This window comes from Triturus cristatus, chromosome 9, assembly GCF_964204655.1.
Source record: "Triturus cristatus chromosome 9, aTriCri1.1, whole genome shotgun sequence".
Classification (NCBI taxonomy): Eukaryota; Metazoa; Chordata; class Amphibia; order Caudata; family Salamandridae; genus Triturus; species Triturus cristatus.
In genome coordinates this window covers 530,781,177-530,853,265 of record NC_140592.1, presented here as the reverse complement: position 1 = coordinate 530,853,265, position 72,089 = coordinate 530,781,177, and positions in this window count along the sequence as shown.

Genomic DNA, 72,089 nt, shown 5'->3' with positions numbered 1-72,089 from the left:
TGCCAACAGATGTAGGCTGCAGAGCACCTGCACATGTGGGGGTATGGCGTGCGCCCTTCTTATTGGCTGGTCCAGGAGTGGGTGTAGGTCCCTGATTAAGTCCATGATGGTTTCGGGGTGTAGCCTGTACCTCTCATGTATCTCTGCATCAGTCAGCTGGAATAGTGTGATGCGCTGTCTGTAGATTTGTTCCTCCCGTCGCCACACCCTCAGTCCTGCTGCCTGTAGACGTAGGCGCCTTGCAATGACGTACATAGCGGCCATGTTGTCCACGCTGTTGCATTTTGGGATTGCTTATGTGCATTGTTGATGGTTACCACCTGCTTTCAATCCGTGTTAATTACCGACTCTTATTTACCGATTTTCCTGGATTTCTTAATTACCGAGTGCTCCTACATGTCATTTTAATGTTTTACCACTTCATATTTACCACTTCATATTTACCGATTCGTTAATTATGTATTCGGTAAATATGAATCGGTATTTTAGAATTCGGTAACTATGAATCGGTATTTACCGCCTCATATTTACCGAAAAGTGGTTTTTGGACTCCTACATCTCACTTGTCTGAATACCGGTCGGTAACGGCATATTTACCGAAAATCGGCCGTTACCGACCGGTATTTCGCTACCTACATGAGGCCCTGAGTGAGTTAAAGTACTCATGGGAACATCTCAATGGTGTTCCTGTTATTACCCCTTCAAATGAATGGAGTGCCTCAACGGCGGGTCCCAGCGGTCTAGAGGAGGGGTCTGGATAAGCCTCTTCGTAATAGCCTTAAACCTGCCCAGCCGCATTCACTCTCTATTCGGCTGTGGTGGTGTCTCCTATAGACAGCCATAACAATCATCCATACTCGGTCAGTCATGGCACTTACTTCGTCAAAGGTTCAGCACCGCGGGATTACCTCAACGTCACCACTCCGTCTGCCACCGAATATGGAAGCTGGCAGGGCGGGAGAAGTAGTTTGCTACGCGCAATGAACTTGTTCCGAGTGTGGGGATTTCTCCTTTTCATTCCGTTCGCTGCTTTTGAGGGAGTAAGCCAGTGATGCTATGTGCAATAAAGATTTATCTTTAAGGGGGTACACATTGGTGTTCTCTACATGGCTAATTCGGAACCCTTGTTTGTTCGTGTATATCAATAAAGTAAAGTCTTCTCTGCTAAAAAAAAGTACTATTTTGGAGGAAACTGGAACTCCTGTGTGCACTATGTTTATAAGACATTTAGCTGTCTGCGTCTAGAGGCGTGTCTATGTATTTTAAAACATGGGACAGTTATGTATCGTTTTCGAAGAAGGCTTACTATGTTTGGAAAGGGATGATGTATCCAATATGCTTACTCTTTAGGAGGTGTTATTTTGGGTCATAACTCCCTGTTATTGGTCTCAATGGAGTCCCTAGGTGTGAGCCTCGTGTGTTTCCTTTTTACCACTGGACTCATTTCTTTTTTAATACAGAAAACCAATTCAGTGTTGCATGGAACCTCGCCTCCCTGGTGTTTTAGGTCAGAGTTGTCCAGGATATTTCTTCGTTCAATCCCCTCTTTGTGCTCGAGAGGCAGTAAATCCATCTCTGTTCCAGTCTTAGTAACCGTTTGTCATTCACTGTTGCAGGTAATTTTTCTATCACCGTCCAGGTTAAGATTCTCTGTGTGGCCAGAAGTTTGAAAGTGGCGCAACAATTTTGTGATGGTTTTTCCGAAGCAGAATGTACTGCTGTGTTAATTAATGTGAGTTTTTATTTTGAGCGTTGTCATGCCTATGCAACTAAGCTGGCACTTACAGGTGATAACTTATACAACGTTGCTGCTGTTGCAGTTTGATTTTTTTTTTAGTTCCCATGGGGTTCGGAACCCTAGATCCATCTCCTTGCTTGCTTTTGTCAGGGGAAGACATTGCAACTACCACACGGGAAGTGGCCTACCACTTCTGGCTTGTTCCACATCGTATGTAGTGTTCGGTTCTCATCGTTTGTCTGCAACATCACATTTCACATTTCACATCACATTTCACATTTCACATCACATTTCACATTTCACATCAAATTTCACATCACATTTCACATTTCACATCACATTTCACATTTCACATCAAATTTCACATTTCACATTTCACATCACATTTCACATTTCACATCAAATTTCACATTTCACATCAAATTTCACATTTCACATCAAATTTCACATTTCACATCAAATTTCACATCAAATTTCACATTTCACATCAAATTTCACATTTCACATCAAATTTCACATTTCACATCAAATTTCACATTTCACATTTCACATTTCACATCACATTTCACATTTCACATCAAATTTCACATTTCACATCAAATTTCACATCAAATTTCACATTTCACATCAAATTTCACATCAAATTTCACATTTCACATCAAATTTCACATCAAATTTCACATTTCACATCAAATTTCACATTTCACATCAAATTTCACATCAAATTTCACATTTCACATCAAATTTCACATTTCACATCAAATTTCACATCACATTTCACATTTCACATCACATTTCACATTTCACATTTCACATTTCACATCACATTTCACATTTCACATCAAATTTCACATTTCACATCAAATTTCACATCAAATTTCACATTTCACATCAAATTTCACATCAAATTTCACATTTCACATCAAATTTCACATCAAATTTCACATTTCACATCAAATTTCACATTTCACATCAAATTTCACATCAAATTTCACATTTCACATCAAATTTCACATTTCACATCAAATTTCACATCACATTTCACATTTCACATCAAATTTCACATCACATTTCACATTTCACATCACATTTCACATTTCACATCAAATTTCACATTTCACATTTCACATCACATTTCACATTTCACATCAAATTTCACATTTCACAGTTCACATCAAATTTCACATTTCACATCAAATTTCACATTTCACATCAAATTTCACATCAAATTTCACATTTCACATCAAATTTCACATTTCACATTTCACATCAAATTTCACATTTCACATCAAATTTCACATTTCACATCAAATTTCACATCAAATTTCACATTTCACATCAAATTGCACATTTCACATCAAATTTCACATCAAATTTCACATTTCACATCACATTTCACATTTCACATTTCACATCACATTTCACATTTCACATCACATTTCACATTTCACATCAAATTTGACATTTCACATCACATTTCATATTTCACATCACATTTCACATTTCACATCACATTTCACATTTCAAATTTCACATCACATTTCACATTTCACATCAAATTTCACATTTCACATCAAATTTCACATTTCACATCAAATTTCACATCAAATTTCACATTTCACATCAAATTTCACATTTCACATCAAATTTCACATTTCACATTTCACATTTCACATTTCACATTTCACATTTCACATCACATTTCACATTTCACATCAAATTTCATGTGAAATGTGAAATTTGATGTGAAATGTGAAATTTGATGTAAAATGTGAAATGTGATGTGAAATGTGAAATGTGAAATTTGATGTAAAATGTGAAATGTGATGTGAAATGTGATGTGATGTGAAATGTGAAATGTGAAATTTGATGTGAAATGTGAAATTTGATGTGAAATGTGAAATTTGATGTGAAATGTGAAATGTGATGTGAAATTTGATGTGAAATGTGAAATTTGATGTGAAATGTGAAATTTGATGTGAAATTTGATGTGAAATGTGAAATTTGATGTGAAATGTGAAATTTGATGTGAAATTTGATGTGAAATGTGAAATTTGATGTGAAATTTGATGTGAAATGTGAAATTTGATGTGAAATTTGATGTGAAATGTGAAATTTGATGTGAAATGTGAAATGTGATGTGAAATTTGAAATGTGAAATGTGAAATGTGAAATGTGATGTGAAATGTGATGTGAAATTTGATGTGAAATGTGAAATTTGATGTGAAATGTGAAATTTGATGTGAAATGTGAAATTTGATGTGAAATTTGATGTGAAATGTGAAATTTGATGTGAAATTTGATGTGAAATGTGAAATTTGATGTGAAATTTGATGTGAAATGTGAAATTTGATGTGAAATGTGAAATGTGATGTGAAATGTGAAATGTGAAATGTGAAATGTGAAATGTGATGTGAAATGTGAAATGTGAAATGTGAAATTTGATGTGAAATGTGAAATTTGATGTGAAATGTGAAATTTGATGTGAAATTTGATGTGAAATGTGAAATTTTATGTGAAATGTGAAATTTGATGTGAAATTTGATGTGAAATCTGAAATTTGATGTGAAATCTGAAATTTGATGTGAACTGTGAAATGTGAAATTTGATGTGAAATGTGAAATGTGATGTGAAATGTGAAATGTGAAATTTGATGTGAAATGTGAAATGTGATGTGAAATGTGAAATGTGAAATGTGAAATGTGATGTGAAATGTGAAATGTGATGTGAAATTTGATGTGAAATGTGAAATTTGATGTGAAATGTGAAATTTGATGTGACATTTGATGTGAAATGTGAAATTTGATGTGAAATGTGAAATTTGATGTGAACTGTGAAATGTGAAATGTGATGTGAAATGTGAAATGTGATGTGATGTGAAATGTGAAATGTGAAATTTGATGTGAAATGTGAAATTTGATGTGAAATGTGAAATTTGATGTGAAATTTAATGTGACCTGGGATTGATAGTTGCAAAGCGCTTAATTACAAAAAGGTGGAAACATGCGGACCCCCCAGAGACGATAAGCTGGAAAAAGATCACTCACGATATGAGTGCAGGCAGAAAGTACAACATTGCACAGGGAGGAAACGGCGGGGCTCCGCAAATACTGGGACACATTACTCACAGCCTTCAAAAATGAAGGAAGTGGGGAAGGCGATGACGTCCAGCCGGCCGATACGCAACTTGCACACTAGGGGACACGAGCCACAGAGGGTATGGTATTCGTGGATAGAAGGACAAACTATTATGTAACCACTACATAGCCAATGACTGATGCGGGAGTCCCCCTATCCTTGACTACCCACTTACACAACAAAAATGACCCTTAGCATCCATATGGGTCTGAGTCCCACCTTGGCGACCCACCATATTGTAATGTACAGGATGCACGGTTCCACACTCAGTCATGCAATGTTTATTCCATTTGCTTTTCGATGGCAGTTTCCTCATTATGTTGTTAGACGTTGTAGATTAGATAAAGTATGTCTTATTGGCGCATTTTCTTTTATCCTCATTTCTTTTTCTCTTGCGCAATCCCTTTATTGAAATGCTGAAACAACCATGCATTAATATCTTCTACGTCAGCTAATGCCATGCACGCTAGGCACTAATGGATAGGTTGCAACTAAATGTGCTAGCATATGGCGTTGGAGATTTTATATGAAGGTTAGAAACTGCAGGGTAGTAGTATGGGCAGAAAATAACACACAACGATTCATAGGTAACTGCCTTTTGGAAACACATGTATGCGCCACTGTATGTTATAAATATTCTTCTGTAACACAAAAGTTGATATACCCAGTATTATTATTGTGATGATTTGTATAGGTTTGGACTATGCTTCAGGTATTTTTGTATTGTCATGCAATGTAAGAAAAGACCAATAAAGATATTTAAATAAAACAAATGGTTGAGTCCGCCCAGGTAGCATCATCTCACCCGGGTCTGAGTCCCACCTTGGCGACCCACCATATTGTAATGTACAGGATGCACGGTTCCACACTCAGTCATGCAATGTTTATTCCATTTGCTTTTCGATGGCAGTTTCCTCATTATGTTGTTAGACGTTGTAGATTAGATAAAGTATGTCTTATTGGCGCATTTTCTTTTATCCTCATTTCTTTTTCTCTTGCGCAATCCCTTTATTGAAATGCTGAAACAACCATGCATTAATATCTTCTACGTCAGCTAATGCCATGCACGCTAGGCACTAATGGATAGGTTGCAACTAAATGTGCTAGCATATGGCGTTGGAGATTTTATATGAAGGTTAGAAACTGCACTTTTACAGACTCGGACTGATGGGGAGGCCCCAGGGATGGAGGGGTCAAAGATTATTACCGGCTATGCGGCAATGTGCTGGTCTGGGATCCACTTATGTATTGCCAAGTGGTGTATGTTGTTAGCAGAAATGATGGGCAACGTGATGTTTCAAGTGTCTTGTTGGTTTGCTTACAAGAAAATTAATAAAAATGTTTAAAAAAAAAAAAAAAACACTTTTACATGGAGCCATTATGACCGAATATCTTCGGGGGAACATAGCTCCTAACGGTCTAATTGTTTCCAATGCATCCCGTATTTTTTTGAATGATCGAGAATTCAGACGCAGCTGGTCTCTCATAGCATGGAAATGCACGAGAGACTAGCTGGTCTTGATCACACAAACAGCGAAAAGGCTATCTGATGCCTTTCTGGTTGAAATTAAGCCAATGGACAATGGGCTGAAAACACAGATGACTATCACTACCTACAAGAAGAAACTGGAGGAAAACATAAAACCATCAACGAACATAAGGAATACCGTACACAGGTGAAGATAAATAAATTCCATATAGATCTGAAGCGGTTCACATTTGAAGGTACATTCCCCTACTCAAAAGCGGACTATAGTCCAAGTGAAACTGACAATTCGGATTACTCAGACACGGACTGTACGGGCTCCGGAAGTTACTCGAGCGATTCCTCAAGAGAAGGACAAAACCGACTTTGGACATGAGAAAAAGAGGGGGGGACACCTACGGAGAAACAGAGGCCATTACCAACCCACAGGCCCTTTTCAACAACACCCATATTGATGTGGACCCTACGTTCAGCCACCGTTCCAATCCCCACAATATGGGTACCAGTGGTAATCTTTCCTGGCGACTTGTGAAATTTGATGTGAAATGTGAAATTTGATGTGAAATTTGATGTGAAATGTGAAATTTGATGTGAAATTTGATGTGAAATGTGAAATTTGATGTGAAATTTGATGTGACATGTGAAATTTGATGTGAAATGTGAAATTTGATGTGAAATTTGATGTGAAATGTGAAATTTGATGTGAAATTTGATGTGAAATGTGAAATTTGATGTGAAATGTGAAATTTGATGTGAAATGTGAAATTTGATGTAAAATGTGAAATGTGATGTGAAATGTGAAATGTGATGTGAAATGTGAAATGTGAAATTTGATGTAAAAATGTGAAATGTGATGTGAAATGTGAAATGTAAAATGTGATGTGAAATGTGATGTGAAATGTGAAATGTGAAATGTGATGTGATGTGAAATGTGAAATGTGATGTGAAATGTGAAATTTGATGTGAAATGTGAAATGTGATGTGAAATGTGAAATGTGATGTGAAATGTGAAATGTGATGTTGCAGACAAACGATGAGAACCGAACACTACATACGATGTGGAACAAGCCTTAAGTGGTAGGCCACTTCCCGTGTGGTAGTTGCAATGTCTTCCCCTGACAAAAGCAAGCAAGGAGATGGATCTAGGGTTCCGAACCCCATGGGAACTAAAAAAAAAAATCAAACTGCAACAGCAGCAACGTTGTATAAGTTATCACCTGTAAGTGCCAGCTTAGTTGCATAGGCATGACAACGCTCAAAATAAAAACTCACATTAATTAACACAGCAGTACATTCTGCTTCGGAAAAACCATCACAAAATTGTTGCGCCACTTTCAAACTTCTGGCCACACAGAGAATCTTAACCTGGACGGTGATAGAAAAATTACCTGCAACAGTGAATGACAAACGGTTACTAAGACTGGAACAGAGATGGATTTACTGCCTCTCGAGCACAAAGAGGGGATTGAACGAAGAAATATCCTGGACAACTCTGACCTAAAACACCAGGGAGGCGAGGTTCCATGCAACACTGAATTGGTTTTCTGTATTAAAAAAGAAATGAGTCCAGTGGTAAAAAGGAAACACACGAGGCTCACACCTAGGGACTCCATTGAGACCAATAACAGGGAGTTATGACCCAAAATAACACCTCCTAAAGAGTAAGCATATTGGATACATCATCCCTTTCCAAACATAGTAAGCCTTCTTCGAAAACGATACATAACTGTCCCATGTTTTAAAATACATAGACACGCCTCTAGACGCAGACAGCTAAATGTCTTATAAACATAGTGCACACAGGAGTTCCAGTTTCCTCCAAAATAGTACTTTTTTTTAGCAGAGAAGACTTTACTTTATTGATATACACGAACAAACAAGGGTTCCGAATTAGCCATGTAGAGAACACCAATGTGTACCCCCTTAAAGATAAATCTTTATTGCACATAGCATCACTGGCTTACTCCCTCAAAAGCAGCGAACGGAATGAAAAGGAGAAATCCCCACACTCGGAACAAGTTCATTGCGCGTAGCAAACTACTTCTCCCGCCCTGCCAGCTTCCATATTCGGTGGCAGACGGAGTGGTGACGTTGAGGTAATCCCGCGGTGCTGAACCTTTGACGAAGTAAGTGCCATGACTGACAGAGTATGGATGATTGTTATGGCTGTCTATAGGAGACACCACCACAGCCGAATAGAGAGTGAATGCGGCTGGGCAGGTTTAAGGCTATTACGAAGAGGCTTATCCAGACCCCTCCTCTAGACCGCTGGGACCCGCCGTTGAGGCACTCCATTCATTTGAAGGGGTAATAACAGGAACACCATTGAGATGTTCCCATGAGTACTTTAACTCACTCAGGGCCTCATGTAGGTAGCGAAATACCGGTCGGTAACGGCCGATTTTCGGTAAATATGCCGTTACCGACCGGTATTCAGACAAGTGAGATGTAGGAGTCCAAAAACCACTTTTCGGTAAATATGAGGCGGTAAATACCGATTCATAGTTACCGAATTCTAAAATACCGATTCATATTTACCGAATACATAATTAACGAATCGGTAAATATGAAGTGGTAAATATGAAGTGGTAAAACATTAAAATGACATGTAGGAGCACTCGGTAATTAAGAAATCCAGGAAAATCGGTAAATAAGAGTCGGTAATTAACACGGATTGAAAGCAGGTGGTAACCATCAACAATGCACATAAGCAATCCCAAAATGCAACAGCGTGGACAACATGGCCGCTATGTACGTCATTGCAAGGCGTCTACGTCTACAGGCAGCAGGACTGAGGGTGTGGCGACGGGAGGAACAAATCTACAGACAGCGCATCACACTATTCCAGCTGACTGATGCAGAGATACATGAGAGGTACAGGCTACACCCCGAAACCATCATGGACTTAATCAGGGACCTACACCCACTCCTGGACCAGCCAATAAGAAGGGCGCACGCCATACCCCCACATGTGCAGGTGCTCTGCAGCCTACATCTGTTGGCATCCGGCAGTTATCAGGTGGTGATAGCTGCGGTGGGTGGGGTATCCCAGAGTTGCCTGTCATGTTTCTTCAGGAAGTTCCTGGATGCCATGATGCAGAGAATGCACCACTACATAAGCTTCCCAAACACACAGGCTGCACTGCAGAAAACAAAAACTGACTTTTATCACATGGCACAGTTCCCCCATGTCATCGGCTGTATTGATGGTACACACATCCCAATCTGCCCACCAGCTGATACAGAGCACATCTACAAGAACAGGAAGTCCACCCACTCCATCAATGTGCAGGTGATCTGTGATGCAGGGAACATCATCACAGATATTGTTGCAAAGTTTCCTGAGAGCACCCACGACTCTTACATCTTCCAGAATAGTGGGATCTACACACGACTGAGTGCCGGAGAATTCGGAGAGGGATACCTGCTAGGTAAGTAACAGTGACGCCCCTTGTAACCTGCAAATCATAGTGTATAGAGGCATGTTACTGATGGTTCCCTTTTACTCATCCAGGCGACAGTGCATATGCATGCCGTTCATTCATCCTCACTCCCTACCTACACCCAGCAACCCAGAGTGAGAGACGATACAACGTGGCACACAAAACAACACGCAATGTGGTGGAGCGCACGTTTGGACTACTGAAGAGCAGGTTCCGTTGCCTGCACAAGAGCGGAGGCGCACGCCAGTACAAACCCATCACCTGCTGCAAGATTATTGCCACTTGTGCAATGCTGCACAACCTTGCCACGAAAAAAGGTACAGATGTGGAACTAACATATTTTGAGGACAACGAGGATGAGTCAGGCCAGCCAGAGCGCAGCGCAGCTAGAGTGCCAACTGCAATCGATGGGAGAGAGAGACGGGCAGAGATCACATGCAACTATTTCTGAGTAAGTGAGGGGACACAGCGAGTTGTGAGAAGTCATGACATAGTTTTAATGTGGCACCACGCCATGAACACATGAACAGGCCAATCTGGCAATATACCATCTATACAAGGAGTATGTCCAGGGTTACGTCACCCAATGGGAAGTGGCTAAGCAGGCCTGTGAAATTTGATGTGAAATTTAATGTGAAATTTGATGTGAAATGTGAAATTTGATGTGAAATGTGAAATTTGATGTGAAATGTGAAATTTGATGTGAAATTTGAAATTTGATGTGAAATGTGAAATGTGAAATTTGATGTGAAATGTGAAATGTGATGTGAAATGTGAAATGTGAAATTTGATGTGAAATGTGAAATGTGATGTGAAATGTGAAATGTGAAATGTGAAATTTGATGTGAAATGTGAAATTTGATGTGAAATGTGAAATTTGATGTGAAATGTGAAATTTGATGTGAGATTTAATGTGAAATTTGATGTGAAATGTGAAATTTGATGTGAAATGTGAAATTTGATGTGAAATGTGAAATTTGATGTGAAATGTGAAATTTGATGTAAAATGTGAAATGTGATGTGAAATGTGATGTGAAATTTGATGTGAAATGTGAAATGTGATGTGAAATGTGAAATGTGATGTGAAATGTGAAATTTGATGTAAAAATGTGAAATGTGATGTGAAATGTGAAATGTGAAATGTGATGTGAAATGTGATGTGAAATGTGAAATGTGAAATGTGATGTGATGTGAAATGTGAAATGTGATGTGATGTGAAATGTGAAATTTGATGTGAAATGTGAAATGTGATGTGAAATGTGAAATGTGATGTGAAATGTGAAATGTGATGTTGCAGACAAACGATGAGAACCGAACACTACATACGATGTGGAACAAGCCAGAAGTGGTAGGCCACTTCCCGTGTGGTAGTTGCAATGTCTTCCCCTGACAAAAGCAAGCAAGGAGATGGATCTAGGGTTCCGAACCCCATGGGAACTAAAAAAAAAAATCAAACTGCAACAGCAGCAACGTTGTATAAGTTATCACCTGTAAGTGCCAGCTTAGTTGCATAGGCATGACAACGCTCAAAATAAAAACTCACATTAATTAACACAGCAGTACATTCTGCTTCGGAAAAACCATCACAAAATTGTTGCGCCACTTTCAAACTTCTGGCCACACAGAGAATCTTAACCTGGACGGTGATAGAAAAATTACCTGCAACAGTGAATGACAAACGGTTACTAAGACTGGAACAGAGATGGATTTACTGCCTCTCGAGCACAAAGAGGGGATTGAACGAAGAAATATCCTGGACAACTCTGACCTAAAACACCAGGGAGGCGAGGTTCCATGCAACACTGAATTGGTTTTCTGTATTAAAAAAGAAATGAGTCCAGTGGTAAAAAGGAAACACACGAGGCTCACACCTAGGGACTCCATTGAGACCAATAACAGGGAGTTATGACCCAAAATAACACCTCCTAAAGAGTAAGCATATTGGATACATCATCCCTTTCCAAACATAGTAAGCCTTCTTCGAAAACGATACATAACTGTCCCATGTTTTAAAATACATAGACACGCCTCTAGACGCAGACAGCTAAATGTCTTATAAACATAGTGCACACAGGAGTTCCAGTTTCCTCCAAAATAGTACTTTTTTTTAGCAGAGAAGACTTTACTTTATTGATATACACGAACAAACAAGGGTTCCGAATTAGCCATGTAGAGAACACCAATGTGTACCCCCTTAAAGATAAATCTTTATTGCACATAGCATCACTGGCTTACTCCCTCAAAAGCAGCGAACGGAATGAAAAGGAGAAATCCCCACACTCGGAACAAGTTCATTGCGCGTAGCAAACTACTTCTCCCGCCCTGCCAGCTTCCATATTCGGTGGCAGACGGAGTGGTGACGTTGAGGTAATCCCGCGGTGCTGAACCTTTGACGAAGTAAGTGCCATGACTGACCGAGTATGGATGATTGTTATGGCTGTCTATAGGAGACACCACCACAGCCGAATAGAGAGTGAATGCGGCTGGGCAGGTTTAAGGCTATTACGAAGAGGCTTATCCAGACCCCTCCTCTAGACCGCTGGGACCCGCCGTTGAGGCACTCCATTCATTTGAAGGGGTAATAACAGGAACACCATTGAGATGTTCCCATGAGTACTTTAACTCACTCAGGGCCTCATGTAGGTAGCGAAATACCGGTCGGTAACGGCCGATTTTCGGTAAATATGCCGTTACCGACCGGTATTCAGACAAGTGAGATGTAGGAGTCCAAAAACCACTTTTCGGTAAATATGAGGCGGTAAATACCGATTCATAGTTACCGAATTCTAAAATACCGATTCATATTTACCGAATACATAATTAACGAATCGGTAAATATGAAGTGGTAAATATGAAGTGGTAAAACATTAAAATGACATGTAGGAGCACTCGGTAATTAAGAAATCCAGGAAAATCGGTAAATAAGAGTCGGTAATTAACACGGATTGAAAGCAGGTGGTAACCATCAACAATGCACATAAGCAATCCCAAAATGCAACAGCGTGGACAACATGGCCGCTATGTACGTCATTGCAAGGCGCCTACGTCTACAGGCAGCAGGACTGAGGGTGTGGCGACGGGAGGAACAAATCTACAGACAGCGCATCACACTATTCCAGCTGACTGATGCAGAGATACATGAGAGGTACAGGCTACACCCCGAAACCATCATGGACTTAATCAGGGACCTACACCCACTCCTGGACCAGCCAATAAGAAGGGCGCACGCCATACCCCCACATGTGCAGGTGCTCTGCAGCCTACATCTGTTGGCATCCGGCAGTTATCAGGTGGTGATAGCTGCGGTGGGTGGGGTATCCCAGAGTTGCCTGTCACGTTTCTTCAGGAAGTTCCTGGATGCCATGATGCAGAGAATGCACCACTACATAAGCTTCCCAAACACACAGGCTGCACTGCAGAAAACAAAAACTGACTTTTATCACATGGCACAGTTCCCCCATGTCATCGGCTGTATTGATGGTACACACATCCCAATCTGCCCACCAGCTGATACAGAGCACATCTACAAGAACAGGAAGTCCACCCACTCCATCAATGTGCAGGTGATCTGTGATGCAGGGAACATCATCACAGATATTGTTGCAAAGTTTCCTGGGAGCACCCACGACTCTTACATCTTCCAGAATAGTGGGATCTACACACGACTGAGTGCCGGAGAATTCGGAGAGGGATACCTGCTAGGTAAGTAACAGTGACGCCCCTTGTAACCTGCAAATCATAGTGTATAGAGGCATGTTACTGATGGTTCCCTTTTACTCATCCAGGCGACAGTGCATATGCATGCCGTTCATTCATCCTCACTCCCTACCTACACCCAGCAACCCAGAGTGAGAGACGATACAACGTGGCACACAAAACAACACGCAATGTGGTGGAGCGCACGTTTGGACTACTGAAGAGCAGGTTCCGTTGCCTGCACAAGAGCGGAGGCGCACGCCAGTACAAACCCATCACCTGCTGCAAGATTATTGCCACTTGTGCAATGCTGCACAACCTTGCCACGAAAAAAGGTACAGATGTGGAACTAACATATTTTGAGGACAACGAGGATGAGTCAGGCCAGCCAGAGGGCAGCGCAGCTAGAGTGCCAACTGCAATCGATGGGAGAGAGAGACGGGCAGAGATCACATGCAACTATTTCTGAGTAAGTGAGGGGACACAGCGAGTTGTGAGAAGTCATGACATAGTTTTAATGTGGCACCACGCCATGAACACATGAACAGGCCAATCTGGCAATATACCATCTATACAAGGAGTATGTCCAGGGTTACGTCACCCAATGGGAAGTGGCTAAGCAGGCCTGTGAAATTTGATGTGAAATTTAATGTGAAATTTGATGTGAAATGTGAAATTTGATGTGAAATGTGAAATTTGATGTGAAATTTGATGTGAAATGTGAAATTTGATGTGAAATGTGAAATTTGATGTGAAATTTGAAATTTGATGTGAAATGTGAAATGTGAAATTTGATGTGAAATGTGAAATGTGATGTGAAATGTGAAATGTGAAATTTGATGTGAAATGTGAAATGTGATGTGAAATGTGAAATGTGAAATGTGAAATTTGATGTGAAATGTGAAATTTGATGTGAAATTTGATGTGAAATGTGAAATTTGATGTGAAATGTGAAATTTGATGTGAGATTTAATGTGAAATTTGATGTGAAATGTGAAATTTGATGTGAAATGTGAAATTTGATGTGAAATGTGAAATTTGATGTAAAATGTGAAATGTGATGTGAAATGTGATGTGAAATTTGATGTGAAATGTGAAATGTGATGTGAAATGTGAAATTTGATGTGAAATGTGAAATTTGATGTGAAATGTGAAATGTGATGTGAAATGTGAAATGTGAAATGTGATGTGAAATGTGAAATGTGAAATGTGAAATGTGATGTGAAATGTGAAATGTGAAATTTGATGTGAAATGTGAAATGTGAAATTTGATGTGAAATGTGATGTGAAATGTGAAATGTGAAATGTGATGTGAAATGTGAAATGTGAAATTTGATGTGAAATGTGAAATGTGATGTGAAATTTGATGTGAAATGTGAAATTTGATGTGAAATTTGATGTGAAATGTGAAATTTGATGTGAAATGTGAAATTTGATGTGAACTGTGAAATGTGAAATTTGATGTGAAATGTGAAATGTGATGTGAAATGTGAAATGTGAAATTTGATGTGAAATTTGATGTGAAATGTGAAATTTGATGTGAAATGTGAAATTTGATGTGAACTGTGAAATGTGAAATGTGATGTGATGTGAAATGTGAAATGTGAAATTTGATGTGAAATTTGATGTGAAATGTGAAATTTGATGTGAAATGTGAAATTTGATGTGAAATGTGAAATGTGATGTGAAATGTGAAATGTGATGTGAAATGTGAAATGTGAAATGTGATGTGAAATGTGAAATGTGAAATTTGATGTGAAATGTGAAATGTGAAATTTGATGTGAAATGTGATGTGAAATGTGAAATGTGAAATGTGAAATGTGATGTGAAATGTGAAATGTGAAATTTGATGTGAAATGTGAAATGTGATGTGAAATTTGATGTGAAATGTGAAATTTGATGTGAAATTTGATGTGAAATGTGAAATTTGATGTGAAATGTGAAATTTGATGTGAACTGTGAAATGTGAAATTTGATGTGAAATGTGAAATGTGATGTGAAATGTGAATTGTGAAATTTGATGTGAAATGTGAAATGTGATGTGAAATGTGATGTGAAATGTGAAATTTGATGTGAAATGTGAAATTTGATGTGAAATGTGAAATTTGATGTAAAATGTGAAATGTGATGTGAAATGTGATGTGAAATTTGATGTGAAATGTGAAATTTGATGTGAAATGTGAAATGTGAAATTTGATGTGAAATGGGAGAGAGAGACGGGCAGAGATCACATGCAACTATTTCTGAGTAAGTGAGGGGACACAGCGAGTTGTGAGAAGTCATGACATAGTTTTAATGTGGCACCACGCCATGAACACATGAACAGGCCAATCTGGCAATATTGGCCTGTTCATGTGAAATGTGAAATGTGATGTGAAATGTGAAATGTGATGTGATGTGAAATGTGAAATGTGAAATTTGATGTGAAATGTGAAATTTGATGTGAAATGTGAAATGTGATGTGAAATGTGAAATTTGATGTGAAATGTGAAATTTGATGTAAAATGTGAAATGTGATGTGAAATGTGAAATTTGATGTGAAATGTGAAATTTGATGTAAAATGTGAAATGTGATGTGAAATGTGAAATGTGAAATTTGATGTAAAATGTGAAATGTGATGTGAAATGTGATGTGATGTGAAATGTGAAATGTGAAATTTGATGTGAAATGTGAAATTTGATGTGAAATGTGAAATTTGATGTGAAATGTGAAATTTGATGTGAAATTTGATGTGAAATGTGAAATTTGATGTGAAATGTGAAATTTGATGTGAAATGTGAAATTTGATGTGAACTGTGAAATGTGAAATTTGATGTGAAATGTGAAATGTGATGTGAAATGTGAAATGTGAAATTTGATGTGAAATTTGATGTGAAATGTGAAATTTGATGTGAAATGTGAAATTTGATGTGAACTGTGAAATGTGAAATTTGATGTGAAATGTGAAATGTGATGTGAAATGTGAATTGTGAAATTTGATGTGAAATGTGAAATGTGATGTGAAATGTGATGTGAAATGTGAAATTTGATGTGAAATGTGAAATTTGATGTGAAATGTGAAATTTGATGTAAAATGTGAAATGTGATGTGAAATGTGATGTGAAATTTGATGTGAAATGTGAAATTTGATGTGAAATGTGAAATGTGAAATTTGATGTGAAATGGGAGAGAGAGACGGGCAGAGATCACATGCAACTATTTCTGAGTAAGTGAGGGGACACAGCGAGTTGTGAGAAGTCATGACATAGTTTTAATGTGGCACCACGCCATGAACACATGAACAGGCCAATCTGGCAATATTGGCCTGTTCATGTGAAATGTGAAATGTGATGTGAAATGTGAAATGTGATGTGATGTGAAATGTGAAATGTGAAATTTGATGTGAAATGTGAAATTTGATGTGAAATGTGAAATGTGATGTGAAATGTGAAATTTGATGTGAAATGTGAAATTTGATGTAAAATGTGAAATGTGATGTGAAATGTGAAATTTGATGTGAAATGTGAAATTTGATGTAAAATGTGAAATGTGATGTGAAATGTGAAATGTGAAATTTGATGTAAAATGTGAAATGTGATGTGAAATGTGATGTGATGTGAAATGTGAAATGTGAAATTTGATGTGAAATGTGAAATTTGATGTGAAATGTGAAATTTGATGTGAAATGTGAAATTTGATGTGAAATTTGATGTGAAATGTGAAATTTGATGTGAAATGTGAAATTTGATGTGAAATGTGAAATGTGAAATTTGATGTGAAATGTGATGTGAAATGTGAAATGTGAAATGTGAAATTTGATGTGAAATGTGAAATGTGATGTGAAATTTGATGTGAAATGTGAAATTTGATGTGAAATTTGATGTGAAATGTGAAATTTGATGTGAAATGTGAAATTTGATGTGAACTGTGAAATGTGAAATTTGATGTGAAATGTGAAATGTGATGTGAAATGTGAAATGTGAAATTTGATGTGAAATTTGATGTGAAATGTGAAATTTGATGTGAAATGTGAAATTTGATGTGAACTGTGAAATGTGAAATGTGATGTGAAATGTGATGTGATGTGAAATGTGAAATGTGAAATTTGATGTGAAATGTGAAATTTGATGTGAAATGTGAAATTTGATGTGAAATGTGAAATTTGATGTGAAATTTGATGTGAAATGTGAAATTTGATGTGAAATGTGAAATGTGATGTGAAATGTGAAATGTGAAATGTGATGTGAAATGTGAAATGTGAAATGTGATGTGAAATGTGAAATGTGAAATTTGATGTGAAATGTGAAATGTGAAATTTGATGTGAAATGTGATGTGAAATGTGAAATGTGAAATGTGATGTGAAATGTGAAATGTGATGTGATGTGAAATGTGAAATGTGAAATTTGATGTGAAATGTGAAATTTGATGTGAAATGTGAAATTTGATGTGAAATGTGAAATTTGATGTGAAATTTGATGTGAAATGTGAAATTTGATGTGAAATGTGAAATTTGATGTGAAATGTGAAATTTGATGTGAAATGTGAAATGTGATGTGAAATGTGAAATGTGCCATGTGACTTTTATCACATGGCACAGTTCCCCCATGTCATCGGCTGTATTGATGGTACACACATCCCAATCTGCCCACCAGCTGATACAGAGCACATCTACAAGAACAGGAAGTCCACCCACTCCATCAATGTGCAGGTGATCTGTGATGCAGGGAACATCATCACAGATATTGTTGCAAAGTTTCCTGGGAGCACCCACGACTCTTACATCTTCCAGAATAGTGGGATCTACACACGACTGAGTGCCGGAGAATTCGGAGAGGGATACCTGCTAGGTAAGTAACAGTGACGCCCCTTGTAACCTGCAAATCATAGTGTATAGAGGCATGTTACTGATGGTTCCCTTTTACTCATCCAGGCGACAGTGCATATGCATGCCGTTCATTCATCCTCACTCCCTACCTACACCCAGCAACCCAGAGTGAGAGACGATACAACGTGGCACACAAAACAACACGCAATGTGGTGGAGCGCACGTTTGGACTACTGAAGAGCAGGTTCCGTTGCCTGCACAAGAGCGGAGGCGCACGCCAGTACAAACCCATCACCTGCTGCAAGATTATTGCCACTTGTGCAATGCTGCACAACCTTGCCACGAAAAAAGGTACAGATGTGGAACTAACATATTTTGAGGACAACGAGGATGAGTCAGGCCAGCCAGAGGGCAGCGCAGCTAGAGTGCCAACTGCAATCGATGGGAGAGAGAGACGGGCAGAGATCACATGCAACTATTTCTGAGTAAGTGAGGGGACACAGCGAGTTGTGAGAAGTCATGACATAGTTTTAATGTGGCACCACGCCATGAACACATGAACAGGCCAATCTGGCAATATACCATCTATACAAGGAGTATGTCCAGGGTTACGTCACCCAATGGGAAGTGGCTAAGCAGGCCTGTGAAATTTGATGTGAAATTTAATGTGAAATTTGATGTGAAATGTGAAATTTGATGTGAAATGTGAAATTTGATGTGAAATTTGATGTGAAATGTGAAATTTGATGTGAAATGTGAAATGTGATGTGAAATGTGAAATGTGAAATGTGATGTGAAATGTGAAATGTGAAATGTGATGTGAAATGTGAAATGTGAAATTTGATGTGAAATGTGAAATGTGAAATTTGATGTGAAATGTGATGTGAAATGTGAAATGTGAAATGTGATGTGAAATGTGAAATGTGATGTGATGTGAAATGTGAAATGTGAAATTTGATGTGAAATGTGAAATTTGATGTGAAATGTGAAATTTGATGTGAAATGTGAAATTTGATGTGAAATTTGATGTGAAATGTGAAATTTGATGTGAAATGTGAAATTTGATGTGAAATGTGAAATTTGATGTGAAATGTGAAATGTGATGTGAAATGTGAAATGTGCCATGTGACTTTTATCACATGGCACAGTTCCCCCATGTCATCGGCTGTATTGATGGTACACACATCCCAATCTGCCCACCAGCTGATACAGAGCACATCTACAAGAACAGGAAGTCCACCCACTCCATCAATGTGCAGGTGATCTGTGATGCAGGGAACATCATCACAGATATTGTTGCAAAGTTTCCTGGGAGCACCCACGACTCTTACATCTTCCAGAATAGTGGGATCTACACACGACTGAGTGCCGGAGAATTCGGAGAGGGATACCTGCTAGGTAAGTAACAGTGACGCCCCTTGTAACCTGCAAATCATAGTGTATAGAGGCATGTTACTGATGGTTCCCTTTTACTCATCCAGGCGACAGTGCATATGCATGCCGTTCATTCATCCTCACTCCCTACCTACACCCAGCAACCCAGAGTGAGAGACGATACAACGTGGCACACAAAACAACACGCAATGTGGTGGAGCGCACGTTTGGACTACTGAAGAGCAGGTTCCGTTGCCTGCACAAGAGCGGAGGCGCACGCCAGTACAAACCCATCACCTGCTGCAAGATTATTGCCACTTGTGCAATGCTGCACAACCTTGCCACGAAAAAAGGTACAGATGTGGAACTAACATATTTTGAGGACAACGAGGATGAGTCAGGCCAGCCAGAGGGCAGCGCAGCTAGAGTGCCAACTGCAATCGATGGGAGAGAGAGACGGGCAGAGATCACATGCAACTATTTCTGAGTAAGTGAGGGGACACAGCGAGTTGTGAGAAGTCATGACATAGTTTTAATGTGGCACCACGCCATGAACACATGAACAGGCCAATCTGGCAATATACCATCTATACAAGGAGTATGTCCAGGGTTACGTCACCCAATGGGAAGTGGCTAAGCAGGCCTGTGAAATTTGATGTGAAATTTAATGTGAAATTTGATGTGAAATGTGAAATTTGATGTGAAATGTGAAATTTGATGTGAAATTTGATGTGAAATGTGAAATTTGATGTGAAATGTGAAATTTGATGTGAAATTTGAAATTTGATGTGAAATGTGAAATGTGAAATTTGATGTGAAATGTGAAATGTGATGTGAAATGTGAAATGTGAAATTTGATGTGAAATGTGAAATGTGATGTGAAATGTGAAATGTGAAATGTGAAATTTGATGTGAAATGTGAAATTTGATGTGAAATGTGAAATTTGATGTGAAATTTGATGTGAAATGTGAAATTTGATGTGAAATGTGAAATTTGATGTGAGATTTAATGTGAAATTTGATGTGAAATGTGAAATTTGATGTGAAATGTGAAATTTGATGTGAAATGTGAAATTTGATGTAAAATGTGAAATGTGATGTGAAATGTGATGTGAAATTTGATGTGAAATGTGAAATGTGATGTGAAATGTGAAATTTGATGTGAAATGTGAAATTTGATGTGAAATGTGAAATGTGATGTGATGTGAAATGTGAAATGTGAAATTTGATGTGAAATGTGAAATTTGATGTGAAATGTGAAATTTGATGTGAAATTTGATGTGAAATGTGAAATTTGATGTGAAATGTGAAATTTGATGTGAAATGTGAAATGTGAAATTTGATGTGAAATGTGATGTGAAATGTGAAATGTGAAATGTGATGTGAAATGTGAAATGTGAAATTTGATGTGAAATGTGAAATGTGATGTGAAATTTGATGTGAAATGTGAAATTTGATGTGAAATTTGATGTGAAATGTGAAATTTGATGTGAAATGTGAAATTTGATGTGAACTGTGAAATGTGAAATTTGATGTGAAATGTGAAATGTGATGTGAAATGTGAAATGTGAAATTTGATGTGAAATTTGATGTGAAATGTGAAATTTGATGTGAAATGTGAAATTTGATGTGAGATTTAATGTGAAATTTGATGTGAAATGTGAAATTTGATGTGAAATGTGAAATTTGATGTAAAATGTGAAATGTGATGTGAAATGTGATGTGAAATTTGATGTGAAATGTGAAATGTGATGTGAAATGTGAAATTTGATGTGAAATGTGAAATTTGATGTGAAATGTGAAATGTGATGTGAAATGTGAAATGTGAAATGTGATGTGAAATGTGAAATGTGAAATGTGAAATGTGATGTGAAATGTGAAACGTGAAATTTGATGTGAAATGTGAAATGTGAAATTTGATGTGAAATGTGATGTGAAATGTGAAATGTGAAATGTGATGTGAAATGTGAAATGTGAAATTTGATGTGAAATGTGATGTGAAATGTGAAATGTGAAATGTGATGTGAAATGTGAAATTTGATGTGAAATGTGAAATTTGATGTGAAATGTGAAATGTGATGTGAAATGTGAAATGTGAAATGTGAAATGTGATGTGAAATGTGAAATGTGAAATGTGATGTGAAATGTGAAATGTGAAATTTGATGTGAAATGTGAAATGTGAAATTTGATGTGAAATGTGATGTGAAATGTGAAATGTGAAATGTGATGTGAAATGTGAAATGTGAAATTTGATGTGAAATGTGAAATGTGATGTGAAATTTGATGTGAAATGTGAAATTTGATGTGAAATTTGATGTGAAATGTGAAATTTGATGTGAAATGTGAAATTTGATGTGAACTGTGAAATGTGAAATTTGATGTGAAATGTGAAATGTGATGTGAAATGTGAAATGTGAAATTTGATGTGAAATTTGATGTGAAATGTGAAATTTGATGTGAAATGTGAAATTTGATGTGAACTGTGAAATGTGAAATGTGATGTGAAATGTGATGTGATGTGAAATGTGAAATGTGAAATTTGATGTGAAATGTGAAATTTGATGTGAAATGTGAAATTTGATGTGAAATGTGAAATTTGATGTGAAATTTGATGTGAAATGTGAAATTTGATGTGAAATGTGAAATTTGATGTGAAATGTGAAATGTGAAATTTGATGTGAAATGTGATGTGAAATGTGAAATGTGAAATGTGATGTGAAATGTGAAATGTGAAATTTGATGTGAAATGTGAAATGTGATGTGAAATTTGATGTGAAATGTGAAATTTGATGTGAAATTTGATGTGAAATGTGAAATTTGATGTGAAATGTGAAATTTGATGTGAACTGTGAAATGTGAAATTTGATGTGAAATGTGAAATGTGATGTGAAATGTGAAATGTGAAATTTGATGTGAAATTTGATGTGAAATGTGAAATTTGATGTGGAATGTGAAATTTGATGTGAAATTTGATGTGAAATGTGAAATTTGATGTGAAATGTGAAATTTGATGTGAGATTTAATGTGAAATTTGATGTGAAATGTGAAATTTGATGTGAAATGTGAAATTTGATGTAAAATGTGAAATGTGATGTGAAATGTGATGTGAAATTTGATGTGAAATGTGAAATGTGATGTGAAATGTGAAATTTGATGTGAAATGTGAAATTTGATGTGAAATGTGAAATGTGATGTGAAATGTGAAATGTGAAATGTGAAATGTGATGTGAAATGTGAAATGTGAAATGTGAAATGTGATGTGAAATGTGAAACGTGAAATTTGATGTGAAATGTGAAATGTGATGTGAAATGTGAAATGTGAAATTTGATGTGAAATTTGATGTGAAATGTGAAATTTGATGTGAAATGTGAAATTTGATGTGAGATTTAATGTGAAATTTGATGTGAAATGTGAAATTTGATGTGAAATGTGAAATTTGATGTAAAATGTGAAATGTGATGTGAAATGTGATGTGAAATTTGATGTGAAATGTGAAATGTGATGTGAAATGTGAAATTTGATGTGAAATGTGAAATTTGATGTGAAATGTGAAATGTGATGTGAAATGTGAAATGTGAAATGTGATGTGAAATGTGAAATGTGAAATGTGAAATGTGATGTGAAATGTGAAACGTGAAATTTGATGTGAAATGTGAAATGTGAAATTTGATGTGAAATGTGAAATGTGATGTGAAATGTGAAATGTGAAATTTGATGTGAAATGTGAAATGTGATGTGAAATGTGAAATGTGAAATGTGAAATTTGATGTGAAATGTGAAATTTGATGTGAAATGTGAAATTTGATGTGAAATGTGAAATTTGATGTGAGATTTATTGTGAAATTTGATGTGAAATGTGAAATTTGATGTGAAATGTGAAATTTGATGTGAAATGTGAAATTTGATGTGAAATGTGAAATTTGATGTAAAATGTGAAATGTGATGTGAAATGTGATGTGAAATTTGATGTGAAATGTGAAATGTGATGTGAAATGTGAAATGTGATGTGAAATGTGAAATGTGAAATTTGATGTAAAAATGTGAAATGTGATGTGAAATGTGAAATGTGAAATGTGATGTGAAATGTGATGTGAAATGTGAAATGTGAAATGTGATGTGATGTGAAATGTGAAATGTGATGTGATGTGAAATGTGAAATTTGATGTGAAATGTGAAATGTGATGTGAAATGTGAAATGTGATGTGAAATGTGAAATGTGATGTTGCAGACAAACGATGAGAACCGAACACTACATACGATGTGGAACAAGCCAGAAGTGGTAGGCCACTTCCCGTGTGGTAGTTGCAATGTCTTCCCCTGACAAAAGCAAGCAAGGAGATGGATCTAGGGTTCCGAACCCCATGGGAACTAAAAAAAAAAAACAAACTGCAACAGCAGCAACGTTGTATAAGTTATCACCTGTAAGTGCCAGCTTAGTTGCATAGGCATGACAACGCTCAAAATAAAAACTCACATTAATTAACACAGCAGTACATTCTGCTTCGGAAAAACCATCACAAAATTGTTGCGCCACTTTCAAACTTCTGGCCACACAGAGAATCTTAACCTGGACGGTGATAGAAAAATTACCTGCAACAGTGAATGACAAACGGTTACTAAGACTGGAACAGAGATGGATTTACTGCCTCTCGAGCACAAAGAGGGGATTGAACGAAGAAATATCCTGGACAACTCTGACCTAAAACACCAGGGAGGCGAGGTTCCATGCAACACTGAATTGGTTTTCTGTATTAAAAAAGAAATGAGTCCAGTGGTAAAAAGGAAACACACGAGGCTCACACCTAGGGACTCCATTGAGACCAATAACAGGGAGTTATGACCCAAAATAACACCTCCTAAAGAGTAAGCATATTGGATACATCATCCCTTTCCAAACATAGTAAGCCTTCTTCGAAAACGATACATAACTGTCCCATGTTTTAAAATACATAGACACGCCTCTAGACGCAGACAGCTAAATGTCTTATAAACATAGTGCACACAGGAGTTCCAGTTTCCTCCAAAATAGTACTTTTTTTTAGCAGAGAAGACTTTACTTTATTGATATACACGAACAAACAAGGGTTCCGAATTAGCCATGTAGAGAACACCAATGTGTACCCCCTTAAAGATAAATCTTTATTGCACATAGCATCACTGGCTTACTCCCTCAAAAGCAGCGAACGGAATGAAAAGGAGAAATCCCCACACTCGGAACAAGTTCATTGCGCGTAGCAAACTACTTCTCCCGCCCTGCCAGCTTCCATATTCGGTGGCAGACGGAGTGGTGACGTTGAGGTAATCCCGCGGTGCTGAACCTTTGACGAAGTAAGTGCCATGACTGACCGAGTATGGATGATTGTTATGGCTGTCTATAGGAGACACCACCACAGCCGAATAGAGAGTGAATGCGGCTGGGCAGGTTTAAGGCTATTACGAAGAGGCTTATCCAGACCCCTCCTCTAGACCGCTGGGACCCGCCGTTGAGGCACTCCATTCATTTGAAGGGGTAATAACAGGAACACCATTGAGATGTTCCCATGAGTACTTTAACTCACTCAGGGCCTCATGTAGGTAGCGAAATACCGGTCGGTAACGGCCGATTTTCGGTAAATATGCCGTTACCGACCGGTATTCAGACAAGTGAGATGTAGGAGTCCAAAAACCACTTTTCGGTAAATATGAGGCGGTAAATACCGATTCATAGTTACCGAATTCTAAAATACCGATTCATATTTACCGAATACATAATTAACGAATCGGTAAATATGAAGTGGTAAATATGAAGTGGTAAAACATTAAAATGACATGTAGGAGCACTCGGTAATTAAGAAATCCAGGAAAATCGGTAAATAAGAGTCGGTAATTAACACGGATTGAAAGCAGGTGGTAACCATCAACAATGCACATAAGCAATCCCAAAATGCAACAGCGTGGACAACATGGCCGCTATGTACGTCATTGCAAGGCGCCTACGTCTACAGGCAGCAGGACTGAGGGTGTGGCGACGGGAGGAACAAATCTACAGACAGCGCATCACACTATTCCAGCTGACTGATGCAGAGATACATGAGAGGTACAGGCTACACCCCGAAACCATCATGGACTTAATCAGGGACCTACACCCACTCCTGGACCAGCCAATAAGAAGGGCGCACGCCATACCCCCACATGTGCAGGTGCTCTGCAGCCTACATCTGTTGGCATCCGGCAGTTATCAGGTGGTGATAGCTGCGGTGGGTGGGGTATCCCAGAGTTGCCTGTCACGTTTCTTCAGGAAGTTCCTGGATGCCATGATGCAGAGAATGCACCACTACATAAGCTTCCCAAACACACAGGCTGCACTGCAGAAAACAAAAACTGACTTTTATCACATGGCACAGTTCCCCCATGTCATCGGCTGTATTGATGGTACACACATCCCAATCTGCCCACCAGCTGATACAGAGCACATCTACAAGAACAGGAAGTCCACCCACTCCATCAATGTGCAGGTGATCTGTGATGCAGGGAACATCATCACAGATATTGTTGCAAAGTTTCCTGGGAGCACCCACGACTCTTACATCTTCCAGAATAGTGGGATCTACACACGACTGAGTGCCGGAGAATTCGGAGAGGGATACCTGCTAGGTAAGTAACAGTGACGCCCCTTGTAACCTGCAAATCATAGTGTATAGAGGCATGTTACTGATGGTTCCCTTTTACTCATCCAGGCGACAGTGCATATGCATGCCGTTCATTCATCCTCACTCCCTACCTACACCCAGCAACCCAGAGTGAGAGACGATACAACGTGGCACACAAAACAACACGCAATGTGGTGGAGCGCACGTTTGGACTACTGAAGAGCAGGTTCCGTTGCCTGCACAAGAGCGGAGGCGCACGCCAGTACAAACCCATCACCTGCTGCAAGATTATTGCCACTTGTGCAATGCTGCACAACCTTGCCACGAAAAAAGGTACAGATGTGGAACTAACATATTTTGAGGACAACGAGGATGAGTCAGGCCAGCCAGAGGGCAGCGCAGCTAGAGTGCCAACTGCAATCGATGGGAGAGAGAGACGGGCAGAGATCACATGCAACTATTTCTGAGTAAGTGAGGGGACACAGCGAGTTGTGAGAAGTCATGACATAGTTTTAATGTGGCACCACGCCATGAACACATGAACAGGCCAATCTGGCAATATACCATCTATACAAGGAGTATGTCCAGGGTTACGTCACCCAATGGGAAGTGGCTAAGCAGGCCTGTGAAATTTGATGTGAAATTTAATGTGAAATTTGATGTGAAATGTGAAATTTGATGTGAAATGTGAAATTTGATGTGAAATTTGATGTGAAATGTGAAATTTGATGTGAAATGTGAAATTTGATGTGAAATTTGAAATTTGATGTGAAATGTGAAATGTGAAATTTGATGTGAAATGTGAAATGTGATGTGAAATGTGAAATGTGAAATTTGATGTGAAATGTGAAATGTGATGTGAAATGTGAAATGTGAAATGTGAAATTTGATGTGAAATGTGAAATTTGATGTGAAATTTGATGTGAAATGTGAAATTTGATGTGAAATGTGAAATTTGATGTGAGATTTAATGTGAAATTTGATGTGAAATGTGAAATTTGATGTGAAATGTGAAATTTGATGTAAAATGTGAAATGTGATGTGAAATGTGATGTGAAATTTGATGTGAAATGTGAAATGTGATGTGAAATGTGAAATTTGATGTGAAATGTGAAATTTGATGTGAAATGTGAAATGTGATGTGAAATGTGAAATGTGAAATGTGAAATGTGATGTGAAATGTGAAATGTGAAATTTGATGTGAAATGTGAAATGTGAAATGTGATGTGAAATGTGAAATGTGAAATTTGATGTGAAATGTGAAATGTGATGTGAAATTTGATGTGAAATGTGAAATTTGATGTGAAATTTGATGTGAAATGTGAAATTTGATGTGAAATGTGAAATTTGATGTGAACTGTGAAATGTGAAATTTGATGTGAAATGTGAAATGTGATGTGAAATGTGAAATGTGAAATTTGATGTGAAATTTGATGTGAAATGTGAAATTTGATGTGGAATGTGAAATTTGATGTGAAATTTGATGTGAAATGTGAAATTTGATGTGAAATGTGAAATTTGATGTGAGATTTAATGTGAAATTTGATGTGAAATGTGAAATTTGATGTGAAATGTGAAATTTGATGTAAAATGTGAAATGTGATGTGAAATGTGATGTGAAATTTGATGTGAAATGTGAAATGTGATGTGAAATGTGAAATTTGATGTGAAATGTGAAATTTGATGTGAAATGTGAAATGTGATGTGAAATGTGAAATGTGAAATGTGAAATGTGATGTGAAATGTGAAATGTGAAATGTGAAATGTGATGTGAAATGTGAAACGTGAAATTTGATGTGAAATGTGAAATGTGATGTGAAATGTGAAATGTGAAATTTGATGTGAAATTTGATGTGAAATGTGAAATTTGATGTGAAATGTGAAATTTGATGTGAGATTTAATGTGAAATTTGATGTGAAATGTGAAATTTGATGTGAAATGTGAAATTTGATGTAAAATGTGAAATGTGATGTGAAATGTGATGTGAAATTTGATGTGAAATGTGAAATGTGATGTGAAATGTGAAATTTGATGTGAAATGTGAAATTTGATGTGAAATGTGAAATGTGATGTGAAATGTGAAATGTGAAATGTGATGTGAAATGTGAAATGTGAAATGTGAAATGTGATGTGAAATGTGAAACGTGAAATTTGATGTGAAATGTGAAATGTGAAATTTGATGTGAAATGTGAAATGTGATGTGAAATGTGAAATGTGAAATTTGATGTGAAATGTGAAATGTGATGTGAAATGTGAAATGTGAAATGTGAAATTTGATGTGAAATGTGAAATTTGATGTGAAATGTGAAATTTGATGTGAAATGTGAAATTTGATGTGAGATTTATTGTGAAATTTGATGTGAAATGTGAAATTTGATGTGAAATGTGAAATTTGATGTGAAATGTGAAATTTGATGTGAAATGTGAAATTTGATGTAAAATGTGAAATGTGATGTGAAATGTGATGTGAAATTTGATGTGAAATGTGAAATGTGATGTGAAATGTGAAATGTGATGTGAAATGTGAAATGTGAAATTTGATGTAAAAATGTGAAATGTGATGTGAAATGTGAAATGTGAAATGTGATGTGAAATGTGATGTGAAATGTGAAATGTGAAATGTGATGTGATGTGAAATGTGAAATGTGATGTGATGTGAAATGTGAAATGTGAAATTTGATGTGAAATGTGAAATGTGATGTGAAATGTGAAATGTGATGTGAAATGTGAAATGTGATGTTGCAGACAAACGATGAGAACCGAACACTACATACGATGTGGAACAAGCCAGAAGTGGTAGGCCACTTCCCGTGTGGTAGTTGCAATGTCTTCCCCTGACAAAAGCAAGCAAGGAGATGGATCTAGGGTTCCGAACCCCATGGGAACTAAAAAAAAAAAACAAACTGCAACAGCAGCAACGTTGTATAAGTTATCACCTGTAAGTGCCAGCTTAGTTGCATAGGCATGACAACGCTCAAAATAAAAACTCACATTAATTAACACAGCAGTACATTCTGCTTCGGAAAAACCATCACAAAATTGTTGCGCCACTTTCAAACTTCTGGCCACACAGAGAATCTTAACCTGGACGGTGATAGAAAAATTACCTGCAACAGTGAATGACAAACGGTTACTAAGACTGGAACAGAGATGGATTTACTGCCTCTCGAGCACAAAGAGGGGATTGAACGAAGAAATATCCTGGACAACTCTGACCTAAAACACCAGGGAGGCGAGGTTCCATGCAACACTGAATTGGTTTTCTGTATTAAAAAAGAAATGAGTCCAGTGGTAAAAAGGAAACACACGAGGCTCACACCTAGGGACTCCATTGAGACCAATAACAGGGAGTTATGACCCAAAATAACACCTCCTAAAGAGTAAGCATATTGGATACATCATCCCTTTCCAAACATAGTAAGCCTTCTTCGAAAACGATACATAACTGTCCCATGTTTTAAAATACATAGACACGCCTCTAGACGCAGACAGCTAAATGTCTTATAAACATAGTGCACACAGGAGTTCCAGTTTCCTCCAAAATAGTACTTTTTTTTAGCAGAGAAGACTTTACTTTATTGATATACACGAACAAACAAGGGTTCCGAATTAGCCATGTAGAGAACACCAATGTGTACCCCCTTAAAGATAAATCTTTATTGCACATAGCATCACTGGCTTACTCCCTCAAAAGCAGCGAACGGAATGAAAAGGAGAAATCCCCACACTCGGAACAAGTTCATTGCGCGTAGCAAACTACTTCTCCCGCCCTGCCAGCTTCCATATTCGGTGGCAGACGGAGTGGTGACGTTGAGGTAATCCCGCGGTGCTGAACCTTTGACGAAGTAAGTGCCATGACTGACCGAGTATGGATGATTGTTATGGCTGTCTATAGGAGACACCACCACAGCCGAATAGAGAGTGAATGCGGCTGGGCAGGTTTAAGGCTATTACGAAGAGGCTTATCCAGACCCCTCCTCTAGACCGCTGGGACCCGCCGTTGAGGCACTCCATTCATTTGAAGGGGTAATAACAGGAACACCATTGAGATGTTCCCATGAGTACTTTAACTCACTCAGGGCCTCATGTAGGTAGCGTAATACCGGTCGGTAACGGCCGATTTTCGGTAAATATGCCGTTACCGACCGGTATTCAGACAAGTGAGATGTAGGAGTCCAAAAACCACTTTTCGGTAAATATGAGGCGGTAAATACCGATTCATAGTTACCGAATTCTAAAATACCGATTCATATTTACCGAATACATAATTAACGAATCGGTAAATATGAAGTGGTAAATATGAAGTGGTAAAACATTAAAATGACATGTAGGAGCACTCGGTAATTAAGAAATCCAGGAAAATCGGTAAATAAGAGTCGGTAATTAACACGGATTGAAAGCAGGTGGTAACCATCAACAATGCACATAAGCAATCCCAAAATGCAACAGCGTGGACAACATGGCCGCTATGTACGTCATTGCAAGGCGCCTACGTCTACAGGCAGCAGGACTGAGGGTGTGGCGACGGGAGGAACAAATCTACAGACAGCGCATCACACTATTCCAGCTGACTGATGCAGAGATACATGAGAGGTACAGGCTACACCCCGAAACCATCATGGACTTAATCAGGGACCTACACCCACTCCTGGACCAGCCAATAAGAAGGGCGCACGCCATACCCCCACATGTGCAGGTGCTCTGCAGCCTACATCTGTTGGCATCCGGCAGTTATCAGGTGGTGATAGCTGTGGTGGGTGGGGTATCCCAGAGTTGCCTGTCACGTTTCTTCAGGAAGTTCCTGGATGCCATGATGCAGAGAATGCACCACTACATAAGCTTCCCAAACACACAGGCTGCACTGCAGAAAACAAAAACTGACTTTTATCACATGGCACAGTTCCCCCATGTCATCGGCTGTATTGATGGTACACACATCCCAATCTGCCCACCAGCTGATACAGAGCACATCTACAAGAACAGGAAGTCCACCCACTCCATCAATGTGCAGGTGATCTGTGATGCAGGGAACATCATCACAGATATTGTTGCAAAGTTTCCTGGGAGCACCCACGACTCTTACATCTTCCAGAATAGTGGGATCTACACACGACTGAGTGCCGGAGAATTCGGAGAGGGATACCTGCTAGGTAAGTAACAGTGACGCCCCTTGTAACCTGCAAATCATAGTGTATAGAGGCATGTTACTGATGGTTCCCTTTTACTCATCCAGGCGACAGTGCATATGCATGCCGTTCATTCATCCTCACTCCCTACCTACACCCAGCAACCCAGAGTGAGAGACGATACAACGTGGCACACAAAACAACACGCAATGTGGTGGAGCGCACGTTTGGACTACTGAAGAGCAGGTTCCGTTGCCTGCACAAGAGCGGAGGCGCACGCCAGTACAAACCCATCACCTGCTGCAAGATTATTGCCACTTGTGCAATGCTGCACAACCTTGCCACGAAAAAAGGTACAGATGTGGAACTAACATATTTTGAGGACAACGAGGATGAGTCAGGCCAGCCAGAGGGCAGCGCAGCTAGAGTGCCAACTGCAATCGATGGGAGAGAGAGACGGGCAGAGATCACATGCAACTATTTCTGAGTAAGTGAGGGGACACAGCGAGTTGTGAGAAGTCATGACATAGTTTTAATGTGGCACCACGCCATGAACACATGAACAGGCCAATCTGGCAATATACCATCTATACAAGGAGTATGTCCAGGGTTACGTCACCCAATGGGAAGTGGCTAAGCAGGCCTGTGAAATTTGATGTGAAATTTAATGTGAAATTTGATGTGAAATGTGAAATTTGATGTGAAATGTGAAATTTGATGTGAAATTTGATGTGAAATGTGAAATTTGATGTGAAATGTGAAATTTGATGTGAAATTTGAAATTTGATGTGAAATGTGAAATGTGAAATTTGATGTGAAATGTGAAATGTGATGTGAAATGTGAAATGTGAAATTTGATGTGAAATGTGAAATGTGATGTGAAATGTGAAATGTGAAATGTGAAATTTGATGTGAAATGTGAAATTTGATGTGAAATTTGATGTGAAATGTGAAATTTGATGTGAAATGTGAAATTTGATGTGAGATTTAATGTGAAATTTGATGTGAAATGTGAAATTTGATGTGAAATGTGAAATTTGATGTGAAATGTGAAATTTGATGTAAAATGTGAAATGTGATGTGAAATGTGATGTGAAATTTGATGTGAAATGTGAAATGTGATGTGAAATGTGAAATTTGATGTGAAATGTGAAATTTGATGTGAAATGTGAAATGTGATGTGAAATGTGAAATGTGAAATGTGATGTGAAATGTGAAATGTGAAATGTGAAATGTGATGTGAAATGTGAAATGTGAAATTTGATGTGAAATGTGAAATGTGAAATTTGATGTGAAATGTGATGTGAAATGTGAAATGTGAAATGTGATGTGAAATGTGAAATGTGAAATTTGATGTGAAATGTGAAATGTGATGTGAAATTTGATGTGAAATGTGAAATTTGATGTGAAATTTGATGTGAAATGTGAAATTTGATGTGAAATGTGAAATTTGATGTGAACTGTGAAATGTGAAATTTGATGTGAAATGTGAAATGTGATGTGAAATGTGAAATGTGAAATTTGATGTGAAATTTGATGTGAAATGTGAAATTTGATGTGAAATGTGAAATTTGATGTGAACTGTGAAATGTGAAATGTGATGTGATGTGAAATGTGAAATGTGAAATTTGATGTGAAATTTGATGTGAAATGTGAAATTTGATGTGAAATGTGAAATTTGATGTGAAATGTGAAATGTGATGTGAAATGTGAAATGTGATGTGAAATGTGAAATGTGAAATGTGATGTGAAATGTGAAATGTGAAATTTGATGTGAAATGTGAAATGTGAAATTTGATGTGAAATGTGATGTGAAATGTGAAATGTGAAATGTGAAATGTGATGTGAAATGTGAAATGTGAAATTTGATGTGAAATGTGAAATGTGATGTGAAATTTGATGTGAAATGTGAAATTTGATGTGAAATTTGATGTGAAATGTGAAATATGATGTGAAATGTGAAATTTGATGTGAACTGTGAAATATGATGTGAAATTTGATGTGAAATGTGAAATTTGATGTGAAATGTGAAATTTGATGTGAAATTTGATGTGAAATATGAAATTTGATGTGAAATGTGAAATTTGATGTGAACTGTGAAATGTGAAATTTGATGTGAAATGTGAAATGTGATGTGAAATGTGAAATGTGAAATTTGATGTGAAATGTGAAATTTGATGTGAAATGTGAAATTTGATGTGAACTGTGAAATGTGAAATTTGATGTGAAATGTGAAATGTGATGTGAAATGTGAAATGTGAAATTTGATGTGAAATTTGATGTGAAATGTGAAATTTGATGTGAAATGTGAAATTTGATGTGAACTGTGAAATGTGAAATTTGATGTGAAATGTGAAATGTGATGTGAAATGTGAATTGTGAAATTTGATGTGAAATGTGAAATGTGATGTGAAATGTGATGTGAAATGTGAAATTTGATGTGAAATGTGAAATTTGATGTGAAATGTGAAATTTGATGTAAAATGTGAAATGTGATGTGAAATTTGATGTGAAATGTGAAATTTGATGTGAAATGTGAAATGTGAAATTTGATGTGAAATGGGAGAGAGAGACGGGCAGAGATCACATGCAACTATTTCTGAGTAAGTGAGGGGACACAGCGAGTTGTGAGAAGTCATGACATAGTTTTAATGTGGCACCACGCCATGAACACATGAACAGGCCAATCTGGCAATATTGGCCTGTTCATGTGAAATGTGAAATGTGATGTGAAATGTGAAATGTGATGTGATGTGAAATGTGAAATGTGAAATTTGATGTGAAATGTGAAATTTGATGTGAAATGTGAAATGTGATGTGAAATGTGAAATTTGATGTGAAATGTGAAATTTGATGTAAAATGTGAAATGTGATGTGAAATGTGAAATTTGATGTGAAATGTGAAATTTGATGTAAAATGTGAAATGTGATGTGAAATGTGAAATGTGAAATTTGATGTAAAATGTGAAATGTGATGTGAAATGTGATGTGATGTGAAATGTGAAATGTGAAATTTGATGTGAAATGTGAAATTTGATGTGAAATGTGAAATTTGATGTGAAATGTGAAATTTGATGTGAAATTTGATGTGAAATGTGAAATTTGATGTGAAATGTGAAATTTGATGTGAAATGTGAAATTTGATGTGAACTGTGAAATGTGAAATTTGATGTGAAATGTGAAATGTGATGTGAAATGTGAAATGTGAAATTTGATGTGAAATTTGATGTGAAATGTGAAATTTGATGTGAAATGTGAAATTTGATGTGAACTGTGAAATGTGAAATTTGATGTGAAATGTGAAATGTGATGTGAAATGTGAATTGTGAAATTTGATGTGAAATGTGAAATGTGATGTGAAATGTGATGTGAAATGTGAAATTTGATGTGAAATGTGAAATTTGATGTGAAATGTGAAATGTGATGTGAAATGTGATGTGAAATTTGATGTGAAATGTGAAATTTGATGTGAAATGTGAAATGTGAAATTTGATGTGAAATGGGAGAGAGAGACGGGCAGAGATCACATGCAACTATTTCTGAGTAAGTGAGGGGACACAGCGAGTTGTGAGAAGTCATGACATAGTTTTAATGTGGCACCACGCCATGAACACATGAACAGGCCAATCTGGCAATATTGGCCTGTTCATGTGAAATGTGAAATGTGATGTGAAATGTGAAATGTGATGTGATGTGAAATGTGAAATGTGAAATTTGATGTGAAATGTGAAATTTGATGTGAAATGTGAAATGTGATGTGAAATGTGAAATTTGATGTGAAATGTGAAATTTGATGTAAAATGTGAAATGTGATGTGAAATGTGAAATTTGATGTAAAATGTGAAATGTGATGTGAAATGTGATGTGATGTGAAATGTGAAATGTGAAATTTGATGTGAAATGTGAAATTTGATGTGAAATGTGAAATTTGATGTGAAATGTGAAATTTGATGTGAAATTTGATGTGAAATGTGAAATTTGATGTGAAATGTGAAATTTGATGTGAAATGTGAAATGTGAAATTTGATGTGAAATGTGATGTGAAATGTGAAATGTGAAATGTGAAATTTTCACATTTCACATCAAATTTCACATTTCACATCAAATTTCACATTTCACATCAAATTTCACATCAAATTTCACATTTCACATCACATTTCACATTTCACATCAAATTTCACATTTCACATTTCACATCACATTTCACATTTCACATCAAATTTCACATTTCACATTTCACATCAAATTTCACATTTCACATCAAATTTCACATTTCACATCAAATTTCACATCAAATTTCACATTTCACATCAAATTTCACATTTCACATCAAATTTCACATTAAATTTCACATCAAATTTCACAGGCCTGCTTAGCCACTTCCCATTGGGTGACGTAACCCTGGACATACTCCTTGTATAGATGGTATATTGCCAGATTGGCCTGTTCATGTGTTCATGGCGTGGTGCCACATTAAAACTATGTCATGACTTCTCACAACTCGCTGTGTCCCCTCACTTACTCAGAAATAGTTGCATGTGATCTCTGCCCGTCTCTCTCTCCCATCGATTGCAGTTGGCACTCTAGCTGCGCTGCCCTCTGGCTGGCCTGACTCATCCTCGTTGTCCTCAAAATATGTTAGTTCCACATCTGTACCTTTTTTCGTGGCAAGGTTGTGCAGCATTGCACAAGTGGCAATAATCTTGCAGCAGGTGATGGGTTTGTACTGGCGTGCGCCTCCGCTCTTGTGCAGGCAACGGAACCTGCTCTTCAGTAGTCCAAACGTGCGCTCCACCACATTGCGTGTTGTTTTGTGTGCCACGTTGTATCGTCTCTCACTCTGGGTTGCTGGGTGTAGGTAGGGAGTGAGGATGAATGAACGGCATGCATATGCACTGTCGCCTGGATGAGTAAAAGGGAACCATCAGTAACATGCCTCTATACACTATGATTTGCAGGTTACAAGGGGCGTCACTGTTACTTACCTAGCAGGTATCCCTCTCCGAATTCTCCGGCACTCAGTCGTGTGTAGATCCCACTATTCTGGAAGATGTAAGAGTCGTGGGTGCTCCCAGGAAACTTTGCAACAATATCTGTGATGATGTTCCCTGCATCACAGATCACCTGCACATTGATGGAGTGGGTGGACTTCCTGTTCCTGTAGATGTGCTCTGTATCAGCTGGTGGGCAGATTGGGATGTGTGTACCATCAATACAGCCGATGACATGGGGGAACTGTGCCATGTGATAAAAGTCAGTTTTTGTTTTCTGCAGTGCAGCCTGTGTGTTTGGGAAGCTTATGTAGTGGTGCATTCTCTGCATCATGGCATCCAGGAACTTCCTGAAGAAACGTGACAGGCAACTCTGGGATACCCCACCCACCGCAGCTATCACCACCTGATAACTGCCGGATGCCAACAGATGTAGGCTGCAGAGCACCTGCACATGTGGGGGTATGGCGTGCGCCCTTCTTATTGGCTGGTCCAGGAGTGGGTGTAGGTCCCTGATTAAGTCCATGATGGTTTCGGGGTGTAGCCTGTACCTCTCATGTATCTCTGCATCAGTCAGCTGGAATAGTGTGATGCGCTGTCTGTAGATTTGTTCCTCCCGTCGCCACACCCTCAGTCCTGCTGCCTGTAGACGTAGGCGCCTTGCAATGACGTACATAGCGGCCATGTTGTCCACGCTGTTGCATTTTGGGATTGCTTATGTGCATTGTTGATGGTTACCACCTGCTTTCAATCCGTGTTAATTACCGACTCTTATTTACCGATTTTCCTGGATTTCTTAATTACCGAGTGCTCCTACATGTCATTTTAATGTTTTACCACTTCATATTTACCACTTCATATTTACCGATTCGTTAATTATGTATTCGGTAAATATGAATCGGTATTTTAGAATTCGGTAACTATGAATCGGTATTTACCGCCTCATATTTACCGAAAAGTGGTTTTTGGACTCCTACATCTCACTTGTCTGAATACCGGTCGGTAACGGCATATTTACCGAAAATCGGCCGTTACCGACCGGTATTTCGCTACCTACATGAGGCCCTGAGTGAGTTAAAGTACTCATGGGAACATCTCAATGGTGTTCCTGTTATTACCCCTTCAAATGAATGGAGTGCCTCAACGGCGGGTCCCAGCGGTCTAGAGGAGGGGTCTGGATAAGCCTCTTCGTAATAGCCTTAAACCTGCCCAGCCGCATTCACTCTCTATTCGGCTGTGGTGGTGTCTCCTATAGACAGCCATAACAATCATCCATACTCGGTCAGTCATGGCACTTACTTCGTCAAAGGTTCAGCACCGCGGGATTACCTCAACGTCACCACTCCGTCTGCCACCGAATATGGAAGCTGGCAGGGCGGGAGAAGTAGTTTGCTACGCGCAATGAACTTGTTCCGAGTGTGGGGATTTCTCCTTTTCATTCCGTTCGCTGCTTTTGAGGGAGTAAGCCAGTGATGCTATGTGCAATAAAGATTTATCTTTAAGGGGGTACACATTGGTGTTCTCTACATGGCTAATTCGGAACCCTTGTTTGTTCGTGTATATCAATAAAGTAAAGTCTTCTCTGCTAAAAAAAAGTACTATTTTGGAGGAAACTGGAACTCCTGTGTGCACTATGTTTATAAGACATTTAGCTGTCTGCGTCTAGAGGCGTGTCTATGTATTTTAAAACATGGGACAGTTATGTATCGTTTTCGAAGAAGGCTTACTATGTTTGGAAAGGGATGATGTATCCAATATGCTTACTCTTTAGGAGGTGTTATTTTGGGTCATAACTCCCTGTTATTGGTCTCAATGGAGTCCCTAGGTGTGAGCCTCGTGTGTTTCCTTTTTACCACTGGACTCATTTCTTTTTTAATACAGAAAACCAATTCAGTGTTGCATGGAACCTCGCCTCCCTGGTGTTTTAGGTCAGAGTTGTCCAGGATATTTCTTCGTTCAATCCCCTCTTTGTGCTCGAGAGGCAGTAAATCCATCTCTGTTCCAGTCTTAGTAACCGTTTGTCATTCACTGTTGCAGGTAATTTTTCTATCACCGTCCAGGTTAAGATTCTCTGTGTGGCCAGAAGTTTGAAAGTGGCGCAACAATTTTGTGATGGTTTTTCCGAAGCAGAATGTACTGCTGTGTTAATTAATGTGAGTTTTTATTTTGAGCGTTGTCATGCCTATGCAACTAAGCTGGCACTTACAGGTGATAACTTATACAACGTTGCTGCTGTTGCAGTTTGATTTTTTTTTTAGTTCCCATGGGGTTCGGAACCCTAGATCCATCTCCTTGCTTGCTTTTGTCAGGGGAAGACATTGCAACTACCACACGGGAAGTGGCCTACCACTTCTGGCTTGTTCCACATCGTATGTAGTGTTCGGTTCTCATCGTTTGTCTGCAACATCACATTTCACATTTCACATCACATTTCACATTTCACATCACATTTCACATTTCACATCAAATTTCACATCACATTTCACATTTCACATCACATTTCACATTTCACATCAAATTTCACATTTCACATTTCACATCACATTTCACATTTCACATCAAATTTCACATTTCACATCAAATTTCACATTTCACATCAAATTTCACATTTCACATCAAATTTCACATCAAATTTCACATTTCACATCAAATTTCACATTTCACATCAAATTTCACATTTCACATCAAATTTCACATTTCACATTTCACATTTCACATCACATTTCACATTTCACATCAAATTTCACATTTCACATCAAATTTCACATCAAATTTCACATTTCACATCAAATTTCACATCAAATTTCACATTTCACATCAAATTTCACATCAAATTTCACATTTCACATCAAATTTCACATTTCACATCAAATTTCACATCAAATTTCACATTTCACATCAAATTTCACATTTCACATCAAATTTCACATCACATTTCACATTTCACATCACATTTCACATTTCACATTTCACATTTCACATCACATTTCACATTTCACATCAAATTTCACATTTCACATCAAATTTCACATCAAATTTCACATTTCACATCAAATTTCACATCAAATTTCACATTTCACATCAAATTTCACATCAAATTTCACATTTCACATCAAATTTCACATTTCACATCAAATTTCACATCAAATTTCACATTTCACATCAAATTTCACATTTCACATCAAATTTCACATCACATTTCACATTTCACATCAAATTTCACATCACATTTCACATTTCACATCACATTTCACATTTCACATCAAATTTCACATTTCACATTTCACATCACATTTCACATTTCACATCAAATTTCACATTTCACAGTTCACATCAAATTTCACATTTCACATCAAATTTCACATTTCACATCAAATTTCACATCAAATTTCACATTTCACATCAAATTTCACATTTCACATTTCACATCAAATTTCACATTTCACATCAAATTTCACATTTCACATCAAATTTCACATCAAATTTCACATTTCACATCAAATTGCACATTTCACATCAAATTTCACATCAAATTTCACATTTCACATCACATTTCACATTTCACATTTCACATCACATTTCACATTTCACATCACATTTCACATTTCACATCAAATTTGACATTTCACATCACATTTCATATTTCACATCACATTTCACATTTCACATCACATTTCACATTTCAAATTTCACATCACATTTCACATTTCACATCAAATTTCACATTTCACATCAAATTTCACATTTCACATCAAATTTCACATTTCACATCAAATTTCACATCAAATTTCACATTTCACATCAAATTTCACATTTCACATCAAATTTCACATTTCACATTTCACATTTCACATTTCACATTTCACATTTCACATCACATTTCACATTTCACATCAAATTTCATGTGAAATGTGAAATTTGATGTGAAATGTGAAATTTGATGTAAAATGTGAAATGTGATGTGAAATGTGAAATGTGAAATTTGATGTAAAATGTGAAATGTGATGTGAAATGTGATGTGATGTGAAATGTGAAATGTGAAATTTGATGTGAAATGTGAAATTTGATGTGAAATGTGAAATTTGATGTGAAATGTGAAATGTGATGTGAAATTTGATGTGAAATGTGAAATTTGATGTGAAATGTGAAATTTGATGTGAAATTTGATGTGAAATGTGAAATTTGATGTGAAATGTGAAATTTGATGTGAAATTTGATGTGAAATGTGAAATTTGATGTGAAATTTGATGTGAAATGTGAAATTTGATGTGAAATGTGAAATGTGATGTGAAATTTGAAATGTGAAATGTGAAATGTGAAATGTGATGTGAAATGTGATGTGAAATTTGATGTGAAATGTGAAATTTGATGTGAAATGTGAAATTTGATGTGAAATGTGAAATTTGATGTGAAATTTGATGTGAAATGTGAAATTTGATGTGAAATTTGATGTGAAATGTGAAATTTGATGTGAAATTTGATGTGAAATGTGAAATTTGATGTGAAATGTGAAATGTGATGTGAAATGTGAAATGTGAAATGTGAAATGTGATGTGAAATGTGAAATGTGAAATGTGAAATTTGATGTGAAATGTGAAATTTGATGTGAAATGTGAAATTTGATGTGAAATTTGATGTGAAATGTGAAATTTTATGTGAAATGTGAAATTTGATGTGAAATTTGATGTGAAATCTGAAATTTGATGTGAAATCTGAAATTTGATGTGAACTGTGAAATGTGAAATTTGATGTGAAATGTGAAATGTGATGTGAAATGTGAAATGTGAAATTTGATGTGAAATGTGAAATGTGATGTGAAATGTGAAATGTGAAATGTGAAATGTGATGTGAAATGTGAAATGTGATGTGAAATTTGATGTGAAATGTGAAATTTGATGTGAAATGTGAAATTTGATGTGACATTTGATGTGAAATGTGAAATTTGATGTGAAATGTGAAATTTGATGTGAACTGTGAAATGTGAAATGTGATGTGAAATGTGAAATGTGATGTGATGTGAAATGTGAAATGTGAAATTTGATGTGAAATGTGAAATTTGATGTGAAATGTGAAATTTGATGTGAAATTTAATGTGACCTGGGATTGATAGTTGCAAAGCGCTTAATTACAAAAAGGTGGAAACATGCGGACCCCCCAGAGACGATAAGCTGGAAAAAGATCACTCACGATATGAGTGCAGGCAGAAAGTACAACATTGCACAGGGAGGAAACGGCGGGGCTCCGCAAATACTGGGACACATTACTCACAGCCTTCAAAAATGAAGGAAGTGGGGAAGGCGATGACGTCCAGCCGGCCGATACGCAACTTGCACACTAGGGGACACGAGCCACAGAGGGTATGGTATTCGTGGATAGAAGGACAAACTATTATGTAACCACTACATAGCCAATGACTGATGCGGGAGTCCCCCTATCCTTGACTACCCACTTACACAACAAAAATGACCCTTAGCATCCATATGGGTCTGAGTCCCACCTTGGCGACCCACCATATTGTAATGTACAGGATGCACGGTTCCACACTCAGTCATGCAATGTTTATTCCATTTGCTTTTCGATGGCAGTTTCCTCATTATGTTGTTAGACGTTGTAGATTAGATAAAGTATGTCTTATTGGCGCATTTTCTTTTATCCTCATTTCTTTTTCTCTTGCGCAATCCCTTTATTGAAATGCTGAAACAACCATGCATTAATATCTTCTACGTCAGCTAATGCCATGCACGCTAGGCACTAATGGATAGGTTGCAACTAAATGTGCTAGCATATGGCGTTGGAGATTTTATATGAAGGTTAGAAACTGCAGGGTAGTAGTATGGGCAGAAAATAACACACAACGATTCATAGGTAACTGCCTTTTGGAAACACATGTATGCGCCACTGTATGTTATAAATATTCTTCTGTAACACAAAAGTTGATATACCCAGTATTATTATTGTGATGATTTGTATAGGTTTGGACTATGCTTCAGGTATTTTTGTATTGTCATGCAATGTAAGAAAAGACCAATAAAGATATTTAAATAAAACAAATGGTTGAGTCCGCCCAGGTAGCATCATCTCACCCGGGTCTGAGTCCCACCTTGGCGACCCACCATATTGTAATGTACAGGATGCACGGTTCCACACTCAGTCATGCAATGTTTATTCCATTTGCTTTTCGATGGCAGTTTCCTCATTATGTTGTTAGACGTTGTAGATTAGATAAAGTATGTCTTATTGGCGCATTTTCTTTTATCCTCATTTCTTTTTCTCTTGCGCAATCCCTTTATTGAAATGCTGAAACAACCATGCATTAATATCTTCTACGTCAGCTAATGCCATGCACGCTAGGCACTAATGGATAGGTTGCAACTAAATGTGCTAGCATATGGCGTTGGAGATTTTATATGAAGGTTAGAAACTGCACTTTTACAGACTCGGACTGATGGGGAGGCCCCAGGGATGGAGGGGTCAGAGATTATTACCGGCTATGCGGCAATGTGCTGGTCTGGGATCCACTTATGTATTGCCAAGTGGTGTATGTTGTTAGCAGAAATGATGGGCAACGTGATGTTTCAAGTGTCTTGTTGGTTTGCTTACAAGAAAATTAATAAAAATGTTTAAAAAAAAAAAAAAAACACTTTTACATGGAGCCATTATGACCGAATATCTTCGGGGGAACATAGCTCCTAACGGTCTAATTGTTTCCAATGCATCCCGTATTTTTTTGAATGATCGAGAATTCAGACGCAGCTGGTCTCTCATAGCATGGAAATGCACGAGAGACTAGCTGGTCTTGATCACACAAACAGCGAAAAGGCTATCTGATGCCTTTCTGGTTGAAATTAAGCCAATGGACAATGGGCTGAAAACACAGATGACTATCACTACCTACAAGAAGAAACTGGAGGAAAACATAAAACCATCAACGAACATAAGGAATACCGTACACAGGTGAAGATAAATAAATTCCATATAGATCTGAAGCGGTTCACATTTGAAGGTACATTCCCCTACTCAAAAGCGGACTATAGTCCAAGTGAAACTGACAATTCGGATTACTCAGACACGGACTGTACGGGCTCCGGAAGTTACTCGAGCGATTCCTCAAGAGAAGGACAAAACCGACTTTGGACATGAGAAAAAGAGGGGGGGACACCTACGGAGAAACAGAGGCCATTACCAACCCACAGGCCCTTTTCAACAACACCCATATTGATGTGGACCCTACGTTCAGCCACCGTTCCAATCCCCACAATATGGGTACCAGTGGTAATCTTTCCTGGCGACTTGTGAAATTTGATGTGAAATGTGAAATTTGATGTGAAATTTGATGTGAAATGTGAAATTTGATGTGAAATTTGATGTGAAATGTGAAATTTGATGTGAAATTTGATGTGACATGTGAAATTTGATGTGAAATGTGAAATTTGATGTGAAATTTGATGTGAAATGTGAAATTTGATGTGAAATTTGATGTGAAATGTGAAATTTGATGTGAAATGTGAAATTTGATGTGAAATGTGAAATTTGATGTAAAATGTGAAATGTGATGTGAAATGTGAAATGTGATGTGAAATGTGAAATGTGAAATTTGATGTAAAAATGTGAAATGTGATGTGAAATGTGAAATGTAAAATGTGATGTGAAATGTGATGTGAAATGTGAAATGTGAAATGTGATGTGATGTGAAATGTGAAATGTGATGTGAAATGTGAAATTTGATGTGAAATGTGAAATGTGATGTGAAATGTGAAATGTGATGTGAAATGTGAAATGTGATGTTGCAGACAAACGATGAGAACCGAACACTACATACGATGTGGAACAAGCCTTAAGTGGTAGGCCACTTCCCGTGTGGTAGTTGCAATGTCTTCCCCTGACAAAAGCAAGCAAGGAGATGGATCTAGGGTTCCGAACCCCATGGGAACTAAAAAAAAAAATCAAACTGCAACAGCAGCAACGTTGTATAAGTTATCACCTGTAAGTGCCAGCTTAGTTGCATAGGCATGACAACGCTCAAAATAAAAACTCACATTAATTAACACAGCAGTACATTCTGCTTCGGAAAAACCATCACAAAATTGTTGCGCCACTTTCAAACTTCTGGCCACACAGAGAATCTTAACCTGGACGGTGATAGAAAAATTACCTGCAACAGTGAATGACAAACGGTTACTAAGACTGGAACAGAGATGGATTTACTGCCTCTCGAGCACAAAGAGGGGATTGAACGAAGAAATATCCTGGACAACTCTGACCTAAAACACCAGGGAGGCGAGGTTCCATGCAACACTGAATTGGTTTTCTGTATTAAAAAAGAAATGAGTCCAGTGGTAAAAAGGAAACACACGAGGCTCACACCTAGGGACTCCATTGAGACCAATAACAGGGAGTTATGACCCAAAATAACACCTCCTAAAGAGTAAGCATATTGGATACATCATCCCTTTCCAAACATAGTAAGCCTTCTTCGAAAACGATACATAACTGTCCCATGTTTTAAAATACATAGACACGCCTCTAGACGCAGACAGCTAAATGTCTTATAAACATAGTGCACACAGGAGTTCCAGTTTCCTCCAAAATAGTACTTTTTTTTAGCAGAGAAGACTTTACTTTATTGATATACACGAACAAACAAGGGTTCCGAATTAGCCATGTAGAGAACACCAATGTGTACCCCCTTAAAGATAAATCTTTATTGCACATAGCATCACTGGCTTACTCCCTCAAAAGCAGCGAACGGAATGAAAAGGAGAAATCCCCACACTCGGAACAAGTTCATTGCGCGTAGCAAACTACTTCTCCCGCCCTGCCAGCTTCCATATTCGGTGGCAGACGGAGTGGTGACGTTGAGGTAATCCCGCGGTGCTGAACCTTTGACGAAGTAAGTGCCATGACTGACAGAGTATGGATGATTGTTATGGCTGTCTATAGGAGACACCACCACAGCCGAATAGAGAGTGAATGCGGCTGGGCAGGTTTAAGGCTATTACGAAGAGGCTTATCCAGACCCCTCCTCTAGACCGCTGGGACCCGCCGTTGAGGCACTCCATTCATTTGAAGGGGTAATAACAGGAACACCATTGAGATGTTCCCATGAGTACTTTAACTCACTCAGGGCCTCATGTAGGTAGCGAAATACCGGTCGGTAACGGCCGATTTTCGGTAAATATGCCGTTACCGACCGGTATTCAGACAAGTGAGATGTAGGAGTCCAAAAACCACTTTTCGGTAAATATGAGGCGGTAAATACCGATTCATAGTTACCGAATTCTAAAATACCGATTCATATTTACCGAATACATAATTAACGAATCGGTAAATATGAAGTGGTAAATATGAAGTGGTAAAACATTAAAATGACATGTAGGAGCACTCGGTAATTAAGAAATCCAGGAAAATCGGTAAATAAGAGTCGGTAATTAACACGGATTGAAAGCAGGTGGTAACCATCAACAATGCACATAAGCAATCCCAAAATGCAACAGCGTGGACAACATGGCCGCTATGTACGTCATTGCAAGGCGTCTACGTCTACAGGCAGCAGGACTGAGGGTGTGGCGACGGGAGGAACAAATCTACAGACAGCGCATCACACTATTCCAGCTGACTGATGCAGAGATACATGAGAGGTACAGGCTACACCCCGAAACCATCATGGACTTAATCAGGGACCTACACCCACTCCTGGACCAGCCAATAAGAAGGGCGCACGCCATACCCCCACATGTGCAGGTGCTCTGCAGCCTACATCTGTTGGCATCCGGCAGTTATCAGGTGGTGATAGCTGCGGTGGGTGGGGTATCCCAGAGTTGCCTGTCATGTTTCTTCAGGAAGTTCCTGGATGCCATGATGCAGAGAATGCACCACTACATAAGCTTCCCAAACACACAGGCTGCACTGCAGAAAACAAAAACTGACTTTTATCACATGGCACAGTTCCCCCATGTCATCGGCTGTATTGATGGTACACACATCCCAATCTGCCCACCAGCTGATACAGAGCACATCTACAAGAACAGGAAGTCCACCCACTCCATCAATGTGCAGGTGATCTGTGATGCAGGGAACATCATCACAGATATTGTTGCAAAGTTTCCTGAGAGCACCCACGACTCTTACATCTTCCAGAATAGTGGGATCTACACACGACTGAGTGCCGGAGAATTCGGAGAGGGATACCTGCTAGGTAAGTAACAGTGACGCCCCTTGTAACCTGCAAATCATAGTGTATAGAGGCATGTTACTGATGGTTCCCTTTTACTCATCCAGGCGACAGTGCATATGCATGCCGTTCATTCATCCTCACTCCCTACCTACACCCAGCAACCCAGAGTGAGAGACGATACAACGTGGCACACAAAACAACACGCAATGTGGTGGAGCGCACGTTTGGACTACTGAAGAGCAGGTTCCGTTGCCTGCACAAGAGCGGAGGCGCACGCCAGTACAAACCCATCACCTGCTGCAAGATTATTGCCACTTGTGCAATGCTGCACAACCTTGCCACGAAAAAAGGTACAGATGTGGAACTAACATATTTTGAGGACAACGAGGATGAGTCAGGCCAGCCAGAGCGCAGCGCAGCTAGAGTGCCAACTGCAATCGATGGGAGAGAGAGACGGGCAGAGATCACATGCAACTATTTCTGAGTAAGTGAGGGGACACAGCGAGTTGTGAGAAGTCATGACATAGTTTTAATGTGGCACCACGCCATGAACACATGAACAGGCCAATCTGGCAATATACCATCTATACAAGGAGTATGTCCAGGGTTACGTCACCCAATGGGAAGTGGCTAAGCAGGCCTGTGAAATTTGATGTGAAATTTAATGTGAAATTTGATGTGAAATGTGAAATTTGATGTGAAATGTGAAATTTGATGTGAAATGTGAAATTTGATGTGAAATTTGAAATTTGATGTGAAATGTGAAATGTGAAATTTGATGTGAAATGTGAAATGTGATGTGAAATGTGAAATGTGAAATTTGATGTGAAATGTGAAATGTGATGTGAAATGTGAAATGTGAAATGTGAAATTTGATGTGAAATGTGAAATTTGATGTGAAATGTGAAATTTGATGTGAAATGTGAAATTTGATGTGAGATTTAATGTGAAATTTGATGTGAAATGTGAAATTTGATGTGAAATGTGAAATTTGATGTGAAATGTGAAATTTGATGTGAAATGTGAAATTTGATGTAAAATGTGAAATGTGATGTGAAATGTGATGTGAAATTTGATGTGAAATGTGAAATGTGATGTGAAATGTGAAATGTGATGTGAAATGTGAAATGTGAAATTTGATGTAAAAATGTGAAATGTGATGTGAAATGTGAAATGTGAAATGTGATGTGAAATGTGATGTGAAATGTGAAATGTGAAATGTGATGTGATGTGAAATGTGAAATGTGATGTGATGTGAAATGTGAAATTTGATGTGAAATGTGAAATGTGATGTGAAATGTGAAATGTGATGTGAAATGTGAAATGTGATGTTGCAGACAAACGATGAGAACCGAACACTACATACGATGTGGAACAAGCCAGAAGTGGTAGGCCACTTCCCGTGTGGTAGTTGCAATGTCTTCCCCTGACAAAAGCAAGCAAGGAGATGGATCTAGGGTTCCGAACCCCATGGGAACTAAAAAAAAAAATCAAACTGCAACAGCAGCAACGTTGTATAAGTTATCACCTGTAAGTGCCAGCTTAGTTGCATAGGCATGACAACGCTCAAAATAAAAACTCACATTAATTAACACAGCAGTACATTCTGCTTCGGAAAAACCATCACAAAATTGTTGCGCCACTTTCAAACTTCTGGCCACACAGAGAATCTTAACCTGGACGGTGATAGAAAAATTACCTGCAACAGTGAATGACAAACGGTTACTAAGACTGGAACAGAGATGGATTTACTGCCTCTCGAGCACAAAGAGGGGATTGAACGAAGAAATATCCTGGACAACTCTGACCTAAAACACCAGGGAGGCGAGGTTCCATGCAACACTGAATTGGTTTTCTGTATTAAAAAAGAAATGAGTCCAGTGGTAAAAAGGAAACACACGAGGCTCACACCTAGGGACTCCATTGAGACCAATAACAGGGAGTTATGACCCAAAATAACACCTCCTAAAGAGTAAGCATATTGGATACATCATCCCTTTCCAAACATAGTAAGCCTTCTTCGAAAACGATACATAACTGTCCCATGTTTTAAAATACATAGACACGCCTCTAGACGCAGACAGCTAAATGTCTTATAAACATAGTGCACACAGGAGTTCCAGTTTCCTCCAAAATAGTACTTTTTTTTAGCAGAGAAGACTTTACTTTATTGATATACACGAACAAACAAGGGTTCCGAATTAGCCATGTAGAGAACACCAATGTGTACCCCCTTAAAGATAAATCTTTATTGCACATAGCATCACTGGCTTACTCCCTCAAAAGCAGCGAACGGAATGAAAAGGAGAAATCCCCACACTCGGAACAAGTTCATTGCGCGTAGCAAACTACTTCTCCCGCCCTGCCAGCTTCCATATTCGGTGGCAGACGGAGTGGTGACGTTGAGGTAATCCCGCGGTGCTGAACCTTTGACGAAGTAAGTGCCATGACTGACCGAGTATGGATGATTGTTATGGCTGTCTATAGGAGACACCACCACAGCCGAATAGAGAGTGAATGCGGCTGGGCAGGTTTAAGGCTATTACGAAGAGGCTTATCCAGACCCCTCCTCTAGACCGCTGGGACCCGCCGTTGAGGCACTCCATTCATTTGAAGGGGTAATAACAGGAACACCATTGAGATGTTCCCATGAGTACTTTAACTCACTCAGGGCCTCATGTAGGTAGCGAAATACCGGTCGGTAACGGCCGATTTTCGGTAAATATGCCGTTACCGACCGGTATTCAGACAAGTGAGATGTAGGAGTCCAAAAACCACTTTTCGGTAAATATGAGGCGGTAAATACCGATTCATAGTTACCGAATTCTAAAATACCGATTCATATTTACCGAATACATAATTAACGAATCGGTAAATATGAAGTGGTAAATATGAAGTGGTAAAACATTAAAATGACATGTAGGAGCACTCGGTAATTAAGAAATCCAGGAAAATCGGTAAATAAGAGTCGGTAATTAACACGGATTGAAAGCAGGTGGTAACCATCAACAATGCACATAAGCAATCCCAAAATGCAACAGCGTGGACAACATGGCCGCTATGTACGTCATTGCAAGGCGCCTACGTCTACAGGCAGCAGGACTGAGGGTGTGGCGACGGGAGGAACAAATCTACAGACAGCGCATCACACTATTCCAGCTGACTGATGCAGAGATACATGAGAGGTACAGGCTACACCCCGAAACCATCATGGACTTAATCAGGGACCTACACCCACTCCTGGACCAGCCAATAAGAAGGGCGCACGCCATACCCCCACATGTGCAGGTGCTCTGCAGCCTACATCTGTTGGCATCCGGCAGTTATCAGGTGGTGATAGCTGCGGTGGGTGGGGTATCCCAGAGTTGCCTGTCACGTTTCTTCAGGAAGTTCCTGGATGCCATGATGCAGAGAATGCACCACTACATAAGCTTCCCAAACACACAGGCTGCACTGCAGAAAACAAAAACTGACTTTTATCACATGGCACAGTTCCCCCATGTCATCGGCTGTATTGATGGTACACACATCCCAATCTGCCCACCAGCTGATACAGAGCACATCTACAAGAACAGGAAGTCCACCCACTCCATCAATGTGCAGGTGATCTGTGATGCAGGGAACATCATCACAGATATTGTTGCAAAGTTTCCTGGGAGCACCCACGACTCTTACATCTTCCAGAATAGTGGGATCTACACACGACTGAGTGCCGGAGAATTCGGAGAGGGATACCTGCTAGGTAAGTAACAGTGACGCCCCTTGTAACCTGCAAATCATAGTGTATAGAGGCATGTTACTGATGGTTCCCTTTTACTCATCCAGGCGACAGTGCATATGCATGCCGTTCATTCATCCTCACTCCCTACCTACACCCAGCAACCCAGAGTGAGAGACGATACAACGTGGCACACAAAACAACACGCAATGTGGTGGAGCGCACGTTTGGACTACTGAAGAGCAGGTTCCGTTGCCTGCACAAGAGCGGAGGCGCACGCCAGTACAAACCCATCACCTGCTGCAAGATTATTGCCACTTGTGCAATGCTGCACAACCTTGCCACGAAAAAAGGTACAGATGTGGAACTAACATATTTTGAGGACAACGAGGATGAGTCAGGCCAGCCAGAGGGCAGCGCAGCTAGAGTGCCAACTGCAATCGATGGGAGAGAGAGACGGGCAGAGATCACATGCAACTATTTCTGAGTAAGTGAGGGGACACAGCGAGTTGTGAGAAGTCATGACATAGTTTTAATGTGGCACCACGCCATGAACACATGAACAGGCCAATCTGGCAATATACCATCTATACAAGGAGTATGTCCAGGGTTACGTCACCCAATGGGAAGTGGCTAAGCAGGCCTGTGAAATTTGATGTGAAATTTAATGTGAAATTTGATGTGAAATGTGAAATTTGATGTGAAATGTGAAATTTGATGTGAAATTTGATGTGAAATGTGAAATTTGATGTGAAATGTGAAATTTGATGTGAAATTTGAAATTTGATGTGAAATGTGAAATGTGAAATTTGATGTGAAATGTGAAATGTGATGTGAAATGTGAAATGTGAAATTTGATGTGAAATGTGAAATGTGATGTGAAATGTGAAATGTGAAATGTGAAATTTGATGTGAAATGTGAAATTTGATGTGAAATTTGATGTGAAATGTGAAATTTGATGTGAAATGTGAAATTTGATGTGAGATTTAATGTGAAATTTGATGTGAAATGTGAAATTTGATGTGAAATGTGAAATTTGATGTGAAATGTGAAATTTGATGTAAAATGTGAAATGTGATGTGAAATGTGATGTGAAATTTGATGTGAAATGTGAAATGTGATGTGAAATGTGAAATTTGATGTGAAATGTGAAATTTGATGTGAAATGTGAAATGTGATGTGAAATGTGAAATGTGAAATGTGATGTGAAATGTGAAATGTGAAATGTGAAATGTGATGTGAAATGTGAAATGTGAAATTTGATGTGAAATGTGAAATGTGAAATTTGATGTGAAATGTGATGTGAAATGTGAAATGTGAAATGTGATGTGAAATGTGAAATGTGAAATTTGATGTGAAATGTGAAATGTGATGTGAAATTTGATGTGAAATGTGAAATTTGATGTGAAATTTGATGTGAAATGTGAAATTTGATGTGAAATGTGAAATTTGATGTGAACTGTGAAATGTGAAATTTGATGTGAAATGTGAAATGTGATGTGAAATGTGAAATGTGAAATTTGATGTGAAATTTGATGTGAAATGTGAAATTTGATGTGAAATGTGAAATTTGATGTGAACTGTGAAATGTGAAATGTGATGTGATGTGAAATGTGAAATGTGAAATTTGATGTGAAATTTGATGTGAAATGTGAAATTTGATGTGAAATGTGAAATTTGATGTGAAATGTGAAATGTGATGTGAAATGTGAAATGTGATGTGAAATGTGAAATGTGAAATGTGATGTGAAATGTGAAATGTGAAATTTGATGTGAAATGTGAAATGTGAAATTTGATGTGAAATGTGATGTGAAATGTGAAATGTGAAATGTGAAATGTGATGTGAAATGTGAAATGTGAAATTTGATGTGAAATGTGAAATGTGATGTGAAATTTGATGTGAAATGTGAAATTTGATGTGAAATTTGATGTGAAATGTGAAATTTGATGTGAAATGTGAAATTTGATGTGAACTGTGAAATGTGAAATTTGATGTGAAATGTGAAATGTGATGTGAAATGTGAATTGTGAAATTTGATGTGAAATGTGAAATGTGATGTGAAATGTGATGTGAAATGTGAAATTTGATGTGAAATGTGAAATTTGATGTGAAATGTGAAATTTGATGTAAAATGTGAAATGTGATGTGAAATGTGATGTGAAATTTGATGTGAAATGTGAAATTTGATGTGAAATGTGAAATGTGAAATTTGATGTGAAATGGGAGAGAGAGACGGGCAGAGATCACATGCAACTATTTCTGAGTAAGTGAGGGGACACAGCGAGTTGTGAGAAGTCATGACATAGTTTTAATGTGGCACCACGCCATGAACACATGAACAGGCCAATCTGGCAATATTGGCCTGTTCATGTGAAATGTGAAATGTGATGTGAAATGTGAAATGTGATGTGATGTGAAATGTGAAATGTGAAATTTGATGTGAAATGTGAAATTTGATGTGAAATGTGAAATGTGATGTGAAATGTGAAATTTGATGTGAAATGTGAAATTTGATGTAAAATGTGAAATGTGATGTGAAATGTGAAATTTGATGTGAAATGTGAAATTTGATGTAAAATGTGAAATGTGATGTGAAATGTGAAATGTGAAATTTGATGTAAAATGTGAAATGTGATGTGAAATGTGATGTGATGTGAAATGTGAAATGTGAAATTTGATGTGAAATGTGAAATTTGATGTGAAATGTGAAATTTGATGTGAAATGTGAAATTTGATGTGAAATTTGATGTGAAATGTGAAATTTGATGTGAAATGTGAAATTTGATGTGAACTGTGAAATGTGAAATTTGATGTGAAATGTGAAATGTGATGTGAAATGTGAAATGTGAAATTTGATGTGAAATTTGATGTGAAATGTGAAATTTGATGTGAAATGTGAAATTTGATGTGAACTGTGAAATGTGAAATTTGATGTGAAATGTGAAATGTGATGTGAAATGTGAATTGTGAAATTTGATGTGAAATGTGAAATGTGATGTGAAATGTGATGTGAAATGTGAAATTTGATGTGAAATGTGAAATTTGATGTGAAATGTGAAATTTGATGTAAAATGTGAAATGTGATGTGAAATGTGATGTGAAATTTGATGTGAAATGTGAAATTTGATGTGAAATGTGAAATGTGAAATTTGATGTGAAATGGGAGAGAGAGACGGGCAGAGATCACATGCAACTATTTCTGAGTAAGTGAGGGGACACAGCGAGTTGTGAGAAGTCATGACATAGTTTTAATGTGGCACCACGCCATGAACACATGAACAGGCCAATCTGGCAATATTGGCCTGTTCATGTGAAATGTGAAATGTGATGTGAAATGTGAAATGTGATGTGATGTGAAATGTGAAATGTGAAATTTGATGTGAAATGTGAAATTTGATGTGAAATGTGAAATGTGATGTGAAATGTGAAATTTGATGTGAAATGTGAAATTTGATGTAAAATGTGAAATGTGATGTGAAATGTGAAATTTGATGTGAAATGTGAAATTTGATGTAAAATGTGAAATGTGATGTGAAATGTGAAATGTGAAATTTGATGTAAAATGTGAAATGTGATGTGAAATGTGATGTGATGTGAAATGTGAAATGTGAAATTTGATGTGAAATGTGAAATTTGATGTGAAATGTGAAATTTGATGTGAAATGTGAAATTTGATGTGAAATTTGATGTGAAATGTGAAATTTGATGTGAAATGTGAAATTTGATGTGAAATGTGAAATGTGAAATTTGATGTGAAATGTGATGTGAAATGTGAAATGTGAAATGTGAAATTTGATGTGAAATGTGAAATGTGATGTGAAATTTGATGTGAAATGTGAAATTTGATGTGAAATTTGATGTGAAATGTGAAATTTGATGTGAAATGTGAAATTTGATGTGAACTGTGAAATGTGAAATTTGATGTGAAATGTGAAATGTGATGTGAAATGTGAAATGTGAAATTTGATGTGAAATTTGATGTGAAATGTGAAATTTGATGTGAAATGTGAAATTTGATGTGCACTGTGAAATGTGAAATGTGATGTGAAATGTGATGTGATGTGAAATGTGAAATGTGAAATTTGATGTGAAATGTGAAATTTGATGTGAAATGTGAAATTTGATGTGAAATGTGAAATTTGATGTGAAATTTGATGTGAAATGTGAAATTTGATGTGAAATGTGAAATGTGATGTGAAATGTGAAATGTGAAATGTGATGTGAAATGTGAAATGTGAAATGTGATGTGAAATGTGAAATGTGAAATTTGATGTGAAATGTGAAATGTGAAATTTGATGTGAAATGTGATGTGAAATGTGAAATGTGAAATGTGATGTGAAATGTGAAATGTGATGTGATGTGAAATGTGAAATGTGAAATTTGATGTGAAATGTGAAATTTGATGTGAAATGTGAAATTTGATGTGAAATGTGAAATTTGATGTGAAATTTGATGTGAAATGTGAAATTTGATGTGAAATGTGAAATTTGATGTGAAATGTGAAATTTGATGTGAAATGTGAAATGTGATGTGAAATGTGAAATGTGCCATGTGACTTTTATCACATGGCACAGTTCCCCCATGTCATCGGCTGTATTGATGGTACACACATCCCAATCTGCCCACCAGCTGATACAGAGCACATCTACAAGAACAGGAAGTCCACCCACTCCATCAATGTGCAGGTGATCTGTGATGCAGGGAACATCATCACAGATATTGTTGCAAAGTTTCCTGGGAGCACCCACGACTCTTACATCTTCCAGAATAGTGGGATCTACACACGACTGAGTGCCGGAGAATTCGGAGAGGGATACCTGCTAGGTAAGTAACAGTGACGCCCCTTGTAACCTGCAAATCATAGTGTATAGAGGCATGTTACTGATGGTTCCCTTTTACTCATCCAGGCGACAGTGCATATGCATGCCGTTCATTCATCCTCACTCCCTACCTACACCCAGCAACCCAGAGTGAGAGACGATACAACGTGGCACACAAAACAACACGCAATGTGGTGGAGCGCACGTTTGGACTACTGAAGAGCAGGTTCCGTTGCCTGCACAAGAGCGGAGGCGCACGCCAGTACAAACCCATCACCTGCTGCAAGATTATTGCCACTTGTGCAATGCTGCACAACCTTGCCACGAAAAAAGGTACAGATGTGGAACTAACATATTTTGAGGACAACGAGGATGAGTCAGGCCAGCCAGAGGGCAGCGCAGCTAGAGTGCCAACTGCAATCGATGGGAGAGAGAGACGGGCAGAGATCACATGCAACTATTTCTGAGTAAGTGAGGGGACACAGCGAGTTGTGAGAAGTCATGACATAGTTTTAATGTGGCACCACGCCATGAACACATGAACAGGCCAATCTGGCAATATACCATCTATACAAGGAGTATGTCCAGGGTTACGTCACCCAATGGGAAGTGGCTAAGCAGGCCTGTGAAATTTGATGTGAAATTTAATGTGAAATTTGATGTGAAATGTGAAATTTGATGTGAAATGTGAAATTTGATGTGAAATTTGATGTGAAATGTGAAATTTGATGTGAAATGTGAAATGTGATGTGAAATGTGAAATGTGAAATGTGATGTGAAATGTGAAATGTGAAATGTGATGTGAAATGTGAAATGTGAAATTTGATGTGAAATGTGAAATGTGAAATTTGATGTGAAATGTGATGTGAAATGTGAAATGTGAAATGTGATGTGAAATGTGAAATGTGATGTGATGTGAAATGTGAAATGTGAAATTTGATGTGAAATGTGAAATTTGATGTGAAATGTGAAATTTGATGTGAAATGTGAAATTTGATGTGAAATTTGATGTGAAATGTGAAATTTGATGTGAAATGTGAAATTTGATGTGAAATGTGAAATTTGATGTGAAATGTGAAATGTGATGTGAAATGTGAAATGTGCCATGTGACTTTTATCACATGGCACAGTTCCCCCATGTCATCGGCTGTATTGATGGTACACACATCCCAATCTGCCCACCAGCTGATACAGAGCACATCTACAAGAACAGGAAGTCCACCCACTCCATCAATGTGCAGGTGATCTGTGATGCAGGGAACATCATCACAGATATTGTTGCAAAGTTTCCTGGGAGCACCCACGACTCTTACATCTTCCAGAATAGTGGGATCTACACACGACTGAGTGCCGGAGAATTCGGAGAGGGATACCTGCTAGGTAAGTAACAGTGACGCCCCTTGTAACCTGCAAATCATAGTGTATAGAGGCATGTTACTGATGGTTCCCTTTTACTCATCCAGGCGACAGTGCATATGCATGCCGTTCATTCATCCTCACTCCCTACCTACACCCAGCAACCCAGAGTGAGAGACGATACAACGTGGCACACAAAACAACACGCAATGTGGTGGAGCGCACGTTTGGACTACTGAAGAGCAGGTTCCGTTGCCTGCACAAGAGCGGAGGCGCACGCCAGTACAAACCCATCACCTGCTGCAAGATTATTGCCACTTGTGCAATGCTGCACAACCTTGCCACGAAAAAAGGTACAGATGTGGAACTAACATATTTTGAGGACAACGAGGATGAGTCAGGCCAGCCAGAGGGCAGCGCAGCTAGAGTGCCAACTGCAATCGATGGGAGAGAGAGACGGGCAGAGATCACATGCAACTATTTCTGAGTAAGTGAGGGGACACAGCGAGTTGTGAGAAGTCATGACATAGTTTTAATGTGGCACCACGCCATGAACACATGAACAGGCCAATCTGGCAATATACCATCTATACAAGGAGTATGTCCAGGGTTACGTCACCCAATGGGAAGTGGCTAAGCAGGCCTGTGAAATTTGATGTGAAATTTAATGTGAAATTTGATGTGAAATGTGAAATTTGATGTGAAATGTGAAATTTGATGTGAAATTTGATGTGAAATGTGAAATTTGATGTGAAATGTGAAATTTGATGTGAAATTTGAAATTTGATGTGAAATGTGAAATGTGAAATTTGATGTGAAATGTGAAATGTGATGTGAAATGTGAAATGTGAAATTTGATGTGAAATGTGAAATGTGATGTGAAATGTGAAATGTGAAATGTGAAATTTGATGTGAAATGTGAAATTTGATGTGAAATGTGAAATTTGATGTGAAATTTGATGTGAAATGTGAAATTTGATGTGAAATGTGAAATTTGATGTGAGATTTAATGTGAAATTTGATGTGAAATGTGAAATTTGATGTGAAATGTGAAATTTGATGTGAAATGTGAAATTTGATGTAAAATGTGAAATGTGATGTGAAATGTGATGTGAAATTTGATGTGAAATGTGAAATGTGATGTGAAATGTGAAATTTGATGTGAAATGTGAAATTTGATGTGAAATGTGAAATGTGATGTGATGTGAAATGTGAAATGTGAAATTTGATGTGAAATGTGAAATTTGATGTGAAATGTGAAATTTGATGTGAAATTTGATGTGAAATGTGAAATTTGATGTGAAATGTGAAATTTGATGTGAAATGTGAAATGTGAAATTTGATGTGAAATGTGATGTGAAATGTGAAATGTGAAATGTGATGTGAAATGTGAAATGTGAAATTTGATGTGAAATGTGAAATGTGATGTGAAATTTGATGTGAAATGTGAAATTTGATGTGAAATTTGATGTGAAATGTGAAATTTGATGTGAAATGTGAAATTTGATGTGAACTGTGAAATGTGAAATTTGATGTGAAATGTGAAATGTGATGTGAAATGTGAAATGTGAAATTTGATGTGAAATTTGATGTGAAATGTGAAATTTGATGTGAAATGTGAAATTTGATGTGAGATTTAATGTGAAATTTGATGTGAAATGTGAAATTTGATGTGAAATGTGAAATTTGATGTAAAATGTGAAATGTGATGTGAAATGTGATGTGAAATTTGATGTGAAATGTGAAATGTGATGTGAAATGTGAAATTTGATGTGAAATGTGAAATTTGATGTGAAATGTGAAATGTGATGTGAAATGTGAAATGTGAAATGTGATGTGAAATGTGAAATGTGAAATGTGAAATGTGATGTGAAATGTGAAACGTGAAATTTGATGTGAAATGTGAAATGTGAAATTTGATGTGAAATGTGATGTGAAATGTGAAATGTGAAATGTGATGTGAAATGTGAAATGTGAAATTTGATGTGAAATGTGATGTGAAATGTGAAATGTGAAATGTGATGTGAAATGTGAAATTTGATGTGAAATGTGAAATTTGATGTGAAATGTGAAATGTGATGTGAAATGTGAAATGTGAAATGTGAAATGTGATGTGAAATGTGAAATGTGAAATGTGATGTGAAATGTGAAATGTGAAATTTGATGTGAAATGTGAAATGTGAAATTTGATGTGAAATGTGATGTGAAATGTGAAATGTGAAATGTGATGTGAAATGTGAAATGTGAAATTTGATGTGAAATGTGAAATGTGATGTGAAATTTGATGTGAAATGTGAAATTTGATGTGAAATTTGATGTGAAATGTGAAATTTGATGTGAAATGTGAAATTTGATGTGAACTGTGAAATGTGAAATTTGATGTGAAATGTGAAATGTGATGTGAAATGTGAAATGTGAAATTTGATGTGAAATTTGATGTGAAATGTGAAATTTGATGTGAAATGTGAAATTTGATGTGAACTGTGAAATGTGAAATGTGATGTGAAATGTGATGTGATGTGAAATGTGAAATGTGAAATTTGATGTGAAATGTGAAATTTGATGTGAAATGTGAAATTTGATGTGAAATGTGAAATTTGATGTGAAATTTGATGTGAAATGTGAAATTTGATGTGAAATGTGAAATTTGATGTGAAATGTGAAATGTGAAATTTGATGTGAAATGTGATGTGAAATGTGAAATGTGAAATGTGATGTGAAATGTGAAATGTGAAATTTGATGTGAAATGTGAAATGTGATGTGAAATTTGATGTGAAATGTGAAATTTGATGTGAAATTTGATGTGAAATGTGAAATTTGATGTGAAATGTGAAATTTGATGTGAACTGTGAAATGTGAAATTTGATGTGAAATGTGAAATGTGATGTGAAATGTGAAATGTGAAATTTGATGTGAAATTTGATGTAAATGTGAAATTTGATGTGGAATGTGAAATTTGATGTGAAATTTGATGTGAAATGTGAAATTTGATGTGAAATGTGAAATTTGATGTGAGATTTAATGTGAAATTTGATGTGAAATGTGAAATTTGATGTGAAATGTGAAATTTGATGTAAAATGTGAAATGTGATGTGAAATGTGATGTGAAATTTGATGTGAAATGTGAAATGTGATGTGAAATGTGAAATTTGATGTGAAATGTGAAATTTGATGTGAAATGTGAAATGTGATGTGAAATGTGAAATGTGAAATGTGAAATGTGATGTGAAATGTGAAATGTGAAATGTGAAATGTGATGTGAAATGTGAAACGTGAAATTTGATGTGAAATGTGAAATGTGATGTGAAATGTGAAATGTGAAATTTGATGTGAAATTTGATGTGAAATGTGAAATTTGATGTGAAATGTGAAATGTGATGTGAAATGTGAAATGTGAAATTTGATGTGAAATTTGATGTGAAATGTGAAATTTGATGTGAAATGTGAAATTTGATGTGAACTGTGAAATGTGAAATGTGATGTGAAATGTGATGTGATGTGAAATGTGAAATGTGAAATTTGATGTGAAATGTGAAATTTGATGTGAAATGTGAAATTTGATGTGAAATGTGAAATTTGATGTGAAATTTGATGTGAAATGTGAAATTTGATGTGAAATGTGAAATTTGATGTGAAATGTGAAATGTGAAATTTGATGTGAAATGTGATGTGAAATGTGAAATGTGAAATGTGATGTGAAATGTGAAATGTGAAATTTGATGTGAAATGTGAAATGTGATGTGAAATTTGATGTGAAATGTGAAATTTGATGTGAAATTTGATGTGAAATGTGAAATTTGATGTGAAATGTGAAATTTGATGTGAACTGTGAAATGTGAAATTTGATGTGAAATGTGAAATGTGATGTGAAATGTGAAATGTGAAATTTGATGTGAAATTTGATGTAAATGTGAAATTTGATGTGGAATGTGAAATTTGATGTGAAATTTGATGTGAAATGTGAAATTTGATGTGAAATGTGAAATTTGATGTGAGATTTAATGTGAAATTTGATGTGAAATGTGAAATTTGATGTGAAATGTGAAATTTGATGTAAAATGTGAAATGTGATGTGAAATGTGATGTGAAATTTGATGTGAAATGTGAAATGTGATGTGAAATGTGAAATTTGATGTGAAATGTGAAATTTGATGTGAAATGTGAAATGTGATGTGAAATGTGAAATGTGAAATGTGAAATGTGATGTGAAATGTGAAATGTGAAATGTGAAATGTGATGTGAAATGTGAAACGTGAAATTTGATGTGAAATGTGAAATGTGATGTGAAATGTGAAATGTGAAATTTGATGTGAAATTTGATGTGAAATGTGAAATTTGATGTGAAATGTGAAATTTGATGTGAGATTTAATGTGAAATTTGATGTGAAATGTGAAATTTGATGTGAAATGTGAAATTTGATGTAAAATGTGAAATGTGATGTGAAATGTGATGTGAAATTTGATGTGAAATGTGAAATGTGATGTGAAATGTGAAATTTGATGTGAAATGTGAAATTTGATGTGAAATGTGAAATGTGATGTGAAATGTGAAATGTGAAATGTGATGTGAAATGTGAAATGTGAAATGTGAAATGTGATGTGAAATGTGAAACGTGAAATTTGATGTGAAATGTGAAATGTGAAATTTGATGTGAAATGTGAAATGTGATGTGAAATGTGAAATGTGAAATTTGATGTGAAATGTGAAATGTGATGTGAAATGTGAAATGTGAAATGTGAAATTTGATGTGAAATGTGAAATTTGATGTGAAATGTGAAATTTGATGTGAAATGTGAAATTTGATGTGAGATTTATTGTGAAATTTGATGTGAAATGTGAAATTTGATGTGAAATGTGAAATTTGATGTGAAATGTGAAATTTGATGTAAAATGTGAAATGTGATGTGAAATGTGATGTGAAATTTGATGTGAAATGTGAAATGTGATGTGAAATGTGAAATGTGATGTGAAATGTGAAATGTGAAATTTGATGTAAAAATGTGAAATGTGATGTGAAATGTGAAATGTGAAATGTGATGTGAAATGTGATGTGAAATGTGAAATGTGAAATGTGATGTGATGTGAAATGTGAAATGTGATGTGATGTGAAATGTGAAATTTGATGTGAAATGTGAAATGTGATGTGAAATGTGAAATGTGATGTGAAATGTGAAATGTGATGTTGCAGACAAACGATGAGAACCGAACACTACATACGATGTGGAACAAGCCAGAAGTGGTAGGCCACTTCCCGTGTGGTAGTTGCAATGTCTTCCCCTGACAAAAGCAAGCAAGGAGATGGATCTAGGGTTCCGAACCCCATGGGAACTAAAAAAAAAAAACAAACTGCAACAGCAGCAACGTTGTATAAGTTATCACCTGTAAGTGCCAGCTTAGTTGCATAGGCATGACAACGCTCAAAATAAAAACTCACATTAATTAACACAGCAGTACATTCTGCTTCGGAAAAACCATCACAAAATTGTTGCGCCACTTTCAAACTTCTGGCCACACAGAGAATCTTAACCTGGACGGTGATAGAAAAATTACCTGCAACAGTGAATGACAAACGGTTACTAAGACTGGAACAGAGATGGATTTACTGCCTCTCGAGCACAAAGAGGGGATTGAACGAAGAAATATCCTGGACAACTCTGACCTAAAACACCAGGGAGGCGAGGTTCCATGCAACACTGAATTGGTTTTCTGTATTAAAAAAGAAATGAGTCCAGTGGTAAAAAGGAAACACACGAGGCTCACACCTAGGGACTCCATTGAGACCAATAACAGGGAGTTATGACCCAAAATAACACCTCCTAAAGAGTAAGCATATTGGATACATCATCCCTTTCCAAACATAGTAAGCCTTCTTCGAAAACGATACATAACTGTCCCATGTTTTAAAATACATAGACACGCCTCTAGACGCAGACAGCTAAATGTCTTATAAACATAGTGCACACAGGAGTTCCAGTTTCCTCCAAAATAGTACTTTTTTTTAGCAGAGAAGACTTTACTTTATTGATATACACGAACAAACAAGGGTTCCGAATTAGCCATGTAGAGAACACCAATGTGTACCCCCTTAAAGATAAATCTTTATTGCACATAGCATCACTGGCTTACTCCCTCAAAAGCAGCGAACGGAATGAAAAGGAGAAATCCCCACACTCGGAACAAGTTCATTGCGCGTAGCAAACTACTTCTCCCGCCCTGCCAGCTTCCATATTCGGTGGCAGACGGAGTGGTGACGTTGAGGTAATCCCGCGGTGCTGAACCTTTGACGAAGTAAGTGCCATGACTGACCGAGTATGGATGATTGTTATGGCTGTCTATAGGAGACACCACCACAGCCGAATAGAGAGTGAATGCGGCTGGGCAGGTTTAAGGCTATTACGAAGAGGCTTATCCAGACCCCTCCTCTAGACCGCTGGGACCCGCCGTTGAGGCACTCCATTCATTTGAAGGGGTAATAACAGGAACACCATTGAGATGTTCCCATGAGTACTTTAACTCACTCAGGGCCTCATGTAGGTAGCGAAATACCGGTCGGTAACGGCCGATTTTCGGTAAATATGCCGTTACCGACCGGTATTCAGACAAGTGAGATGTAGGAGTCCAAAAACCACTTTTCGGTAAATATGAGGCGGTAAATACCGATTCATAGTTACCGAATTCTAAAATACCGATTCATATTTACCGAATACATAATTAACGAATCGGTAAATATGAAGTGGTAAATATGAAGTGGTAAAACATTAAAATGACATGTAGGAGCACTCGGTAATTAAGAAATCCAGGAAAATCGGTAAATAAGAGTCGGTAATTAACACGGATTGAAAGCAGGTGGTAACCATCAACAATGCACATAAGCAATCCCAAAATGCAACAGCGTGGACAACATGGCCGCTATGTACGTCATTGCAAGGCGCCTACGTCTACAGGCAGCAGGACTGAGGGTGTGGCGACGGGAGGAACAAATCTACAGACAGCGCATCACACTATTCCAGCTGACTGATGCAGAGATACATGAGAGGTACAGGCTACACCCCGAAACCATCATGGACTTAATCAGGGACCTACACCCACTCCTGGACCAGCCAATAAGAAGGGCGCACGCCATACCCCCACATGTGCAGGTGCTCTGCAGCCTACATCTGTTGGCATCCGGCAGTTATCAGGTGGTGATAGCTGCGGTGGGTGGGGTATCCCAGAGTTGCCTGTCACGTTTCTTCAGGAAGTTCCTGGATGCCATGATGCAGAGAATGCACCACTACATAAGCTTCCCAAACACACAGGCTGCACTGCAGAAAACAAAAACTGACTTTTATCACATGGCACAGTTCCCCCATGTCATCGGCTGTATTGATGGTACACACATCCCAATCTGCCCACCAGCTGATACAGAGCACATCTACAAGAACAGGAAGTCCACCCACTCCATCAATGTGCAGGTGATCTGTGATGCAGGGAACATCATCACAGATATTGTTGCAAAGTTTCCTGGGAGCACCCACGACTCTTACATCTTCCAGAATAGTGGGATCTACACACGACTGAGTGCCGGAGAATTCGGAGAGGGATACCTGCTAGGTAAGTAACAGTGACGCCCCTTGTAACCTGCAAATCATAGTGTATAGAGGCATGTTACTGATGGTTCCCTTTTACTCATCCAGGCGACAGTGCATATGCATGCCGTTCATTCATCCTCACTCCCTACCTACACCCAGCAACCCAGAGTGAGAGACGATACAACGTGGCACACAAAACAACACGCAATGTGGTGGAGCGCACGTTTGGACTACTGAAGAGCAGGTTCCGTTGCCTGCACAAGAGCGGAGGCGCACGCCAGTACAAACCCATCACCTGCTGCAAGATTATTGCCACTTGTGCAATGCTGCACAACCTTGCCACGAAAAAAGGTACAGATGTGGAACTAACATATTTTGAGGACAACGAGGATGAGTCAGGCCAGCCAGAGGGCAGCGCAGCTAGAGTGCCAACTGCAATCGATGGGAGAGAGAGACGGGCAGAGATCACATGCAACTATTTCTGAGTAAGTGAGGGGACACAGCGAGTTGTGAGAAGTCATGACATAGTTTTAATGTGGCACCACGCCATGAACACATGAACAGGCCAATCTGGCAATATACCATCTATACAAGGAGTATGTCCAGGGTTACGTCACCCAATGGGAAGTGGCTAAGCAGGCCTGTGAAATTTGATGTGAAATTTAATGTGAAATTTGATGTGAAATGTGAAATTTGATGTGAAATGTGAAATTTGATGTGAAATTTGATGTGAAATGTGAAATTTGATGTGAAATGTGAAATTTGATGTGAAATTTGAAATTTGATGTGAAATGTGAAATGTGAAATTTGATGTGAAATGTGAAATGTGATGTGAAATGTGAAATGTGAAATTTGATGTGAAATGTGAAATGTGATGTGAAATGTGAAATGTGAAATGTGAAATTTGATGTGAAATGTGAAATTTGATGTGAAATTTGATGTGAAATGTGAAATTTGATGTGAAATGTGAAATTTGATGTGAGATTTAATGTGAAATTTGATGTGAAATGTGAAATTTGATGTGAAATGTGAAATTTGATGTAAAATGTGAAATGTGATGTGAAATGTGATGTGAAATTTGATGTGAAATGTGAAATGTGATGTGAAATGTGAAATTTGATGTGAAATGTGAAATTTGATGTGAAATGTGAAATGTGATGTGAAATGTGAAATGTGAAATGTGAAATGTGATGTGAAATGTGAAATGTGAAATTTGATGTGAAATGTGAAATGTGAAATGTGATGTGAAATGTGAAATGTGAAATTTGATGTGAAATGTGAAATGTGATGTGAAATTTGATGTGAAATGTGAAATTTGATGTGAAATTTGATGTGAAATGTGAAATTTGATGTGAAATGTGAAATTTGATGTGAACTGTGAAATGTGAAATTTGATGTGAAATGTGAAATGTGATGTGAAATGTGAAATGTGAAATTTGATGTGAAATTTGATGTGAAATGTGAAATTTGATGTGGAATGTGAAATTTGATGTGAAATTTGATGTGAAATGTGAAATTTGATGTGAAATGTGAAATTTGATGTGAGATTTAATGTGAAATTTGATGTGAAATGTGAAATTTGATGTGAAATGTGAAATTTGATGTAAAATGTGAAATGTGATGTGAAATGTGATGTGAAATTTGATGTGAAATGTGAAATGTGATGTGAAATGTGAAATTTGATGTGAAATGTGAAATTTGATGTGAAATGTGAAATGTGATGTGAAATGTGAAATGTGAAATGTGAAATGTGATGTGAAATGTGAAATGTGAAATGTGAAATGTGATGTGAAATGTGAAACGTGAAATTTGATGTGAAATGTGAAATGTGATGTGAAATGTGAAATGTGAAATTTGATGTGAAATTTGATGTGAAATGTGAAATTTGATGTGAAATGTGAAATTTGATGTGAGATTTAATGTGAAATTTGATGTGAAATGTGAAATTTGATGTGAAATGTGAAATTTGATGTAAAATGTGAAATGTGATGTGAAATGTGATGTGAAATTTGATGTGAAATGTGAAATGTGATGTGAAATGTGAAATTTGATGTGAAATGTGAAATTTGATGTGAAATGTGAAATGTGATGTGAAATGTGAAATGTGAAATGTGATGTGAAATGTGAAATGTGAAATGTGAAATGTGATGTGAAATGTGAAACGTGAAATTTGATGTGAAATGTGAAATGTGAAATTTGATGTGAAATGTGAAATGTGATGTGAAATGTGAAATGTGAAATTTGATGTGAAATGTGAAATGTGATGTGAAATGTGAAATGTGAAATGTGAAATTTGATGTGAAATGTGAAATTTGATGTGAAATGTGAAATTTGATGTGAAATGTGAAATTTGATGTGAGATTTATTGTGAAATTTGATGTGAAATGTGAAATTTGATGTGAAATGTGAAATTTGATGTGAAATGTGAAATTTGATGTGAAATGTGAAATTTGATGTAAAATGTGAAATGTGATGTGAAATGTGATGTGAAATTTGATGTGAAATGTGAAATGTGATGTGAAATGTGAAATGTGATGTGAAATGTGAAATGTGAAATTTGATGTAAAAATGTGAAATGTGATGTGAAATGTGAAATGTGAAATGTGATGTGAAATGTGATGTGAAATGTGAAATGTGAAATGTGATGTGATGTGAAATGTGAAATGTGATGTGATGTGAAATGTGAAATGTGAAATTTGATGTGAAATGTGAAATGTGATGTGAAATGTGAAATGTGATGTGAAATGTGAAATGTGATGTTGCAGACAAACGATGAGAACCGAACACTACATACGATGTGGAACAAGCCAGAAGTGGTAGGCCACTTCCCGTGTGGTAGTTGCAATGTCTTCCCCTGACAAAAGCAAGCAAGGAGATGGATCTAGGGTTCCGAACCCCATGGGAACTAAAAAAAAAAAACAAACTGCAACAGCAGCAACGTTGTATAAGTTATCACCTGTAAGTGCCAGCTTAGTTGCATAGGCATGACAACGCTCAAAATAAAAACTCACATTAATTAACACAGCAGTACATTCTGCTTCGGAAAAACCATCACAAAATTGTTGCGCCACTTTCAAACTTCTGGCCACACAGAGAATCTTAACCTGGACGGTGATAGAAAAATTACCTGCAACAGTGAATGACAAACGGTTACTAAGACTGGAACAGAGATGGATTTACTGCCTCTCGAGCACAAAGAGGGGATTGAACGAAGAAATATCCTGGACAACTCTGACCTAAAACACCAGGGAGGCGAGGTTCCATGCAACACTGAATTGGTTTTCTGTATTAAAAAAGAAATGAGTCCAGTGGTAAAAAGGAAACACACGAGGCTCACACCTAGGGACTCCATTGAGACCAATAACAGGGAGTTATGACCCAAAATAACACCTCCTAAAGAGTAAGCATATTGGATACATCATCCCTTTCCAAACATAGTAAGCCTTCTTCGAAAACGATACATAACTGTCCCATGTTTTAAAATACATAGACACGCCTCTAGACGCAGACAGCTAAATGTCTTATAAACATAGTGCACACAGGAGTTCCAGTTTCCTCCAAAATAGTACTTTTTTTTAGCAGAGAAGACTTTACTTTATTGATATACACGAACAAACAAGGGTTCCGAATTAGCCATGTAGAGAACACCAATGTGTACCCCCTTAAAGATAAATCTTTATTGCACATAGCATCACTGGCTTACTCCCTCAAAAGCAGCGAACGGAATGAAAAGGAGAAATCCCCACACTCGGAACAAGTTCATTGCGCGTAGCAAACTACTTCTCCCGCCCTGCCAGCTTCCATATTCGGTGGCAGACGGAGTGGTGACGTTGAGGTAATCCCGCGGTGCTGAACCTTTGACGAAGTAAGTGCCATGACTGACCGAGTATGGATGATTGTTATGGCTGTCTATAGGAGACACCACCACAGCCGAATAGAGAGTGAATGCGGCTGGGCAGGTTTAAGGCTATTACGAAGAGGCTTATCCAGACCCCTCCTCTAGACCGCTGGGACCCGCCGTTGAGGCACTCCATTCATTTGAAGGGGTAATAACAGGAACACCATTGAGATGTTCCCATGAGTACTTTAACTCACTCAGGGCCTCATGTAGGTAGCGAAATACCGGTCGGTAACGGCCGATTTTCGGTAAATATGCCGTTACCGACCGGTATTCAGACAAGTGAGATGTAGGAGTCCAAAAACCACTTTTCGGTAAATATGAGGCGGTAAATACCGATTCATAGTTACCGAATTCTAAAATACCGATTCATATTTACCGAATACATAATTAACGAATCGGTAAATATGAAGTGGTAAATATGAAGTGGTAAAACATTAAAATGACATGTAGGAGCACTCGGTAATTAAGAAATCCAGGAAAATCGGTAAATAAGAGTCGGTAATTAACACGGATTGAAAGCAGGTGGTAACCATCAACAATGCACATAAGCAATCCCAAAATGCAACAGCGTGGACAACATGGCCGCTATGTACGTCATTGCAAGGCGCCTACGTCTACAGGCAGCAGGACTGAGGGTGTGGCGACGGGAGGAACAAATCTACAGACAGCGCATCACACTATTCCAGCTGACTGATGCAGAGATACATGAGAGGTACAGGCTACACCCCGAAACCATCATGGACTTAATCAGGGACCTACACCCACTCCTGGACCAGCCAATAAGAAGGGCGCACGCCATACCCCCACATGTGCAGGTGCTCTGCAGCCTACATCTGTTGGCATCCGGCAGTTATCAGGTGGTGATAGCTGCGGTGGGTGGGGTATCCCAGAGTTGCCTGTCACGTTTCTTCAGGAAGTTCCTGGATGCCATGATGCAGAGAATGCACCACTACATAAGCTTCCCAAACACACAGGCTGCACTGCAGAAAACAAAAACTGACTTTTATCACATGGCACAGTTCCCCCATGTCATCGGCTGTATTGATGGTACACACATCCCAATCTGCCCACCAGCTGATACAGAGCACATCTACAAGAACAGGAAGTCCACCCACTCCATCAATGTGCAGGTGATCTGTGATGCAGGGAACATCATCACAGATATTGTTGCAAAGTTTCCTGGGAGCACCCACGACTCTTACATCTTCCAGAATAGTGGGATCTACACACGACTGAGTGCCGGAGAATTCGGAGAGGGATACCTGCTAGGTAAGTAACAGTGACGCCCCTTGTAACCTGCAAATCATAGTGTATAGAGGCATGTTACTGATGGTTCCCTTTTACTCATCCAGGCGACAGTGCATATGCATGCCGTTCATTCATCCTCACTCCCTACCTACACCCAGCAACCCAGAGTGAGAGACGATACAACGTGGCACACAAAACAACACGCAATGTGGTGGAGCGCACGTTTGGACTACTGAAGAGCAGGTTCCGTTGCCTGCACAAGAGCGGAGGCGCACGCCAGTACAAACCCATCACCTGCTGCAAGATTATTGCCACTTGTGCAATGCTGCACAACCTTGCCACGAAAAAAGGTACAGATGTGGAACTAACATATTTTGAGGACAACGAGGATGAGTCAGGCCAGCCAGAGGGCAGCGCAGCTAGAGTGCCAACTGCAATCGATGGGAGAGAGAGACGGGCAGAGATCACATGCAACTATTTCTGAGTAAGTGAGGGGACACAGCGAGTTGTGAGAAGTCATGACATAGTTTTAATGTGGCACCACGCCATGAACACATGAACAGGCCAATCTGGCAATATACCATCTATACAAGGAGTATGTCCAGGGTTACGTCACCCAATGGGAAGTGGCTAAGCAGGCCTGTGAAATTTGATGTGAAATTTAATGTGAAATTTGATGTGAAATGTGAAATTTGATGTGAAATGTGAAATTTGATGTGAAATTTGATGTGAAATGTGAAATTTGATGTGAAATGTGAAATTTGATGTGAAATTTGAAATTTGATGTGAAATGTGAAATGTGAAATTTGATGTGAAATGTGAAATGTGATGTGAAATGTGAAATGTGAAATTTGATGTGAAATGTGAAATGTGATGTGAAATGTGAAATGTGAAATGTGAAATTTGATGTGAAATGTGAAATTTGATGTGAAATTTGATGTGAAATGTGAAATTTGATGTGAAATGTGAAATTTGATGTGAGATTTAATGTGAAATTTGATGTGAAATGTGAAATTTGATGTGAAATGTGAAATTTGATGTGAAATGTGAAATTTGATGTAAAATGTGAAATGTGATGTGAAATGTGATGTGAAATTTGATGTGAAATGTGAAATGTGATGTGAAATGTGAAATTTGATGTGAAATGTGAAATTTGATGTGAAATGTGAAATGTGATGTGAAATGTGAAATGTGAAATGTGATGTGAAATGTGAAATGTGAAATGTGAAATGTGATGTGAAATGTGAAATGTGAAATTTGATGTGAAATGTGAAATGTGAAATTTGATGTGAAATGTGATGTGAAATGTGAAATGTGAAATGTGATGTGAAATGTGAAATGTGAAATTTGATGTGAAATGTGAAATGTGATGTGAAATTTGATGTGAAATGTGAAATTTGATGTGAAATTTGATGTGAAATGTGAAATTTGATGTGAAATGTGAAATTTGATGTGAACTGTGAAATGTGAAATTTGATGTGAAATGTGAAATGTGATGTGAAATGTGAAATGTGAAATTTGATGTGAAATTTGATGTGAAATGTGAAATTTGATGTGAAATGTGAAATTTGATGTGAACTGTGAAATGTGAAATGTGATGTGATGTGAAATGTGAAATGTGAAATTTGATGTGAAATTTGATGTGAAATGTGAAATTTGATGTGAAATGTGAAATGTGATGTGAAATGTGAAATGTGATGTGAAATGTGAAATGTGAAATGTGATGTGAAATGTGAAATGTGAAATTTGATGTGAAATGTGAAATGTGAAATTTGATGTGAAATGTGATGTGAAATGTGAAATGTGAAATGTGAAATGTGATGTGAAATGTGAAATGTGAAATTTGATGTGAAATGTGAAATGTGATGTGAAATTTGATGTGAAATGTGAAATTTGATGTGAAATTTGATGTGAAATGTGAAATATGATGTGAAATGTGAAATTTGATGTGAACTGTGAAATATGATGTGAAATTTGATGTGAAATGTGAAATTTGATGTGAAATGTGAAATTTGATGTGAAATTTGATGTGAAATATGAAATTTGATGTGAAATGTGAAATTTGATGTGAACTGTGAAATGTGAAATTTGATGTGAAATGTGAAATGTGATGTGAAATGTGAAATGTGAAATTTGATGTGAAATGTGAAATTTGATGTGAAATGTGAAATTTGATGTGAACTGTGAAATGTGAAATTTGATGTGAAATGTGAAATGTGATGTGAAATGTGAAATGTGAAATTTGATGTGAAATTTGATGTGAAATGTGAAATTTGATGTGAAATGTGAAATTTGATGTGAACTGTGAAATGTGAAATTTGATGTGAAATGTGAAATGTGATGTGAAATGTGAATTGTGAAATTTGATGTGAAATGTGAAATGTGATGTGAAATGTGATGTGAAATGTGAAATTTGATGTGAAATGTGAAATTTGATGTGAAATGTGAAATTTGATGTAAAATGTGAAATGTGATGTGAAATTTGATGTGAAATGTGAAATTTGATGTGAAATGTGAAATGTGAAATTTGATGTGAAATGGGAGAGAGAGACGGGCAGAGATCACATGCAACTATTTCTGAGTAAGTGAGGGGACACAGCGAGTTGTGAGAAGTCATGACATAGTTTTAATGTGGCACCACGCCATGAACACATGAACAGGCCAATCTGGCAATATTGGCCTGTTCATGTGAAATGTGAAATGTGATGTGAAATGTGAAATGTGATGTGATGTGAAATGTGAAATGTGAAATTTGATGTGAAATGTGAAATTTGATGTGAAATGTGAAATGTGATGTGAAATGTGAAATTTGATGTGAAATGTGAAATTTGATGTAAAATGTGAAATGTGATGTGAAATGTGA